The sequence below is a fragment of the Felis catus genome, chromosome X, assembly GCF_018350175.1.
Source record: "Felis catus isolate Fca126 chromosome X, F.catus_Fca126_mat1.0, whole genome shotgun sequence".
In the NCBI taxonomy this organism is placed as follows: domain Eukaryota; kingdom Metazoa; phylum Chordata; class Mammalia; order Carnivora; family Felidae; genus Felis; species Felis catus.
Window position 1 is genome coordinate 12,679,938 of NC_058386.1, and position 71,555 is coordinate 12,751,492.

The 71,555-nt window shown below is 43.2% G+C and overlaps 2 protein-coding genes and 1 long non-coding RNA gene across 5 annotated transcripts; 2 read left to right on the forward strand and 1 right to left on the reverse strand.

Moving 5' to 3' along the window:
- Positions 1-10,401: 10,401 nt before the first annotated feature.
- GRPR (gastrin releasing peptide receptor) lies at positions 10,402-48,822 on the forward strand. Of its 2 annotated transcripts, XM_019823588.3 has the most exons (4): positions 10,402-13,213; positions 39,823-40,174; positions 41,772-42,151; positions 44,493-48,822. In XM_019823588.3, exons 1-4 carry the CDS (start codon positions 12,801-12,803, stop codon positions 44,494-44,496), a joined length of 1,149 nt encoding a protein of 382 aa, XP_019679147.1. In that variant the 5' UTR covers positions 10,402-12,800; the 3' UTR covers positions 44,497-48,822. The 2 variants fall into 2 exon arrangements, with proteins under 2 accessions (XP_019679147.1, XP_004000355.1); XM_004000306.5 differs by having other exon boundaries at positions 12,081-13,213; positions 41,772-48,822.
- On the reverse strand, positions 14,241-35,389 carry LOC123383264. 2 transcript variants are annotated; one of them, XR_006592838.1, is made up of 3 exons: positions 30,169-35,389; positions 28,175-28,344; positions 14,241-18,613 (listed from the first exon to the last, which is right to left on the reverse strand). It is a non-coding gene; the product is annotated as an uncharacterized LOC123383264 (long non-coding RNA). The 2 variants fall into 2 exon arrangements; XR_006592837.1 differs by lacking the exon at positions 14,241-18,613 and having other exon boundaries at positions 27,785-28,344; positions 30,169-31,205; positions 31,298-35,389.
- An 8,269-nt stretch (positions 48,823-57,091) lies between the features above and the next one.
- On the forward strand, positions 57,092-61,080 carry MAGEB17 (MAGE family member B17). The gene is made up of 2 exons (XM_006943597.3): positions 57,092-57,475; positions 59,599-61,080. Exon 2 carries the CDS (start codon positions 59,655-59,657, stop codon positions 60,648-60,650), a length of 996 nt encoding a protein of 331 aa, XP_006943659.1. The 5' UTR covers positions 57,092-57,475; positions 59,599-59,654; the 3' UTR covers positions 60,651-61,080.
- The last annotated feature ends 10,475 nt before the right edge of the window (positions 61,081-71,555 follow it).

Sequence of the window (71,555 nt, forward strand, 5' to 3'; positions counted from 1 at the left end):
TGAAGCTGTATTTATTGATTTGCCCGTGAGATAATACTCCACCTTTGGGAAGAAAATCCAAGAGAGCGTATAATAGTGGAAAATAGTCACAGAAAAGTCCAATTATACTTCAAATTATTTTCCATTTTCACATGACCTGAAACTCTCTATATAATCAAAGGTCATCACTCAAGCACTGTCCAGATTATTTAAAATGAAAGCTGGTTTATGTTTATAAACTCACTTTATTTAAGAAATCAAAAATGTTGTCCTAGTTAGGCAATTAGCTCCTTAAGAGTAGGGACCATTACACTGCCTAGAACTGGGTCTGGCACCTAATGTAAGTGCTGTTGAATGACTACACAATGTCAACATCATTACATTATGAGCACTTCTGCTCATACTTCTGGTCATTAAAAGGAACCTATTCCCCCAAATAATAACTTTACGGTGGAGACTCCTGGTAGATACCACCTTAACCAAGCAATCAAGGTTAACATCACCACTGATAAATCATGTGGATACCATATAGCCTGTGGTAGGCCAAATAATGGCCCCCAGTGACATCCAGGTCTTGATCCCTGGATCCTGTGACTATGTTCTATGGCAAACCTTATGTGACAAAAGGGACTTTGCAGTTGCAATTGAGATGGGGAAATTATCCTGGATTACCTGGGTGAGGCCAGTGTAATCATAAAAGTCCTTATAAGAGGAAGGCAGAGAGAGGTTTGACTATGGAAGAAGACAAGGCAATGTGATGACAGAAGCAGAGATTGGAGTGCTGTAGCCGACTGCCAAGGAATGCCGGAAGCCTCCAAAAGCTGGAAGAAGCAAGGAACAATTTTCCCTGGAGCTTCCCAAAGGAACCAGACCTGTCAACTTTGATTTTAGCCCTGTAAGACTCATTTCAGACTCCTGGCCTTCAGAATCATAAGAGAATAAATTTCTGTCATTTTAAGCCTCTAAATTCATGGTAATTTATTACAGCAGCAACTAAGACATACTCTTAGATATGATGCGATGAGAAGAGCACCTCACCTCCGTAAGTTTCTCTCCCCTGCCTTATAATGAAAAGACATCAGACAAACCAGAATGGAGGGATGCTCTATAAAATGCCTGACTAGTACCCTTCAAAAGTGTCAAGGTCATGAAAAACAGGAAAGTCTGAGAAACTGTCACAGATAAGAGGAAACTAAGGGATCATAATGACTGAATGGAGTGTGGTATCTTGGACTGGAGCCTGGAACAGAGAATGACAGTAATGAAAGACTGGTGATATCTGAATAAAGTCTGTAGTTCAAATAGTAGAATTGTATCCATGCTAATTGTCTTCATTTTATAGATGCTGACAAGAGGAAGCTAGGGGAAGGGTATATGAGAACTGTTTTTTTTTAAATATTTTTTTTAAGTTTATTTATTTATTATTGAGAGAGAGACAACATGAGCTGGGGAGAGGCAGAGAGAGAGAGAGAGACAGAATTCGAATCAGGCTCCAAGTCCTGAGCTGTCAGCACAGAGCCTGATACAGGGCTCAAACCCACAGACCCACAGACCACGAGACCATGACCTGACCAAAGTCAGACACTCAACCGACCGAGCCACCCAGGTGCCCCATGAGAACTCTTTGTACTATTGTTGCAAATGTCTGTAAACCTAAAGTTATTTCAAAATAAAATGTTTAAAAAGGAATCCATCCCAGTAACATTTATCATGTCAGATCTGCTATTGGAGGGATAGTACAGGGATGTGTTTTAAGGAGTCTAGGGTTATGCTGATTGGATTCTCCTGGAAGAAAGGAAGAAATAACAGGAAAGAGAGATGACTGAGGGTAGCGCGAAGCTGCCACTCTCCATTGCATTAGGTGCCACTGGGTGGTACTAATACCTCAGGTTTTCCTGGAGCACAGGCAAGGGGAAAGTGCCCCTGTATTTTACGGAGGGAGAGTTAATGACACAGAACAGTTCAGTGGCATATAATGTTCATTGAATTAACTTGACTTGCCCAAGCTCACTGAGCAAATAGGAAATGGAATATAAACTGTCTGATTTCCAGGTATATGGTGGCTAGATAAGAAAGTACAGTTCATTTACAACATTTAAAAAATACATATATTTTATCCAGATAAGAAGCTTTGGTGTTACCAAATAACAAATGGATTTTAGTCTCCATAACTTTTTTAGATTTGACCATAATTTCTTTTTCCCTCATACCCTGTCTGACCACTCAAGGTTCAATTCAGGTTTATAGCACTTGCCTTTTCTGGTATTTCTTTTCTGTTTTATTTTGTCTTTTTGGTGGTTTTCTTTTCTCACCTTCTCTATCCATTCTGCTTACCAGGTGTTTCCTATTGCTACATAACAAATTACCATAAAACAGTGGATTAAAATGAAAAAAATTATTAATTCACTGTCTGCATAGGTCAGGAATTTGGGTGTGGCTTGACTGGGCAGTTCTGGCTCACAGTGTCTCATGAGGTTGCAATCAAGATGTCGGCCAGGGCTGCAGTCATCTGAAGGCTCGACTGAGGCTGGAGGATCCACTTCCAAGAGAGTACACTCACCTAGCCCTAGACAGGAGGCCTCAGTTCCTCACCATATGCACCTATCCATAGGGCCACTTGACACATCCTCACGATATGGTGGCTTCCTTCAGAGCAAGTGATTAAAAGAGAGTGAACAGAGGAACCTACAACATCCTTTGTCATCTAATTTTGGAAGTTACACACTATGACTGCTGTTTTGTTCTGTTTCCTAGAAGCTAGTCACTAAGTACAGCTCACACTCAAGGGGAGGGAAATTGATCTTCACCTCTTGAGGGAAAAAGTACCAAGAACCAAGGATATATTTTCAAACCACCACACCAGGTATTGCCTTGGCTCTGAGTTGGAGTTTGATATTCTCTGCTAGGCTTTCTCTGGGTTAACTGTGTTTCCTTCTGCAGCTTTGTGTGGCTCAAAATGAAATTTGACTCCTTTCAGTAGACTCCCCCCATCTCCTAGGTTTCCAAGCCCCATGAAAAGTCACAGAATGCTAAGAAAAGAGAAGGGAACTTGAAATGATCCCAACCTTTCAGGATCTGGATATAGTCATCTGTCTCTCTGGTCCTTGCTGCAGCACTAAAATGTGACATCTCTGATTCTTCTCAAGCAAGGGTTGCTGCAGCCTTCATCAGCTTCTCAATGGTGCTGCCACTGCATAACATTGAAGTTGTGTTCAGTACCCACTGACTTTCACCATGTGACCTTGTCCTTGAAGCCTAAGTTCACTTGATTCTTGGCAAGTCTTTTTCTATACACTTGTTCTATTTGGCATTCAGCGTGTTAGTTCTCAGGAAATCCTCTTAATTATTTAACTCTTTGACTTCAACCTTCAGCTCTCATTTCTGTTGACGTCCTTACTTTCCCTTGTTCAAATAGTGAATTCAGTATACCTAAAACCAGATTCAGCATTTCTCTCCACAGTGGCTTCTCCCTGACCCTTGCTCTTTATTCCCAGAGTCACAAGACTAACAAGAAAAATTCACCATCTTGGGCTTCTCCATTGCCTATATTCCCTGTATTTGTGATGAGATTCTTGCCCCTGTATTGTGGCAAAAAGAGCTTATCTGCCATGAAGTCTGGGACAGTTCCTAGCCATCCTCAGCGATATCAGAAAGCCTCAATTCAGTGGTTCTTCATTCAGCTTCAGATTGGTCTCATTGCTGGTTCCATTCTGAACTTGAGATTCCAGTTTCCTATCTGTTACCACCTCCTGCCCTGATTTCTTAACCTTTTCTGCCAGATCTCCCTAACACCTAGATTAGCACTTCTCAGACTATTATAATGTGCACATGAATCCCTGGGGTTCTTGTTAAAATTTAGATTATGATTCATGAGGTCTGGGGTGGTGCCTGAGATTCTGTATTTCTTTTTTTTTTTATTTTTTAATATTTATTTTTGAGAGAGAGAGAGGGAGAGAGCACAAGCAGGAGAATGGCAGAGAGAGAGGGAAACACAGAATCCAAAGCAGGCTTCAGGCTCTGGGCTGTCAGCAGAGAGCCTGATGTGGGGCTCAAACTCACAAGCCATGAGATCATGACCTGAGCTGAAGTCGGACACTTAACTGACTGAGCCACCCAGGTGCCCCCGAGATTCTGTATTTCTAACAAACTCTTGGGTGATACTCATGCTGCTGGCTCAAGGACCACACTTGGTAGCAAGGGCTCATGGCAAAAATATCCTGAATATGCTTCCTCACTCACCTTCTCCCTCCACAAAGTGGAAAACACAAGTGTTGTCATGTTGACAGCCTTTCTGGATCTCACACTACCAGCATCATTGGTCCCCAGCATAGGAGAGTGTTCAGATCCCCTGGAGACCTCATACTGATTCTTAATTTTTCCCCCTGGAGATTCTTACTCAGTAGGTCTAGGGTAGGGGCTCAGAATCTCTATTTTTTGAGAAGTGCCCCAGGTAGTCCTGATGAGGACCAGTGTCTTATAGGCTAAAGTCCAATCTGCAGCCTTAAATACAAAGTCTTCCCCAGCAGATCCAGCTCCTTTATTTCTCATTTATTACTCCCCTCCAAACCTTTGTTCCAGGCAGGCTGTCTCTTTTTTTTTTTTTTTTTAATTTTTTTTTTCAACGTTTATTTATTTTTGGGACAGAGAGAGACAGAGCATGAACGGGGGAGGGGCAGAGAGAGAGGGAGACACAGAATCGGAAACAGGCTCCAGGCTCCGAGCCATCAGCCCAGAGCCTGACGCGGGGCTCGAACTCACGGACCTCGAGATCGTGACCTGGCTGAAGTCGGACGCTTAACCGACTGCGCCACCCAGGCGCCCCTAGGCAGGCTGTCTCTTAAAAAGACTCAAAGCATTCCCTTCTCTTTACTCTGACTCCACCTACAAATTCTACCCACTCTATAATTACTTTATCTTGTCTGTGTATGTTCATTGTCACTCCACCAAGAATACCAGCTACTGGAAGACAAAGTGCCATGCACATAGCTGGTAGGAAGACTTTGTCTCCACTCTCTTTAGCCCTGTCAAGTCCATCCATCCTCCCGAATTCTACCAAGTCACTACTCCTACTCCCACTTGACATAGTCAAGTCCCATGGGAAACCCACTTTTCTGGAAGAATGGAAAATATGACTCTCTTGACTTAAATAGAAGTGACACCCTGCCCTGACACATACAAAGGATGCTGAGTCACACTCCAATTCTATCTGGAAACAAGTGTCTGAGGACAGGGACTTTGTATTATATTTGTTCTGTGTCCTTTTCCTAAGTCAAAAGCATCTCATGTTTGCCATTAAATGAAATGCTAAGTAAATGTCTGAGTATGTTTGGTAATCTGCCAGAAGGTGACACATAATGGTAGGGATGGAAAGAGTCATTATGGATAATTAGTTGAAATGACATAAAAATTCTCTAATTAGCTTTTTAAAAATCCTTGCTCCCAGAGAATATTAGGTGTTGAACCTCAATATATATTTACTCCTATAATATCATTAGAACAGCCTGTAGTGCCATGGAACACATAAGGCTACCATCAGCCATGCGAAATTGTATCTATCAACATCAGCTTAACTTATATGGGAAGAAACACTAACAGCTCAGTGGAATTAAGAAGTGAGGCTAACTCAGCACCCAGGGGTGTCTAAAGAAAGAAAGAAAACACCACCCAGGAGTCCTCCTTGTGAACCAAAAATATGTTCTCTGTACCAAACTTATCAAGAATATACAATTTATCATGTTGCCACCCAAACTGGCCTCTAGCTCATTCCCCAGCCCCTCTCTTCTGACCCAGGAGACCTTTCTGGACCTAAAGCTGTCTCCTGCTCATTGCCGTGCTCCTTCTTTATACCTTTATTCTAGGCACATTGTAATTTCTTTGTTCAAAAGACCCTGCCACACACTCACTCCACCTTTAAGATCAGATGTCACCTCCGGAGAAAAGGTAGTTGCTTCATTCTAGGGAGGGAATGGGGTCTAAACGGATGCAACTTTTTTTTTTAAGAAGCCAGAATTTATTTCTATTTAAACAATACTCAAGCAATTTTCAGAAGGTAAAAGGCCCCAAAGATAAGGTTTAGTATAATATTATAGTCAGGCACTGGCTGTTGCTGCCTGTTTAGAAATCTTCAGGACAACTCTGAGCACTAAGGTCTGACTAATTCTCCCAGTCAAAAAGTGGTGAATTCCTCTGAATTTTGCATAGTTCAAGGCTATCCCTCCAGTAATGATGACCAAAACCAATGCCAAAAGTAATCATTGGCACCGAGAGAAAGAAAGGTAAAGGATGAGAAAAGAAACCCACCATAGCAATTTCAAGAAGAAAAATTATTTTTTATAGTATAATTTATTGTCAAGTTGGCTTCCATAAAACACCCAGTGCTCATCCCAACAGGTGCCCTCCTCAATGCCCATCCCCCATTTCCTCATCTTCCCCACCCCCCATCAACCCTCAGTTTGTTCTCAGTACCCAAAAGTCTCTTATGGTTTGCCTCCCTCCCTCTCTGTAACTTATTTTCCCCCTTCCCCTCCCCCATGGTCTTCTGTTAAGTTTCTCAAGATCCACATATGAGTGAAAACATATGGTATCTTTCTCTGCCTGACTTATTTCATTTAGCATAATAGCTTCCAGTTCCATCCACATTGCTGCAAATGGCCAGGTTTCATTCTCTCTGATTGCCAAGTAGTATTCCATTGTATAGATAAACCACATTTTCTTTATCCATTTATCAGTTGATGGACATTTAGACTCTTCCCATAATTTGGCTATTGTTGAAAGTGCTGATCTAAACATTGGGGTACAAGTGCCCCTATGCATTAGCACTCCTGTATCCCTTGGGTAAATTCCTAGCAGTGCTATTGCTGGGTCATAGGGTAGTTCTATTTTCATTTTTTGAGGAACCTCCATACTATTTTCCAAGGTGGCTGCAGCAGTTTGCATTCCCACCAACAATGCAAAAGAGTTCCCCTTTCTCCGCATCTTTGCCAACATCTGTTGTTGCCTGAGTTGTTAATTTCAGCCATTCTGACAGGTGTGAGGCAGTATCTCATTGTGGTTTTGGTTTGTATTTCCCTGATGATGAGTGACATTGAGCATCTTTTCATGTGTCAGTTGGCCATCTGGATGTCTTCTTTGGAAAAGTGTCTATTCATGTCTTCTGCCCATTTCTTCACTGGATTATTTGTTTTTCGGGTGTGGAGTTTGGTGAGCTCTTTATAGATTTTGGATACTAGCCCTTTGTCCGATATGTCATTTGCAAATATCTTTTCCCATTCCGTCGGTTGCCTTTTAGTTTTGTTGATTGTTTCCTTTGCAGTGCAGAAGCTTTTTATCTTGATGAGGTCCCAATAGTTCATTCTTGCTTTTAATTCCCTTGCCTTTGGAGATGTGTTGAATAAGAAATTGCTGCGGCTGAGGTCAGAGAGGTTTTTTCCTGCTTTCTCCTCTAGGGTTTTGATGGTTTCCTGTCTCACATTCAAGTCCTTTATCCATTTTGAGTTTGTTTTTGTGAATGGTGTAAGAAAGTGGTCTAGTTTCAATCTTCTGCATGTTGCTGTCCAGTTCTCCCAGCACCATTTGTTAAAGAGACTTTCTTCCATTGGATATTCTTTCCTGCTTTGTCAAATATTAGTTGACCATACTTTTGTGGGTTTAATTCTGGGGTTTCTATTCTATTCCATTGGTCTATGTGTCTGTTTTTGTGCCAATACCATGCTGTCTTGATGATTACAGCTTTGTAGTAGAGGCTAAAGTCTGGGATTGTGATGCCTCCTGCTTTGGTCTTCTTCAAAATTACTTTGGCTATTCGGGGCCTTTTGTGGTTCCATACAAATTTTAGGGCTGCTTGTTCTAGCTTCAAGAAGAATGCTGGTGCAATTCTGATTGGGATCACATTGAATGTGTAGATTGCTTTGGGTAATATTGACATTTTAACAATATTTATTCTTCCAATCCATGAGCACAGAATGTTTTTCCATTTCTTTGTGTCTTCTTCAATTTCCTTCATAAGCTTTCTATAGTTTTCAGCATGCAGATCTTTGACATCTTTGGTTAGGTTTATTCCTAGGTATTTTATGATTCTTGGTGCAATTGTGAATAGGATCAGTTTTTTTTCTCTTTCTGTCACTTCATTATTGGTGTATAAAAATACAACCGATTTGTGTACATTGATTTTGTACTGCACCTTTGCTGAATTCATGTATCAGTTCTAGCAGACTTTTGGTGGAGTCTGTCGGGTCTTCCATGTAGAGTATAATGTTGTCTGTGAAAAGTGAAAGTTTGACTTCATCTTTACCAATTTTGATGACTTTTATTTCATTTTGCTGTCTTATTGCTGATGCTGGGACTTTCAACACTATGTTAAACAACAGTGGTGAGAGTGAACATCTCTGTCGTGTTCCTGATCTCAGGGAGAAAGCTCTCAGTTTTTCCCCATTGAGGATGATATTAGCTGTGGGCTTTTCATAAATGGCTTTTATGATGTTTAAGTATGTTCCTTCTATCCCGACTTTCTCGAGGGTTTTTATTAAGAAAGGATGCTGAATTTTGCGAAATGCTTTTTCTGCATTGATTGACAGGATCATATGGTTCTTATCTTTTCTTTTATTAATGTGATGTATCACATTGATTTGTGAATGTTGAACCTGCCCTGAAGCCCAGGAATGAATCCCACTTGATCGCGGTGAATAATTTTTATATGCTGTTCAATTCGATTTGCTAGTATCTTATTGAGGATTTTTGCATCCATATTCATCAGGGATATTGGCCTATAGTTCTCTTTTTTTTTTGCTGGGTGTCTGGTTTGGAAATCAAAGTAATGCTGGCTTCATAGAATGAGTCTGAAAGTTTTCCTTCCATTTCTATTTTTTGGAACAGCTTGAGAAGGATAGATATTAACTCTGCTTTAAATGTCTGGTAGAATTCCCCAGGGAAGCCATCTGGTCCTGGACTCTTATTTGTTGGGAGATTTTTGATAACTGATTCAATTTCTTCACTAGTTACGGGTCTGCTCAAATTTTCTATTTCTTCCCATTTGAGTTTTGGTAGTGTGTGGGTGTTTAGGAATCTGTCCATTTCTTCCAGGTTGTCCAGTTTGTTGGCATACAATTTTGTATAGTATTCCTTGATAATTGCTTGTATTTCTGAGAGATTGGTTGTAATAAATCCATTTTCATTCATTTTTTTATCTATTTGGGTCCTCTCTCTTTTCTTTTTAAGAAGCCTGGCTAGAGGTTTATCAATTTTGTTTATTTTTTCAAAAATCCAACTCTTGGTTTCATTGATCTGTTCTACTGGGGTTTTTTAATTCTATATTGTTTATTTCTGCTCTGATCTTTATTTTTTCTCTTCTTGTGCTGGGTTTGGTGTGTCTTTGCTGTTCTGCTTCTAGTTCCTTTAGGTATGCTGTTAGATTTTGTACTTGGGATGTTTCTTGTTTCTTAAGATAGGCCTGGATTACAATATATTTTCCTCTCAGGACTGCCTTTGCTGCATCCCAAAGGGTTTGGATTATTGTATTTTCATTTTCATTTGTTTCCATATATTTTTTTAATTTCTTCTCTAATTGCCTGGTTGACCCATTCATTCTTTAGTAGGATGTTCTTTAACCTCCATGCTTTTGGAGGTTTTCCAGACTTTTTCCTGTGGTTGATTTCAAGCTTCATAGCATTGTGGTCCAAAAGTGTGCGTGGTATGATCTCAGTTCTTTTATATTTATCAAGGGCTGTTTTGTGACCCAGTATGTGATCTGTCTTGGAGAATGTTCCATGTGCACTCAAGAAGAAAGTATATTCTGCTGCTTTGGGATGCAGAGTTGTAAACATATCTGTCAAATCCATCTGGTCCAATGTATCGTTCAGGGCCCTTGTTTCTATATTTATTCTCTGTCTAGATGATCTGTCCATTGTTGTAAGTGGAGTATTAAAGTCCCCTGCAGTTACCACAGTCTTGTCAATAAGATTGCTTATGTTTGTGATTAATTGTTTTATATATTTGGGGGCTCCTGAATTCAGTGCATAGACATTTATAATTGTTAGCTCTTCCTGATGGATAGACCCTGTAATTGTTATATAATGCTCTTCATCATCTCTTGTTACAGCCTTTAATTTAAAGTCTAGTTTGTCTAATATAAGTATGGCTACTCCAGCTTTCTTTTGACTTCCAGTAGCATGATAGATAGTTCTCCATCCCCTCACTTTCAATCTGAAGGTGTCCTCAGGTCTAAAATGAGTCTCTTGTTGACAGCAAATAGACGGGTCTTGTTTTTTTATCCATTTTGATACCCTATGTCTTTTGATTGGCACATTCAGTCCATTTACATCCAGTGTTATTATTGAGAGATATGGGTTTAGAGTCATTGTGATGTCTGTAGGTTTCATGCTTGTAGTGGTGTCTGTGGTACTTTGTGGTCCTTGTAACATTTCACTTACAGAGTCCCCCTTAGGATCTCTTGTAGGGCTGGTTTAGTGGTGATGAATTCCAAGAAGAAAAATGATTAATCAGGATAAAACAAACAGAAGCATTTGCAGAATCTATATGAAAACCCTTCTTGCATTATTCTTTGAAACCAGGTGCTCTGACTATGAGCTAGAGTACCTGGGATCGTGAAGGATCTTGTAATAACATGTATCTTCATATTCTTTTTCTCAAGCTCTTGCACAATGCCTGAAAACTGGCAGATGTGTGATCAATGTCTTTCAAGTAAATGGAAGGGTTGCTGATTCACCTGTATGAATAGGACCTTTTGCCAGTTGATCCGAGGTCGATCACTCTTCTGACTTTATTGGGCTTTTCCAAAGGAAAACCACAACAATCATCTCTCTCAATCACTACAGTAATAACAGTTATAGTACTAGCAGCTGGTATTAATTGAGCACTTACTGTGTGCCAAATACTATGGAATCTTAACATGGATAATTTCAGTTAACTTCACAAATTATCCCCACTTTACAGATTAGGAACTTGAAGTTTAAGACACCCAGTAACTTGCCTACATAACTTGCTAAAGCATTACCTGAAGGAGCCAAGACGGAAGCACAGAAACCATATACTACATAAGGTATACTGCTAGCAACTAATCAACACCACTAGGCTCATGGTCATTGACTCATTACTGGTGACACTGATGTCCACCGAGTAGCTCTTCCTACTCCAGGCACGCAGCAGCAGATTCCGACTGCTGGCTGAGAGGAACGCCAGCCCTTTGGATTGTGGAGGAGCATGGCAGGCATCTCAATGTTGTCACCTGCCCCTGGAAGTCGCCATGACAACGTGCTTGGAGTCTTTCTTGGTGCACTCTGGCCTGGTGTTAAGTACAAGCTTCCTTACTCCTTATGGATCCCAAAAAACCAAACCTTCAATGACAGTGCCTGTTGGTAACTGGCTTCCTGTAATGTACCTGGAGAGCAGGTTCCACCTAAGTCTTAAAGATAAACCCTTGTGATGGATTTGTAAGTTGTTGGCTAAAGGTCTAAACTCAAATCTAGTTGTACCTCCTCAGTAAAGCCTTTTCTGGCCCCCCACCAAGTCTAAGTTATTTCTTTCCACTCCCCAATTCCTTGGTACTCTATCTGTAAGTCCTTTTCAGTTAATTTCCTACTCAGGACTTAAGAGGAAAGTTGCTATTAAACATGGCAAGCATTCAAATAAAAAAACTTCAAATAACTGCATCAAAACGCCAGTTCATGTAATTTTTAGATCCAGTGAGAAAAATCCCGTTTTTCTGGAAAAGGCTACTGATATTTAAGAATGCAGCTGGCTCCTGATCTTATTTCCCCCTGGTAAAGGGAACAATAACGGCTTGCGAAAGCTATGGGAAAGGGCGCGTGTGTGTTCTGCTTCTGCTTTTTCCAGATGTCAGTTACTGAAGGTTTAAGGCACAAATCCTATGCCGACTGTTCCTCAGTGGCAGTCCCCATTCAAAGAGGCATTGGGAAGGCTGGTGGGACAGCTCACACGGGGACATCCTGTGCATCTGTGTGCATTTAATTCAGATACTGACCTCATTTTATAGCAACCCTAACATGTCATTCTAATGTATTGGTAAAGATGAGAAAATGGGATGTGAGTTTTATCTAGATTCACGGGCATGGATAGTACCAGCAAGATTTGCGGGGCCCTGCAGAGGGCTAGCAATGCTTATTAAATAACTGCCGTAGGTGCTGTATCATAAATGAGAAGCTGAGGGTGTCTGTTAAAGTCTGCAGGTGGATTCTCATCTGGGGAGCGCAGGCTACTGGGCAGTGATTGAAGTGTCCAGCAGGGGGCTGGCATTCTCTGTCTGTACTTAGCCCTGGTTCCTCTTCAGAGCCTCAGCTCAGCAGAGCTGCTGTTTGCTGGTTAAGTCAGTGACGTGCACAGCATCCTGCCTATAGGATTTGAGGCTTTCTCTGTGCAGTTTTTTTTCTACCCACTTTAAACCTTCAGGTTCTAAATATCAGGAAAGATAGGAAATGCCGTATGAAAATAGACGGCCAAAAGTTCTTTGTAAACTGCAGCCAGGGAGACTCAGACTAGAATGGAGGTAGAAAGGGTTGGTACAGAGTGGGTTTAATTCTGAGCCCTTTCTGGCCGAATTTTTGTTGTTGTTTTGTTGTTAACTTACTGAATAGAGACATGTAGTACATTGGTCAAGTGAAGACCACGGCAGCACCAGCGTCAAAATAGTGCCAGACAGTTCTGAATGCTATAGTGTATATGTACTCTATTTTTATTAAAGAAGATAAAGAGCCCAGCATAGATTTTTATCCTCATCTTCACCCAACTGCAAAATCAAAGTTAAGCAACAGCATCTAAGAGCACTTTTCAGGTGGGAAAGAATCTAGAGGATGGCTCTAAGTGATTGTTTGCTTTTGAACTTGGAAGTGGACCACTTCTTGCACTGCAACATCTCCAGTCACAGTGCAGATGTCCCCATGAACGACGACTGGTTCCACCCGGGGATCCTGTATGTCATCCCTGCAATCTATGGGGTCATCATTCTGATAGGCCTCATCGGCAACATCACGCTGATCAAGATCTTCTGTACTGTGAAGGCCATGCGAAATGTGCCGAACCTGTTCATCTCCAGTCTGGCGTTGGGAGATCTGCTCCTCTTGGTAACATGTGCTCCCGTGGATGCCAGCAGGTACCTGGCCGACAGATGGCTGTTTGGCAGGATTGGCTGCAAGCTGATCCCCTTTATACAGCTCACCTCGGTGGGGGTGTCTGTCTTCACCCTCACGGCTCTCTCGGCGGACAGGTAAGTTCTGGAGGAAAGTCACATTCTCTCTGAGGGCGATAGATGCCTTGGTAAATGAGCCACCACCTTGGGGCAGACAGAGCTGCTTGCACAAAGGGAAGTTCTACTCACACTCCGATTCCCTCCCAGGAATGTTTTTCTTCTGGAGATTACTTCTCGAGTTTGACATACTGGTTTAAGAAAGAAAAGTGAGTGAGTGGTGGGACAGAAGGGGACAAATGAGAAAAAAAATATTCTGAGCATAAGATTGACGTTCATTTTCAGGAGACAAATCGATTTAGTGTTGCCTTTTCCTAATTTCTCCCTCCCTGCAAAATTAATTGAGTGGTGAGAAGAAAAAAAAAAACTCACACCTAATAGAGTTTACACCCCAGGCAAATGTTTCTTAGAAGCAATTCAACGTCATCAGAGAACAGAAAAGTCTCACTGAATTTCTTCCTCAAAATAGGCTTTCAGAAATAAACAAGAGGAGAAAATAAGCAGCATTTCCTTGAAATTTCTTTTCCTCAGACTAACTTTTCTCACGGCTGATTTTGTATTTGGCTCTCTTTGTAACCAGAGAGCTGGTTTTTCTAAGTATCTCTTTAGTGAAATAAGCATGATGTGGATTTTTTTTCTCCTTGAGAAAGCTCCATTCAAGTCTGATTTTGAATTTTAATATCTTTAGTGATGTACTTCCATATACGGTGCCTTTGGGGTTTTTTTTTTTCAGTGGGGGGAGGGAGTCCAGTGTTTTATTCTGGGAAATACTCATATCTGTGAACTGCATTTCTTGTGTGCACATGTTGCTTTCAAATTCACATGTATTCATTCTTAAAGATTCATCATCAGTCTTTGAACATTTACCGAGCATCTATTCTGTAAACAACTCTTGCTTGAATGAACCAGTCAGGAAATATCTGCAGGTTGTTCACACGTGTGGCTGCATATATCTTACATACCTCTGAGCTCTAGAAATCGGACCCAGTGATGGATAGACTCCAGAAACATCATGGAGCATATGGTCAAATGAAGAAAAACCGGAACATTGAGCCAGAGCCTATACATTTTTATTTTAAAATCCACGGGATGATATGGTGTTAAAGATACACACGGATTTGAGAGTGTACCAGGAAAGACAGAGAAGCAGCTCTTGAAAGTTTATACTCTGAAGAGAATGTCCTACATTTTAATACATACGATAGTGGATTCTCATTTTGTAGAGGAACAAACAGTCCCCAGGTGATCTGGCTTTGTCAAGTAATGGACAAATAAAGATAGTGTTATCAGTATTTGTAGACATGTGTTTAGACTTAGCTGCCTGAAGTACACTGTTCATTTTCAAAGGTGGAAAAATAACAGCCCAGAGACAAGGTTTGCACATCGGACTGGCCAGACAGGGTTTCTCCGTTCCCGCAGCTCACGTCCAGCTTGCTCTAACCTGAGCGTTTGCCCACCAGGTGCTAATGGCCACAGGCAGTTTCACACGTTGATCCAGGGGCAGGCAAACTCCCCAGCCGGCAGAAGGTCTGTCTGTGGCTCATGACCAGTGGCGCAGGGCACCTCGGGATGAGGACCATTTTCTTGACGGAAAGAGGAGATTTTGCATTCTGGGTTGGTGGGTGCGGAGGTGTTGGGAGGGGGTGGGCAGGGAGAAAAGTGAGGGCGTGGAATGTACAAATGCAGCTGCAGGGAGCTTTCAAAGCAGACCATCGGCAGAAAGGCTCTTTCAAAAGCCAGTTTGCACCCTTTGGCAGCTCTAGTGTGCTCTCAGCAACTTTATAGTTACTGTGTGTCCAAGTTCGGAAATTTCCAATTTCCAAGTTCAGAAATTACTATAAGCTTCCGTGTAACTAACTTTTTGTGCTTTGCTAAAGGCTTGAGAAAGCTGATGGCTCACCTGAATCACAGGTACTGCATCTAACCAATTTCAACAAGAATAAGTATTGAGCTAGTTAAATAATATAAAACTATACTTGTCTATCTCGTTTTAAAAAGCTATTGGAGTCTTATAATAACGTCGTGAGGTTGGCAGGGCAAACACACACACACAATCTCTTTTTTCTCAACAAGGTATGATCTATATACAGTAAAGTGAACAAGTGTATAGATCAGTGTATTTGCACTGTCTTCATAGCAACGTAACCACCACCTGGCTGGAGATACAGAATATCTGGCACCCCAGGAGTTTCTTTTCTGTCTCTTTCCAGTTAATACCCACCCCCAGAGAGAGGCAATCACGATTCTGAGTTCAGTTAACATAGATTATTTTTGCCGGTTCGTTAATCTCATATAAATAGAATCATACTTCTTATGCTTCTCATGTCTGTGAGAGTCATCTATGTTGGTGCACATAGCAATGGTTTGTTCTTTTTAATTCTTGTGTGGTATTCCACCGTATGAATATATCTCGGTTTGTGTATCCATTCTAATACTGATGAACATTGGGTTGTTTCCAGTTGGGGGCTGCTAATAGCCTACTCTGGATATTCTTATTCATGCCTTTTGGGGTACATGTGTGTTTCTTTCTCTTGGGTCTCAGCCTGGGAATGGAGTCACTGGATCACTGGTGGCATATATTTAGTAAATATCATCAAAGAGTTTTCTAAAGTGCTAGTCTGTATTTGACAGGTTGGTAAAAGGATGAACCAGAGGACCCTCCACACTGGATGATCATCACCAATCATTGGGGAGCTCAAAAAACATACAGCTTCTTGGCTGCTACCCTAAATCTACTGAATCAGGGTTTCTGAGGTGTGAATGGGCATAGTGATAATCATCCGTCCCTGCCCCCTGTAAGCTCACCAGCAGTGCCAGCGCTCGTTCCAATCTCCCTTCTACAGTCCTCCCTTCCCCCAGGCAAACTGGAATCTTTGTTAATATGAAAGGAATAACAGTTTTCTGGAAAAGTTGATACTGCTGCCACTGTGTCAAAGGGAGACTTCAAGGCAGTCCCAGAAACCAGAATTCTGGGTTTCACACAGCTGACCATTTGCAGATTTGCATTCAGGCCCCTTTACTTTTGGTCCCTGCCCTACCTCTCCTTTCATGGTTTTTTCCCCTTACACATGCACCTGGTGGTTAAACTGATGAGTTCCTGGCTCTGCTTCCTTGCTTATGCTTTTGTGCACATTCTCCAGAATGCTTTCTCCTTTCCTACATAGAAGATTCTACTCCCCGTGTGATGTATGGGCTGGGGATGGGTGTCAACAGTCCTGCCTTTTAGGCTTTTTGCTGCCATTACTGCCCATTTCAGGGAGTCGGACCAAGTCACTAACACTCTGACCTTAGTTGAATCATCTGTGAAGTAATAGAGTTGAGCTTGATTATTTCTAAGGTCTCTCCAAAGTTTTTCAATTCTGTCATCTTGCCTATCATTTGGAATTTGGCAAGCTTCCCCCTTAAAGCCCTAAGTGGGACCATTCTAGCCCAAAGTTCCTGACCCTACTGTAAACACAAAGTTCATTATCTGAGACATGAACTATCTTGTGACTTCTTTCATCTTCCTCTTTTGAAGTATTTCACTCATTTGTCTTTTTTTAGCCTCTTATATATTCATTGCTTTAACTTTTCAAGTAGATTATTAAGGATGCTGAGGGCATAGATTTCTTACACATCCTTATATCTTCCACAGTACCTCACATGGTTCTTTGCACCAAATGTATGATCAGTAACTATTGGTTAATTAAAATTATGGTTAATTAATGCACACTTTTCTTCTCATTCTTATTATTCTTGTCTTTTGGAATTCATCTGAAAGCATACTCCTTAAAATGTTTAAAAACACGGTCACCGGCTTCTTACCTCTTCCTCTCTACTAAGCTGTCATTGTTTGAGTAAATGAGAGAAAAACCATTCTTTCTGATTCTATAAATAGATTTGGGGGATGAAGAGATGGGTGGATGGATGGACAGATGAACAGACAGGTGAATGGCTGAGTGGATGGGCAGATGGATGGACAGTGGTTGGATGGATGGATGTATTTTTCTGCATACTGCTCTTTCCTATCAGATGCCCATTTCTGTACTAGGCACGTCAGTATTATGTACATGGAATTTAAGACCTGAATTGGACCCTCAACAGGAGAAGGATGAGGAGAGTTCGTGTTTTCTTTTCCAGTAAATGGAAAGTTTAAAGCTATATTTAATGTTGACAGCATATAATGCCCACGTTATATTGTGCCTGCTTCAGTATTATTTTTCAGTGCTATTTCTGCTAGAATGGAGCTGGCAGAATGAATCCTAAGGGTAGATGTATACAGGAGTTCCAGTGTAATTGTGATCCTTCTTTGATCCCATGGAAAAGACAGTTCATAAGTTTTCCCCTCCCTTGTGATTTGGAATGTGGAAAGAAACAGGGAAGTGTTGCATTTATGCAAACGTCTTGAAGTACAGATTCTTCGCATTCATTGCAAGGAATTTATGAGATAATGTAGTTTTCAACCTTTCCTGATATCTCAAGTCACATGGTCGAACATGTTAGCCACTAATCACAGTGGTTATTTAAATTTAAATCTAATTTAAATAAAACTAAAAATTCAGCTCCCTAGTCACACCAGCCACGTGTGAAAGGCTCAGTAGCCACATGTGACTCTACTGGACAGTGCAGATACAGAACATTTCCATCACTGCAGAAAGTTCTCTTGGAAAGAAGAGAGTTTGCTCTATGTCTTGGGGTCCAAATCTCCTTTCCAAGATCCATGCTAGCTGATCTCTCTCATTGAGAGTATCAGGGATTCCTCAGATGGGCAATTATCAAATGCCTCCTAGCTAGCTTACTAGCTCCTCTAGTAAGAGGACACTAACCACAGCTTGGGTGATGTTTGAGCAGCAACAAGTAGAAGTCATCTTGAAGTTCAAACCCTTGTTTGACAGAGACCGAAAAATGGAATTTGACCTTGTCACAACAGGTTCAGAGTACAGTCAGACTATAATCCTGGCTTTCCTCGTTCTAAGTCCCAGTTCCTTCGGGGAAAATGGAACCTTTTCTTCAGAAACCATCAAAACACAGAGTCTGATTCCATTTCCCTTCCCTGGACAGCGGGAGCTACTGATCTCAAACCCTACTATTCTGAGGGAAGATAACCTGAGTGACTCCACAGTGGTGCCCTTCTAAGGGGATCCAAATGCTCCACTAATGTTCTAGAGGCCCAGCCTCACGGATTCCAGGGGCATTGGCCTTTTTTTGCACAAGAGAAGAAAATTTAATTTCTTGCAAAGCATCTTTTCCAGAAAGTCCCTCTGTTGGGGTTTACATGAGCCAGCAGTCCATAACTTCTCCACAGTATGACTTTTCTGAAGCATACACTGCCTCTCTGGAAAGGAGACTCAACTTGTGTGTTCCCACAGTGACAGATCTGTGGCGTCTCCTGGCAGACTCTGGAGTGCCCGGGGCAGATGCAAGGCTCTTTCAACTGGAGTGCTGCAGATAGAAGGGCAAAAAAGAATTTTGACCTTGTCTCTTACATGTTATCTTTTAAAGTGTTAGACTTTTATGTGATTAATTATTATTTCTGGCAACTCAATATGAATGGAGGCAAAAAAAAAAAAAAAAGAAGAAAAAAAAAGCACAAACTTGATCATGAAACATACTGCATAGCCTGAAAGGGCTTCCTGGTGAGGTTTTTTGAACTGTACTTGTCAATAACATCCTTTGAAAATAGACTAAATTAGCATTTTTGCACTTGTAAATCCTCCTGGTATGTAGGGTTTGCATAAATTCTCTCTTAATTAAAACACATGTTTTGCAGAATAAAAGAAAAAAATTTCTCCATTCCTCTCTTTCTACCTCCCCGTAATGGAACAAGGGATTTTGTTTACTACAGTCAACTTTGAAATTCTGCTGATTAGTATCTGATATTTGCTGCTACTTGAAAAGATCTGATTTGCCTAGGAACCTCTAAGAGGCTGTTGGTTCATTTTACACATTAAACATCAGTTTCTATAGGAGGTCTTCATTGGTCACTCAGTCTAAAGGAATGACCAATGCTATTCCATCATCCAGTTTCTTTTTTGGGGTTGACTGAGGTGTAACTCACAAACAGTAAACTTTTAGGTGTACATTTCTCTGAATTTTGACAAACCACCAGCACTACAATCTAGATGTAGAACATTTCCATCACACCCAGATACTCTCCTGTATCTGTGTGGTCTACCCCCTTCCTTCCTCCACCCTCAGCTCCTGGAAATGACTGATCTTTTCCAAAATATCATATAAATGACATTATACGGTGTATAGTTGTTTAAGTCTGGCTTCTTGCAACTCATGTTGTTGCATGTATCAGTAGCTCATCCCTTTTTTTTTTAAGTTTATTTATTTTGAGAGAGAGAGCAGGAGAGAAAGAGAGAGAGAGAGAGAGAGAGAGAGAGAGAGAGAGAGAGAGAATCCCAAGTAGGCTCTGTGATGTCAGCGTGGAGGCTGACATGGGCTTGAACCCATGAACTGTGAGATCATGACCTAAGCTGAAACCAAGAGTCAGATACTCAACAGACTGGGCCACCAAGGCACCCCCATTCCTTTTTATTGCTGAGGTAGTATTAAACTGCATGGATATACCACGGTTTGTTTATCCCTTCTTCAGTCAATGGGCATTAGGATTGTTTTCAGTTTTGGGTGATTATGAATTGAGGTATGTCTTCATTTCTCTTAGGTAAATATCATCCAGTATTATTTTCTTGAGAATTATTTTGTTCATTTATTTGCTTACTTGTTTATTGTCTATCTTCTACCACTAGAAATATAACCCCCACACAAAATGGGAGGCTATCTCATTCACTGGCATATTCTCTGATACTAAAACAGTCCCTAACCTGTAGTAGATGCTTGATAAGTGTTTGTTGAATACCTGAGTGGATGGAAAATGAAGGAAGGAATAAAGAAATGAATGAATTCTGGTAGGTCTTACTCAGAGAACCAGAAATGCTGGATTATGGTTTGTGAATCATGTTCATTCCCTTTGATGGTTAACAAATGACTGCAGTAGAACAGTTATTCTAACTCTAGATGACAAGACCTTATCCAGGTTTTATGGGAACTGTTTGGAGGATGGCTTTTAAGAAAAAACAAGTAAAATTATGAACAAAAAGTTAAGTAGAGCAGTGAATGTTTGAAAATATTTAGAAACATGTTAGATTTGGAAATCACAGTGTTACAAATTTAAATAAGTTGATAAACTCAACAAACATCACAAAATCCAGAAAACATAATATCTATTAATTAACTGCCTGATACATGTCCATCACACTTCTTTTCTCAGATATTTTGACTTCATCCTCATTTGTCTCCTTTTAAAATCACAATGGTTTGGTGATATTCTTTCCTTTTTTTTTTTTTTAAGTCTATTTATCTATTTTGAGAGAGAGCGAGCATGCACGCATGAGCAGGGGAATGGCAGAGAGAGAGGGAGAGAATCCTAAGCAGGCCCCATGTTGTCAGCACAGAGCTCTACCTGGGGCTCAATCCCACGAACCGTGAGATCATCACCTGAGCTGAAACCAACGAGTTGGACACTTAACTGACTGATCCACCCAGGCGCCCCAGTGATAATCTTTTCTATAGAGAAATTAGAAAGACAAGTCAGACTTGTCACATGGTTGATTAAAATTGACTTTTAAAAAAAATTTTTTTGTAATGTTTTTATTTTATTTTTGAGAGAGGGAGCACTAGCTATGTAAGGGCAGAGAGAGAGGGAGACACAGAATCCAAAGCAGGCTCCAGGCTCTGAGCTGTCAGCACAGAGCCCGATGTGGGGCTCAAGCTCACGAACTGCGAGATCATGACCTGAGCCGAAGTTGTCCATTCAACTGACTGAGCCACCCAGGCGCCCTGTAAAATTGACTTACTATTAATGAGAGGTTAGAAAAGTTTCTGGGTGCCTCGGTGACTCAGTCAGTTGAGCATCTGACTCTTGATTTTGGCTCAGGTCATGATTTCATGGTTTGTGAGTTTAAGCCCCACAGTGGGCTCTGCGCTGACCCTGCGGAGCCTGCTCGGGATTCTTGCTCTCCTTCTCTCTCTGCCCCTCTCCCCTTTTCTCAAAATAAATAAGCAAACATTAAAAAAAGATAAAAGTTTATTTCAGCTCCATAACTCATTACTGGTTATGTCATGTATGTTTAGATTATTATAAAATGTTTAAAACTATTTGAGAAAGCCAGTATCAAATTTCTTTCCTATATGGGCCATACAGTTTCACAGTATTTAAAGTTTTGTGCCTTGAGTAATCTTATATACTCATTTAATTGATGATCCCCATTAACCTATTTGCCATGGATGCCTTTGTATTATGTTTTAAATTTTCTTCATCCATGTTGGTATTGTGTGGGTATGCATAACATGTGTGACTTTAAACAAATGTCTTTGCTCTTTGTAATTTGGCTACAGGTTTCTGTTCTATTAACACAGACACTCTGATAAATTTGACTTTGCTGATGTATCAGGATTTAAATCTACCTTGTTATTTGTTTTTTATTGGTCTCACCTGTTTCATTATCCTTTTTCCCTTCTTGCCTTCTTTTAAATTAATGAAATATTTTAATTATTCTACCCCTCCCCATAAGTTGAATTATATAAACTCTTCTTAGCATTCTTTTAGGAGCTACCCTACAGTTTACAACATGTATCCTTGACTTATTCGAATTTGCTATAAATTAGTACTTTCCCACTTCCTGGAGAATTCAGGGACCGCAACCCAGGGACACTTTATTTTAATTCCCTCCTGCCTTTTGGGGGGGGAGGGACTATTTCTATTTTAATTCTCTTTGTATTTTAAAACCCACAACTCATTATGTTTACTGTTTTACATACTTTTTGTTAGTTTTTTTTACATTTACTCACATATTTATCTTTAAATTTAAATTTATTCCTATATTTACCTTTTCTGTTGCTATTTCTTCCTGCGTCTCTGTCACTTCATCTGAGATCATTTTACTTCGGTCCAAAGAATGCCTTTCAATGTTTCACTCAGTGTTAAGTCTAATGGGGATACATTTTCTATTTTTGTGTGTGAAAATGCCTTTATTTGATGTAATCTGGGGAGGATATTTTCACTGGGCATAGAATTCTAAGCCGGCAGTTCTCTTTCACACTTTGAAGTTGCCATTTATTGTATTCTGATTTCTACTGTGATGACAGATGTCAGTTTTGTTGTTGCTTTTCAAAATTATTGATTTTTCTTTGACTGATTTTAAGATTTTTTCCCGTATCTTTGGTTTTCAGCAGCATTGCTGTGATGCACTTAAGTGGTTTTCTTTGTATTTTTCCTGCTTGAGATTCATAGCTTTACTTAAATCTGTGGCTTGAAGTTTTAGCCAGTTTTGTAAAGTTCTCAACCATTACAACTTCAAATATTGCTTCTGTCTCATTCTCTTTTTCCTCTCCTTTTTTATGCTGTCTTCATATAAATAGGATACTGTAGGTTAACTTCAAGCTTTTCAAGTTTTCTTCCTCCTTTGGTTGTTTTTGCTTTTATTGAGGCAGAAAATTTCATACTAGGGTCAGGCCTCAGTTACTGGGAACTATTTTAATCACATTTTCGTTTCACCGTCTCACCATGTCCCATAAATTTCCTTCTCCTTTTTCCTTATTTTCCAGCCTTTTTTCTCACTGTACTTCAGTCTGGCCATTTTCAGCTCACAAATCCTCTCTTCAGCTGTGTCTAGTCTGCTTCTGAAGCTTCCATTTAATTATTAACTTCAGTTTGGGTATATTGCAATTCTAGAATTTCCATTTTAATTTCTTGAATTAGTCCCAGTATATTTTGAAATCCCTCTCTGGTAACTCTATAAGCCTGTTTCTATTATTGATTTTCTTCTCCTGTGTTTTGGCCATCTTGTTTTGCCTCCTGGTATATGAGGCAATTTTGTTTGACTACCTGATTTTGTATATAATGAATTGTAAATAATTTGAGGCTCTGGATGTTATTATCATCCAGAAAAGATTAGCTCTTGATTCTTGCAGGCAGTTAGGTGGCAGTATACCTGACCCAACTGGGGACCGTGCAGATTGGAGGCTGAGCTTTGGTCTTTGTGAGAATTGGTTCATCCCTCCTCCTGGGGTCTACCCCTTTGGGAATCTGAACTGAAAGCCTGGGGTGTTTACCTGGCCTCCTCTCCTTGGTGGCCCTTGTACTCCATTTATTGACCTCCTTCCTTCTAAAACTGCTGGAAGCTCCACTCAGCTTTATGTCTCTGCTGCTGATTGAAACTTAACAAATGCTTTAAGGGGAAAATGATGCTGAACAATAGCTTCATTCCTTTACCCTCCTCTCCAGGATTTTGGCCCCTTGAATCCTTACTGCCTTGGTATTTCTCTGATGTTTTCAAAGAGATTTTCTAACTTTTATGTTAGGAGAGTTGCTCAGCAACAAGCTAGTCTGCTGTTATCAGAGGTGGAAAATCCCATACCACCTCTCTTAAAGACCTGGTCTGCTGCCCTCAAAACTCTCCATATCACAGTTCCTCTAAAGAAGAGTACAGAACTCCCTAGCCAGACCTGTAGGATCAGCATTCATAGCCTCAAATTAACTCAGCAATTTAGATTCAGAGAAGTGAGCTCTGGCTAACTTCAAAGTGAGTAAGTGAGGAGTCTCAGCTGAGGCCTGCAGCAGTGGGCCCTGCCAAATATTGTAGGGACATCAAAGCCTCTGGGATCTTTCAACCAAGCCAGGACTCTTAGCCCCAATATGCGGGAGCTAGAGCCAACATTTAGTTATGCAGTGATTGAGAACAGCTAAAACTTCGTGGGAAGCCAAGAGCCAAAATGTTCCTAGGTACATTTCTTTAAACTTCACTTCTTTATTACTTTTTCTTTTTCTTTCTTTTTTTCTTTTCTTCTTTTTTTTTTTTTTTCTTTTTTGGTATTGTACGCAGACCAATTGGCCAGTGGTAATAGGAAAGAGGTAGGGAGAAAATGCGAAGTGCAGCACATAAAGACATTTATTTCCAGTGTGAGAAGAACTTATTGTGACAATAATAATATGTCCATGTGACTCACTTATTTCTTTATGTTGTGTACATATAAATAGAATAACTACAGGTTAACTTCAAGCTTTTCACGATTTCTTTTTTTCCCATTGGTGGTGTTCTTTGTTTGTTTTGTGTTGTTTTGTTTGATTATCAGGCAGTTTCATACCAGGGTCAGGCCTCTGTTATGAGAAATACGTTAAACACACAAAAAACAATACAAAATTGATGTAAAAACAAAATTACGGTTGTTTCTCCATGAGAGCATATGGGAAACGCTTGTTTCTTTCTAAAGAAAAGGCAATCAAAACAGATTTTTAAGAATTTCATTATTTTCTTTTCCCTTTCCACGTTAAATGATTGGCAACACCACAGGAGAACAGGAAAATCAGAATTTGGCATCTTTTCTTTCCTAGCTTGTCAGCAGAGGTGAAATTAAAGGTTAAAATGATGGTTTGAGGAAAACATGTCATATGGGATGAAGAGAAGTGTAGTAAATATTTAGTTTTAAGCATCCTTTACTGGTGCTTTAAAAAGACCTGAGACTCTGAAGTGCTATAGTCAAGTATAACTAACTTGGGGATCCAGAGACCCAGGTTCTAGTCTTGGTTCTCAGCTAACCAACCATGGGACCTCTGTGGGCACTAGTTTCCTCTTCCATATGTGAAGGAAATGGGACTTGATGACTCCTAAGTTTTCTATTCCATAATTATATAGAAAACAGCTTCGTCCTTAAACATGTACTCATATGTCTGACCATGATAAAAGCACTTCATAGACTGACCCAGCATTGTCTATTCTGAGAGTGCCTCACAAAGGGGAATGTAATAGGTAAATATCATTCTATTGTTCTTTGAGGGCTTTACCTGGGTATAGCCTGCTTCCCCAACCAGAATTTTAAATCCTTAATGGTCACGGACTTTTATATCCATAGTGTCAGGCAGAGCCTGAGATACTAAATTCGTACTTACCTTGCTGATAAGGTCACTAAGCATCCTAAACAATGAGTGTTTGATACTGGAAAACCAACAGCAAAGGTCAGTGGCCTATTGTCTTCATTATCACAAATTAATAAGCCTAACAGGCAGAGTGCCATGCGAAATGGAAGACAGGCTCTCTCCTCCATTTAAAGAAGGAACCAACAATTTTGGTATGAACAGGCAAGAGAACAACAGAATGCTAGCCATGTTCACACATTCAGTGCACATAGGCCAGGTGCCGGTAAACATTTTTTGTCAAGGGCCAGATAATATTTTCAGCTTTGTGGGCCATAAGGTCTCTGTTGGAACCACTCAACCGGCCATTATAGCATGAAAGCAGCCATAGGTATTATGTAAGTAAATGGGCATAGCTGTGTTCCAGTAAAAACCTATTTATTGACACTGAAATTTGAATTTCATGTACTTTTCACGTCACAAAATGTGATTCTTCTTTCTTTTTCAAGTTTATTTATTTATTTTGAGAGAGAGAGAGACAGAGAGAGAGAGCAGGTGGTGGAGGGGCAGAGAGAGAGGGGCAGAGACAATCTCAAGCAGGCTCCACACAGGTAGCACAGATGTGGGGCTCAAAATCACCAACTGTGAGATCCTGACCTGAGCCGAAACCAAGAGTGGGATGCTCAACCAACTGAGCTACTCAGGCACTCCTGATTTTTCTTTTGATTTTTTCCCCAACCATTTAAAATATAAAAACTAGGGCGCCTGGGTGGCTCAGTCAGTTAAGTGTCCAAATCTTGGTTTCGGCTTGGGTCAGGATCTCACAGTTCGTGAGATCAAGCCCTGCATTGGGCTCTGCACTGACAGGGCAGAACCCGCTTGGGGTTCTCTCTCTCTCTCTCTCTCTCTCTCTCTCTCTCTTCGCCCCCCCGCCTCTGCTCCTCCCCTGCTCACGTGCTCTCTTGCTCTATCAAAATAAATAAACTTTATAAATAAAATGTAAAAAGTATGCTTAGCTCATGGACCATATGAAAACAAGCAAGCAGAGGGACAGATGTGGGCAGTAGATCCTTAGTTTGCTGTCCCTGACGTAGAAGTGTGTGGGTGTTTGCTGTCCCTGACGTAGAAGTGTGTGGGTGTTTGCTGTCCCTGACGTAGAAGTGTGTGGGTGTTTGCTGAGGCAGTCACTCAGCAGTGGGTGTTTACTATTTTTTTTTTACTTGAGTAGAGTTGGCACACAATGTTACCTTAGTTTCAGGTGTACAGCTTACTGATTTGACAAGTTTAAACATTATGCTGTGTTCACCACAAGTACAGCTACCCTCTGTCCCATTACGTCACTATTACAATATCAAAGTAGGACCTAGGGGAATCCATGACCCCTGTCCAGTCAGCCAGGACAGATTTCCAAGGGGATTTAATCAAGACAATATAATAAGAATCAGACAGCTGTGTGGTGCTTTAAAGTATGAGGCATTGTCATATGCACATTTGCTTTCAGATCAAAAATTGATCAAGATATGTGGTCAAACCAACCACACATCTTTAAGATATGTGTCTTTTCCAGTGTGCCCTGGGTCCTCTGTGATACTAACAGTTGTATAAATGAAGAAAATGAGAGAGTTTAAAATCAAGGCTGAGCTGGATTCCAGCTCACATGGATAATGGGCATGGGGGCAGAGGCTTCCCGCTGCTCACGGGGGAGTAAAGATGTGACCAGGCTCTGCTCTTCTCCCTACCTCCTCCGAATGTTTCACCGTCGCGCCTGGTGCTGCCTCCTCTAAGGTCTTTTCATGTAAGCAAGTGACTTCATGTTAAGCAAGTCCCTTTAAAAGTATTCAAAAGGGGAATTGTGCTCAGGGAGAATCATCTCCTCAGTACCTCCAGCAACTCTTCTGGGCTTGAAATGGTTAGAGAAATAGGAAGTGTTTGGGCCATAAGAGATCTCTTGGGAAAACGCTGTTAGCACTTTTCTACTAAAATGTTTAACTGAAAAAAGTCATTCAAATGAACTGTCTAGACCACCTTCCTTGATGATATCTTTGCTGACTCAAAGCAAACTTTTTCAGTTGATTCTTAAGATGCCCCCAAAGTTGCATGGTGACAAACTTACAAATTTTTCTTCTCTCTTTCCGTCCCTCCCCCCTCCTTTTGCCTTCCTTCCTTCTGCTTGTTGTGGAAAAATATACATAAAATTTACTACTTTGATCATTTTGAAGTGTACAGTTCTGTGACATTAAGTACATTCACATGGTAGTGTGACCTTCACCACCATCCATCCCCAGAATTTGTTTCATCTTCCCAATCTGGAACTCCCTACCTATTAAACAGCAACTGTCCTCCCTCCCCCGCTTCCTTCTTTCTTTCATTGTATTTTTTTCTCTTTCTTTTATTAATTTTTGAAGGTCACATTTAGTGGAGCACTATTCATAGTGAAGACAAATTCAAAAGCATTGAATTTGAAAAGATGTCTGAGGGGCACCTGGGTGGCTCAGTCAGTAAGCTTCTGACTTCAGCTCCGGTCATGATCTCACGGTTTGTGAGTTCAAGCCCTGCATTGGACTCTGCACTGACAGCTCAGAGCCTGGAGTCTGCTTTGGATTCTGTGTCTCCCTCTCTCTCTGCCCTTCCCCCACTCACACTCTGTCTCTCTCTCAAAATAAAATAAACATTAAAAACAAAATTTGGAAAGATGTCTGAGTTTGAGCCCTGGCTCTTCTAATTGTCAACTGTGTGACTTTGGGCAAATCAGTCTATAGGTCTCAGTTTTCTGATCTGTAAAATGGGGATAAGGGTATTTACTTTTAAGATATCATATAGGACTATTGTAACTTTTGAAATGGTGAAATGAAATAATGTGTTGGCTTCTTTTTGAAATGTTAGAATTCCTAGTCAAAAGAGTGAATGTAATTAGCATGACTGTTATTTAAAGTTCATAAGGTTGCTGAGAGGATGTTGTTGAAATCTCAACCAGTTGATAATCAGTGGACAGTCCTTTCTTTTCATGAAATGCAGTAGCCTTTCATTTAGATAGTGCTTCTGGTTTTCAAAGTGCTTTTGAAACACCTCATTTAGCCCCTCCTTACAGTGAGCAAGGTTGATATCATTAGTTCCATTTCACAGATGAAGTAGAGATCTGAAAATCTCATAGTTTAAGATCTGGACTCAGGACCTCTGTTCAAACTCTGGCTCTGTCACTTGGTAGCTGTGTCGCCTCGGGTGACTTACTTCACTTTTGGTGCCTCAGTTTCTCCACCTGTAAGTAGAGGATGACAGCAGTAGTACCTACTTCCTTACACTGATATAAGAGATTCAGAAAGTTAATCCGCGGTAAGTGTTCAGAGCTATACCCCGAACATAGTGCTGTATAAGTTTTTCTTAAATAAAAATAAGTAACATTAAAGTAAAGAAAAGGAAACTGAGACAGCACGCTATGCAAAAATAGCTAATTATCGAAGTGGATGTAGAATGCAGGGCTCCCAGTCTCCATCCCGTCCCTCTCTCTCTCTCTGTGGTGGGCTCCTTCACCACACGGGTATAACTCTCTAACACTGCCAGGATCAACCTTCTGGGCCAGGGGACCCAATAAGCTACAAAGCTGAGTCAACATTTCACCATGTACAAAGCCTCTCACAAAAGGTTATTTAAATATAGTGCTGTTAAATTTTTATAATTAGACGCAATGACTCATGTGCCATGATGGTATTTTTGAGCTTTAATAATTCTTATTTAAAAAAAAAAGAGGAGTGCCTGGGTGGCTCGGTTGGTTGAGCGTCTGACTCTTCATTTCGGCTCAGATCATGTTCTCATAGTTCCTGAATCTGAGCCCCACATCAGGCTCTGTGCTGTCAGCACAGAGCCTGCTTGGGATCTTCTCTTCCTCTCTCTGTTCCTCCCCCACTTGTGCTCTCTCTCTCTCTTTCTCAAAATAAATAAACTTAATACAAAATTTTTTTTCATTAAAATTTTTTTTTAATTTTTTAAATTCTATTTTTATCTCCAATAATTTGAAGTATATTTAAAAACTAATATTGTCCCTGATATTTCTTTTTTTGTATATGTGCTTGAGAAACTGACAGGACCGGGAGAAGAATTTACATATCGGTCACTATTGGTGGCATACCCATATCCCTCGCACTCCCTGGAGGTCACTTACACAGCTGGGTTGGCTGTTTCTCTCTGAGTGAGAGTGATATCTGGCCATGGGAAGGTTTGGGGCAGGGGGAGCACTCCAGAGTTAACACTAGAAGACCATCCTCAACCAGAGAGAGATGGGAATCAATGGGAAACACCTCAGCTTCCTCACCCCTTGGTGGCACAGTTCTGGAATGTGCTCACCAGTCTCTCAAGGGGTCCCCAGCAGGCCTGTGCTCCAGTTGCCCGGAGTAGTACTCGTTATTGGCTTCCATTCCCTCCCTGTCCCACTTCCCTATTCCCTCCCTGTGCTTCCTGGGATCCCCTCCCAAACTACTTGCGCCTAAATCCCCGTCTCAGGGTCTGTTTGGGGGTGAATGACAATTTAGGAAGACAATTTATTACCCCGAGTCTACTTTACCTTCTACCCTAGAGCATGGGTGATTTTTCTCTGGCTTTGTGATTTTTCCCCACTCTCTGCTCTCTTTTGTGTTACTCAGTAGAGTAAATGCAGGTTATGTCTAACTACAGCTTGCAAGTGAGATTTATAAACATTCTTCAAACTTTTTGGCTCATAAATTGCTGAAAAAGTCTAACAAGTTATAAATATATGTTCTTCCATCCATAACATTTTTGAGGAATGGCCTCCGAGCAACTTGTGCCAGGATGTTTGCACACCTACTGAAATCTAACTGGGTTACTGCTCCTTGGTCAGTTTAAACATATCCACTGGCAACTGTAATATTTCATCCTGCTTCCACCCCTTCTGACGGATTCCCTTACAGGATTAGCCCTGAGCTTTGGAATTGGTCATCCTGCTGAAACCTGCTTTGGGCCCAAGGGTCAATAGTTGCCCAACTGCTTCTGCCAGAGAAGTCCAATAATTGTCTGCTTCTCTCTTTCATTTTATACTTCAGCTTCTCCATCCCCCATATGCCAACAGTACCTGCCCTTCCGAACGTTTCCCACGACAGCGCCTCTTCCCCAGCCTAGTGCCAGCCTCTGGACTGTAGAGCTTCCCTGACGCCGTTTTCAGCTTGCTTCCAAAGTCTCATTCGGATGGCCTCTTTAGGCCCTGAGGTCTCTGAGTTTATGAGAGAGCTTGGACCTCACTCTAGGCGCAGGCCACAGGGGGTCAGGGTGTGTATACGGCAGTGAAAGAGTCCCGAGATTCAGTGTAACAGACTCAAGGAAGAAAGGACTTTTGTGCCTGTCTGGAAACACGGTGCTTTCACCATGGACGCAGTAGGTAGGGAACAGACATTCTAATCATTTCTTTGCTTTTCTCCCTTAATTTCAATGCCAGCAAAAAGGAGAAGAATTTGCTACCCCAAAATGTGCCTCTTTGGCATGAGGATTATTTTAGGCAGATTATTTAAGAAACAGCAGGCACAGGACAAGCTCTGAAAACCCTAATCAAAGTTATCCTTTTGGTAAGAGACATTTCCATTTATAAGGGAAATCTCCATCTGTAAGGGTGTCTCTGTCTTTGTACCAGGGAGAGGATGACTCTAAATCTCTAGGAGCTCCTATCTCCTATGGAGAAGGCCAAGATTTAGATCTGCATGACAATCTTACTCTTGTTTACTATACTTTTCCTGGTTAACCTCCCATACCTGTCCCCCCATCTTCCTTTGCCTTTAACTGGAAATGGTACTTAAGATGGAGGCTTGGGTCATCTGGGGGAGTTCCTCCATTTTCCTGGGCCTCTCCTATGGGTATAGGAAGTATATAGGATATTAAACTTCTATTTGTTTTTCTCCTATTAAATTGTCTTTTGTTATGGGGGAGTGGGTGGGTCTCGGCCAAGAACCTAGAACAGCAGAGAGAAAATTATTTTTCCTCCTCTACACCAGAAAGCCCAGGCTGCCTGGTCAACCACAGGATCATCATGATAGGAAGAAGCCTGCGTGGGCTCAAATCTTGTCTCCAATGCTTGGCACTAATGGCCTTGGAAAAGTTATTTTGCCTCAGTTTCTTCATCTGTAAAAGAACAATAATATTAGTACCTACTATAGAGAATTGTTATGAAGATAAAACAGTGATAATTTAAACAAAGCTCATAACATAGTTACCTGATCCATAGTAAGTCTCCCACAAGTTTTAGCTACTGTTGTCGTTAACAGAATCAATCTAATTGAAACCCAGGTACACAATACTCTTCCTCTTCAATCTGTTGCAAGAAAGAACTTCCCACATGGTAGTTGCAAAGTAAGCCTTTGAAGAAGTAAATAGAAGTGTGGCTGCCTGCAGCCCTTGCCCCTCCAGTGGCTCCTCCATCTGCTGGAGGAATAAACAAAACTTGTTTATTGGAATAAACAAAAGAGATCCTTCTTTCTACAATCAGAGGTCGGACTTTCCATGCGGGGAAAGTGATCGCATTGACGTCAAGCCAAACTACAGAGGGAATGACTGCTATGCACGCCCCTCCCCAAAGCAGGGTTTGCTCTCAGGGAAACCATATGTGCCTACAGGGAAAGAACACAATAGAGGGGGAATTGCAGTTCACAAACTTCAGGACTTTACTGAGATGGACCTGTGTGGATCCACGATCTGTGTCTTGATCTTTCTCTGAAGAAAATGAGAAAAAGAAAAAGTATGACTACACTTTATAATATGGATCATGACCCTCTGCCTTCACCTGAGTTTAAAGCTTGCTTCCTCCCAGGGCAAGGAGAGAAGTCTCAGCTGCTGACTCTTAGAAAACTCCCTGAAACACTTGCTAAATTTTCCGGAAAGTATCTTATTGGATAACGGACCACAAAGTGGGGTTCATGCCCTCTAGGAGAGGTGCAACCTGATCTAACAGGTAAGGAGGAAAGCTTCAAAACTTATATTTATATTGATTTTTTATTTAAAAGAAAAGATGAACTAAATATTGGTAATATGTAGTGTCCAAACTGAGGCTCACTCTCTCCCCGAGTCCACATCAGAGGATCCCTTATCACGCGCAGCTCGGGTGGCAGGAGAACAGGTCCCACCATATAGAAGGCTCAACAATGGCACCCTATTCTTCCCTGCACTTTCAGGTTTCGGAGAGGTTTGGCAGATTGCTGTGTATCTTGTTTTGTTTTGTTTTTTTGTATGATCTAGTTTTAATTAAACTAACCTCCCCAAATGGACAAGTGACCTAAAAATATTCCTACAGAACAAAACAGAGCAAAACAAAACCCCACAGATTATAGATGATACTAAAATTGCAAGCCCAAGAGAACAATATGAATATAACAAAAAAGACAATTCCCTCATTCCTAGTATAGGCACTAATCAGACATGACATATTCAGTCACATTATAATTATAATAAAGTTTTTCTGATGACAAAAGGGCTTATAGTCAATAAAATATATAACACGTTGTTTTAAAATTGTTATTTTACTCTTTTATCTTTTTTAAAATTCTGTATTTTAGCATGTTTTCTCCCTTGTTTATGAACTTCTGTATAATACCCACCCACATTCAACAATTAGCATTCCCTAGACATTGTTCTTGCTCTCCAGTGTGAGACATACACATATTTGTTTGTTTTGTTTTATTTTGTTGAATTCTGGAAAGTAAGGTACAAATATCCTGACCTTTCACTCCTATTTCGGTGTGTTTCCTAAGAACACGGACACTCTTCTGCACAACCCCAATTCCATTATCACACCTACTGAAATTAACAATAATTCATTAATAGAATCTAATATGTAATCATATTTCCCACATTTTCCCAAAAAAATGTAATTTATTACCTTTTTTAAAAAAATCCAGGATCAAATTACGGTATGTACATTGCATTAGGTTGTTATATTTTGTTTTTCTGGTGTCGTTGAGATATAATTGACACATAACATTGTATAAGTTTAAGAGGCATAACATAATGATTTGCTGTATGTATATATTGTGAAAAGGATTACTTATTATACCTCTTTAATCTCCTTTGAGGTATAACAATAACTCCCCTATATTCTTCTAAAAAATGATGTGGACTGTTTTGATGACTCTAAGCCAGTTATCTTGTAGAATGTGCCAGAATTGGATTTGTCTGATTGTTTCTTCATATACAGATTCAGATTAAAAATTTGGAGCAAGACAACTGTATTGGCAATGTTGTGTTTATCCCATTGCATTATATCAGGAGGCACATGATCTCAGATGGTCCCATTATTGGTGATGCTAAATTAAATCAGGGCCAAATTATGAATTTCATGGGCCCTTGGTATTTTTACCTTTATAGGACCCTTTCTCCGCAAAAAAAAAATATTAAGAATTCTATTTTATAATTATTTCAGCATAAAGATAAATATAATCCAAGATGCATTGTATTCATTTTTTTCTTCTGGTTTTTAAAAGAAATTAAAACACTTTTCTAAACTCCTACAAGTATCATGGGCCCTAGACCTTGTGCCTACTTGGACTATCAGAGAAGCTCACTCTGGATTTGACCACTTGGTTAAAGGGGTGACTTTTGGAGCTCCCCAACATAAAGGTACATTTTCCTCTTTGCGGGTAGATAGTAGTCTATAGGGAGACTCTCTGAGACTATGTGAACATCCTATTCCCCTAAAACCTCTTCCTCAGCAGTTTAATCACTTTTGCCAGAATCATTGAAGGTTGTGGTTATGATCTTCTTTTAAGGGATGAGAATATTGAAGTGCAAAGAGCCCATGATTTGTCCAAGACCGTAAATCTAGTTGGTAGAATCACCATTAGGAAGCCCTGCTCCCAAGTCCACATTAGAGCCCAGAGAAGACTGGAGTATATTAAGAAGGAGTGAAAAGAGCATTGGAGTTATTTGGCCTGGAGAGAAGAACAGGAAGGAATAACATAATCTGTTACACACTTAAAGATAATGGCTGGATGGGCACCAAGGATCAGCAAGTTCTCCATTTGCAAAAATGCTCAAAGAGAGAGAAGACTCCATGACTCTGGATTATAGTCATTTTACAAGTCAGCTAATGCCTCACATTTCTTCAGAAAAGTCCCTGGTGTTATTCTCAGGAGAAAATAGAACCAATGTTTAATACTCTTGTCAAATCTGATTAGGTATTAGGATTCTAATTTAAATGCTGCCGATGTGCCAATTACCTAGAGACCGTTTAATTACTTTAGTTTTCTCTTCACCTCAGTCCGCCACAAGTAGTGTGCATCAGGAGAGTTGAAAATAGTGTTGTTCAACAACTCCTACAGACCTCAATAGGTAATTACAAATGAAGGCTGAAATGCTGGGTCCCTAAAAATAAACAAAGTGCCCATATTTGAATAAAAGGCATACTTTTCTGTGGGCAAAGGTTTCCAACCTGGATGTGGGAGCTGGCTACTTCTACTTGCCAAAAATCTCTTTGAGACATTACTCTCATTCCACAGAATGTTTTTGACCTTTCCAATGTTTGCATAGGAAAAATGGTGCACAGATGTTTTCAGGAGTGGGGAGCAATTGTCTTGAGGCCCATGGTATCAGGAGTGAATCTGTCAGTCTGTGGAAGAATGAATTTTACTAACTTTGTAAAAGTGAATCTACTCTCATTTTTGAGAAGTTGGAAATAAGAGACACACCTGCAAGACACATTATTATCAATTAATTAGCAAGTATGCACTGAGCCTCTGCTTTGAAGTAAGTGGCATGCAGAACAAGGGACCTGGAACATTTTTAGTGACACGGAAGGAAGAGAAGAGAAAAAGATGTTCTAACCTCAGGACATTTATTAGAAAGTCAGGTAGAAAAGACATACCCACGGAAAGCTAGCAAACAATTCAAGACGGTGCATAGCAAGCATTATGTGAAAGGAATCAATAATCCTGTCATGAAATTAGACAGGTTAGGAGAAAGAACAGGAATCATGGAAGCCTAGATTGGGCAGCAAAATCTTTATCAAGATGATACTTATCAACTGGAATTTGAAAGGACAGGATTCAGATGTATGGAGACTCTGGGATTGGGCAGAAAGAAAGGAGGAAGGCAGGAAAGCAGTGGAGACTTTAGGAACAGACCATGGACTAGTCTATCTCTTGGGTACAATTAAAGTTGACAGCTCATTCTCTCAGAGGGCAGCAAATAGGGGGTGATGTATGTGAAACGATACTGGAAATAAATCTGATGATAACTTTATTTTTTTTTTAATTTTTGTTTATGTTTATTCATCTTTGAAAGACAGAGACAGAGCGCAAGCAGGGGTGGGATGGAGAGAGAGGGGGACAAAGATTCTGAAACAGGCTCCAGGCTCTGAGCTGTCAGCACAGAGCCCGACGTGGGGCTCGAACTCACAAACTGCGAGATCATGACCTGAGCCTAAGTCGGACGCTCAACCGACTGAGCCACCCAGGCGCCCCTGATGATAACTTTAAATGTCCGTCATGTCTAACTGTTCTAGATAAGGCTCTTTTGTTGACAAAGAACAGAAGCCACTCAGACTAACTCAGGTGAAAAGGGAATGGGAGAATTGTAAGATTCTAACAGGAGACCTCTGGTACATTCCAAAGCAGTTCATGTGCCAGAAACCAAGGACCCTCTGTTTGACTTAGGGCCACATCATCTCAGCTTCTGCTTTTATGTCTGGCTCTTTCTTTCTCTTTCTCTCAGTCTACCTATGCTGCTCGTTCATCTTGCACACGGTTAAAATATGCCCAGTCCCTTCCTTGGCATCAAAATCTTTTATTTCCAGCATCTGTTATTGACTACATGACTACATCCTCTCATTTTTTTCAGTTTAAATGCTCAAGAGACAGAGAGGCTCTTTAGTAGCTGGACAGGCAGTTCACTGGCTGCTTTAGATTAAGTAGCCACCCCAGTCCAACCAGCCATCACTCCTAAACAAGACCCCCCCCCCCCGTGGTGTCTCCTGTCTAAACCAGAAGAAATAGACTGATATGTTCCATGTTCTAGAAAACCATTAGACTTCCAGGGAACATTTGGTGTGTTCCAGACGCATTAGGGAAACCTCTGCTGTTTCTCTGCTTCTAAGAAGGATTTACCCAAAGCTTTCTTCTAAAAGAGCTGTGACACCCTGAAAGGAGTTGGTCCTCAATTGAATGCTGATTCCACCACCTCTAACAGTGAACTTCGGTTTGTCCCCTGTAGAATGAGGATAATAGCACCTATCTGTTGTCTGGAATGTAAGTGAGATAATGTAGATGGTATTCTCTGCTTGGCACATAGCAAGAGCTTAGTAAATGGGATTTCTTTAATTACTGTGATAATTTATGAATATTCTAAAACTGAAAATTGTTTGCGGTGCATTTTTACTTATTTAAAAAAAATTGTTTTTAGGTTTATTTATTTTGAGAGAGACAGAGACAGTGTGAATCAGAGAGGGGCAGAGAGAGAGGGAGACCGAGAATCCCAAGCAGGCTCCAGGCTCCGTGCTGCCCGCACAGAGCCCTACACAGGGCTTGAACTCACAAAACCATGAGATCATGACCTGAGCTGAAACCAACTGAGCCACTCAGGCACCCCTTTACTTATTTTTTCCCCCTGATAATGATTTATTTTTTCTACCTGGATACAAGAACTCTTTTTATAACCTTGAAGTTTATACATTTGCCACAGTATATCTCAGTGTGGAGCTTTCTTTTTTTTTTTAATATAATTTATTGTCAAATTGGCTAACATACAGCATATACAGTGTGCTCCTGGTTTTGGGGGTAGATTCCTGTGATTCATCGCTTACATACAACACCCAGTGCTCATCCCAACAAGTGCCCTCCTCAGTGCCCATCACCCACTTTCCCCTCTCCCCCACCCCCCATCAGCCCTCAGTTTGTTCTATGCATTTAAGAGTCTCTTATGGTTTGCCTCCCTCCCTCTCTGTAACTATTTTTTCCCCTTCCCTTCCCCCATGGTCTTCCGTTAAGTCCCTTTACTTGTTTTTTAATTGTACAAGTGAAATATGAACGTATCTGAATATTTAAAAGCAATTCCTCGACATTATAGTATTTCACTGTAAATATACTCATGGTAAATATTTTAAGGCATGTTTTTAATAAATACAGTCTTTTTAAAACCACAGAACTGCAATGCCATTATTGCACCCAGTATATTAAAAATAACTCCTTAATATCACCAGTACTAAATCTGAATGATTTTCTGATTTGATTTTCCTCAATAGTCTCAAAAATATCTTTTTATGGTTGTTTGGTTTGAATCAAAATCTAAAAGGAGTCTACGCTTTGCACTGAATTGATATGTATGACACATCTCAGTAGGTCTATAACCATTTTCCCTCCTTTTTTTAAAACTTTTTTCTCCCTCCTTTTTTATGCCATATATTTGTTGAAAAAAAAAATGGAGTCATTCCTACAGAATTTTCCAATTCAGGATTGGACTGTATCTTCATGGCATCATTTAGCAGATTCTTTTATCTTCATAATTCCTGAAAACTGGTACATAGGTCTAGAAGCTTACTTAGATTTAGATTCAAACTATTTTTCTGGCAAAACTATAAAAGTAATGCTTTTATACTATCTTTTATGTTTAAAAGTTATGAATTTGAAATAGCAGCTCAACAGGTCCCATGGCATTTTGTACTTAGGAGTACAAGATTCTCAAGAGGGAAGGAGGTAAGTCATTCACTCTGTTTTCTGCCTCATGCAGGAGTGAATCAGCTTCACTTCACTTGGAGTAACTTAGATTACTACTTTATCTCTAATTGATTTATTAGAGATATCTTTGGCTAGAGATGTTCATGTACCTTTAAAGATACTAATTCCTTACCTACATACTAGGAATAAAAGTGTTTGAGATGAACAGTAACTAGAGAAAGTGCCAGAAGAAAATTGAACTTCCTTTGAAGTTTTTATGTTAGTGTGTTAATTGTTTACAATGAACTAATTTATGGATGGAAAAGCAAACCCAGGCACACTAAAGTGGGGCTATAGTATTGTTCTAGAATGCTGGGGATGTCCATTAAGTAAGAGCCCTCTCTTTTCTACCTGAGCTGGGAAGAGAGAGCTAGATAAAGAAATAGAGAATGATAAAAATAATTGCTTCTATGCCGGATAAAGCTGTTTGGAGATTGTGACTTAGGTCCACAGCAATAATGAACTTGCAAACACCTGATCTCCTATATTACATGTGCCATTTCCCTAGTCAGGGGCAATTAGACAACCATGGGCCTCTCTGAGCCCAGAGTACATGCCAGGTTCTTTTTCTCAAAGTCACCTCTTAATAACTCACTCCCCTTTCCCTGGAGGGAGGCAGAAAGTGAATGAGGAATCAGGGTGCAGCAAAGAGTGGTAACCCAACGGGAGCTTACTCAACATGGAAGCAAGTGGAAATAAGTGTTTCCCCCATCACCGAAGTCTATCATATAATAGAGTATCAGTGGTAGAACCAGTTTTAACACAGCATTTTCAGCAATGAACACCCTCACATTTAGTTGGTCCCAATTCACATCAACTTCCACACTGTAGCAGCTCATGTGCTAGGTGTTGTGTTGTATGGGGAGTTGTGGCAGATATTGAGTTGCTCTGCTCAGACCTCCCTTGAACAAAAGATTCACTACTCAGCTGCAGGGACAGTAGTTATCTGATGGCCTGTGGCTGTCAGTCCCTTCAGGGTCCACTTCAGCTTTCAAGCTATGGTCATGCTCTTCGTGGACAGTTCCCACCCAGTGACTATACCAGAGAGTAACTGAGGTCACACTCCTTTTGGGTGGCCCCAGCCCATGACTAGGCAAGGTGGTGATACAAGGGCCTGGCAATTTCTACCCAAGACAGGACTTCTCCACTGGACAATCTTTGGTACCATTAGGCTGGCATAGGGTGACCAGCTGTCACGGTTTGCTGGGACTGAGAGATTTCCTAGGATGTAGGATGTTCAATGCTAAAGCTGGGAAATTTCCAGACAAATTAGGATGGTTGGTCACTTTCACTGGTGTAGACCTTGTCAGGTCTGCATTGGGGTCTGACAGCTGCCCTCCGTCTAATCTTGCTTCCTTCCCTTTCGCCTTTCACAGGTAAGACTCCCCACTAAACCTCTTATCCTTCGGTTTCCTCTCAATGTCTGCTTCCCAGAGCATTCAGCCCAAGTCCGGGGCACATATAGCACAGAAACCAGGAGGAACCTAAATACTGCAAGAGGGCAGGGGAAAGATTAATTTGACACTTACAGGGATGCTTCTGGTATAACATTTTCAGTGGGCTATTTGTTCTGCACCCTTTGAAAAAGAGAAGAGGCATGTGTAAATACTCAATGACTTCAGGTTCCCTGAACTGCACTCGAATACTCAAAATGAAGGCTTTGCCAAAAAAGGACTCAAACTCCTTGTCCCTGTGTCCTTCTTTAAACATGCCTGCTATTAATTTCTGTGAGTTAAGAAAAATGAAAGGAGTTTCAGCTTTTCTGAGAAGTGTTCTTAAAATCAAGAGAGATTGTGGGTGAAGAAACAAGAACGCATCCTTCAGAGCCAGGACTAGGATAAGGAAAGCAATGTGCTCAGGGTATAACATTTAGGGAGGCGCTCACTGTCATGGTAGTATGAGTTCAGAGTCAGCACTTGCATGAACCTGAGTGTGAGCGCTTCCTTAAATATTGCACCCAGTTGCCTGGCTTGCCCCATCCTTGGGGCATCCATAATAATATTAGCCAACTTACACAGAACATTCCATCTTTCCTGCCCCAGGTACAAAGCCATCGTCCGGCCGATGGATATCCAGGCGTCTCATGCTCTGATGAAGATCTGCCTCAAAGCTGCATTGATCTGGGTTATCTCCATGCTTCTGGCAATCCCGGAGGCTGTGTTTTCTGATCTACATCCCTTTCATGAGGAAAGCACCAACCAGACCTTCATTAGCTGTGCTCCGTACCCACATTCTAATGAGCTGCACCCCAAAATTCACTCCATGGCTTCCTTCCTGGTCTTCTACATCATCCCACTGTCGATTATCTCTGTCTACTACTACTTCATTGCTAAAAATCTGATCCAGAGCGCTTACAATCTGCCTGTGGAAGGGAATATACATGTCAAGAAGCAGGTGGGTGCTGAGGATTGATTCGTTTCCTCCTTAGGGATCTGATCCCTTTTGGACTCCACTGACAAGCACACCTGATTCTGCAATTAGAGGAAGTGGGTGATCTGCGGCCAGATGGTAAATGGAAACTCCTAGCCACAGAAGCCCAGGTTTTCAGGTGTTTTTTATAATCTTGTTCTCTTATTAAAGACCTAAGCTAGGGAGGTATTGAGAATCTGGAAGATTTGAAGTATGGGTTTCCTTTTGAGGAATATCTGAAGAAGTGTTGTTGGTAACAAAATAAAGTGTTGAGGCCCATAGAGATGTGACTTCTTTAAATTCCAATCACATTGTTTGGATAGGAAGAGTGTCACCACATGGGGACAGAGCAGAGGGAGCAGGGGAAAAAGGAGCTGGTTGAAGAAAAAGAAGTCGTTGGACTAAGATAGGCTCACATTGATTTGGGTTCTTATCCAGACTTCATGACTTAACTCACTTACTTTCTCTGAGCCTCAGTTCCCTTACCCATGATACAGGGTGATAACCCCCATATTGTAAGGCTGGAAGATTAAAAGACAGAGCATATATATGACCTAGAGTGCCCAGAATGCAGAATGCCCTCCACATGTGTTAGATTCCCTTCCCTGTCCCCCATAATCCTACAGAATTTCAGATTTGAGGTATGAATAGTAGAAACCAGGGACTCTGGCTTTACCCTCTTTGTCAGTTCTTGCTTTCTAGTCCAAATGTAGATCTTGTGGCATTTATGATGCAAAAGCAGAAAGACTCCCCATCCATTTAAATGTACCGCTGACACGGTGGCTTCACCCTTTGAAGTGTTGTTGTTGTTGTTTTGCCTCAATTATGAGGAGAGAGTGGCAGTTCTCAGTGAAACTGTCTCCATATTTGAAAGGCCTCTCAATAGTGAACATCCATCGTACCTCTGGTTCTTTAATGAGAATGACGTTTCCCCCTGCAGTGGTACCAGAGGGTGTTGGGAGCAAATGATCCTCAGCCCACTTTGTCTAAGAACCTCCCTATATTAGTATAGCCCAGAAATAAGTTGAGACTAAAAATAATAATAATAGGAAGTTATTTTGATTTGGCCAATGAGGAAGAACAAAGCTGGCTGCTCTTTTGAGCATCAGGGGGAATAAGAAATTATTAACTGTGGAGCCCAGAAAGACATGAAGTCATATGGCCGATAAACGGCACCAGAGCTCTCTGGAGGAAAAAGAGGTCACTTACTAGAATTTCATTGAGCAATCCATTCAAGCATGTAATCAACTTTGTTTAAAGATCTGTTCTCAGTGGCACGTTCTAACTATATTCTACCTCATGGATTTCTGCTTCCTGGCTTTTTCATGTCTGTGTTTCTGACTCCCCCCTCCCCACACACACCCTTTTTCCATCTGTTTCTGTTGCTTTTCTCCCATTTTATTGGATTCTCTCTTGTCCCCTTTCTCCCACTGAACCCTTTTTCTGTGGCTTTGTGAGCTCATCTATTCCCACAATTCTTTTTCCCTGTTTTTTTCTTTTCTCTGTCTGAATCTTTGCCGCTCTGCATCCATCCAACACTGTCCCTTGGTCCCTCTGGCTCTGTGCGTGACTCTCTCCTTAGATCGAATCCCGGAAGCGCCTCGCCAAGACAGTGCTGGTGTTTGTGGGCCTCTTTGCCTTCTGCTGGCTCCCCAACCACATCATCTACCTGTACCGCTCCTACCACTACTCGGAGGTGGACACCTCCATGCTCCACTTCATCACCAGCATCTGTGCCCGCCTCCTGGCCTTCACCAACTCCTGTGTGAACCCTTTTGCCCTCTACCTGCTGAGCAAGAGTTTCAGGAAACAATTCAACACCCAGCTCCTCTGTTGCCGCCCTGGCCTGTTGACCCGCTCTCACAGCACCGGCAGAAGTACCACCTGCATGACCTCCTTCAAGAGTACCAACCCCTCTGTGGCCACCTTCAGCCTCATCAACGGAAACATTTGTCATGAAGGGTATGTGTAGGCTGATCCTTGACCCTGTCCCCCTAGGGGCCCCTAGTTGTGCTTTATGGCTAGGAAAGAACCCTCACGCCTGTTGTTGTCTCTGTACCCTCCAAAGACCCTTTGGAAGGCTCATGACTGGTATAGGCAGGTTGCAGAGAGGCCCAAATGGATTGCTCTTACGTTTGAAAGGCCCGTCAAGATTTGTATTTTCCATTTCAACTTGTGAATGCTTCTTCTGATGTAGAGCAAACTTTCTGTATTTTAGAAAAGGGAACAAATAAGAAAGTATTATTTTAAGCATCAAGCCCTGATATACAGTTATGGCCAATTAAGTCACAGAAACTACATGAACAAATAGATTTATATAGCAGAAAAAGTACACGTTAAATGTCCACTTTGTGAAAGACTTCACCTTGTCATTTCTTTAAGCAGAAACTAGTGCTTTAAAAATATGATTTGAGTGATTTTTCAGGAACGTTTATGATCACAAACCAAGGAACTGTTTTTTTACACTTGTAACCTGAAAGTCAGCCCTATGAAAAATTCCCATGTATGATGGACCATCCCCAAATTGATAACACTGGAAGCCAGTTTAGGACGAATCCCTGAGTGTTGACTATTTTTAAAAGATGTTACTGGGGACACAGGAGAAACACTCGACACATCATCTTAAGGCAAAAACACAGCCAGACACATAGACACGTATACAAAGATCCACATGAGGCTGTGGATTGGTATCTCGTGCTCTGAATTCTAACTCAATGGAGATTCTTTTTGCTGTTACCCCATTTCAATCATCCATGGTACACTCCTACCATAGAAGAGAAATCCTTTTGGGGGAAAACTGATCTTGCTCGCAATTCATCATTTGTAAGTGCATAAAGTATAGTATTTATTTTTGGTATACAGGTTTTCAGCCAAACATATTTACTTAGATTTGGCTCTTTGCTCCAGTGAAGCAGTTAGTTCATATGAAAGGAAAAAAAAAAAAGATCACACCTGAGTGGAAAGAGAAACATGTTTACGTTTAACATATGCTTACCTAAAGTCTGTGAGAGGAAATGAATAAAATTTCAGTAATATATATTTCTGTTTGAATATGCATAAATAATTTGCAGGGGGCTTAGCATTAAGAATGGATTATAAAACAGCCACAGGTTCATTAACTTTCTATGTGAGAGGAGTATTTATGAAACAGCCCATGTGCAGAAAAGAACTGGACTGAAATATTTTTATTTTCCTGAGTAAAGAGACTTGACTATCCTACTTTAGAAGCCCTGAATCAAGTTTTTCTTGACTCCATGATAGGCCAATTCTGCTGGACTGCAAACACGTTAACCCACTTTCAGATAAATCCAAATTCCGCAAATGTGCCGTAATATGTATCCCTTACATCTGAAGACGATTTTCATTCCGGTTTTCTCTGTCCAAGCGAGAAAGAACCGTTGGCTCTCTTTCCCACATGGCATGTACTGAAAGATTTTCATCTCTTGTTACAAGGAAGTGCTCACCATCTGCAGAGCTTGAGAAGTTAGGACCCAGACGGTTGTGAACATCTGTGTTTACAGTTGTATTAACTGGAGTGAGACCTCTTCACTTCCTTCCGTGAGCCGCATGCCCTTCTGTACTGTTCCTACCTGCTCTCCTGGGAGCCCATAATGACACTGGACAGTTTGAAGAGCAAGTGTAGCAGAAAGAATGAAGAGTTTTAGCCGGTCATCCCAGCTTAGTCTCTAGCTATGTAAGCTTGGCTATCAACCCTTCTCTAGACTCATTTTCTCATCTCTAGAATGAGAGGACAGTGCTAAGATCCCACTCTTGCTGAAATCCTCTGAGTCCTGTCATTGCTTCCAGTTTGGTTTATAAAGCATTTGTACAGCCAGCCTGCTCACAGGTGCCCCACTTCTGTTACCTTTGCAACAATTCGTCTGGGGAAGTCCTTCAACCAACATCCTACACTCATGTTCATGTTAGTGGAATGGAAGGAGACTAGTCTATTGCTTTCAGGGGCTCCCTGGAATAATTCGTATGAATGGTGTCCCATTAGCTTGTTATGCTGTGGGATTAAAGCTGAAAAACACATAAGGAAACATATTGCTCAATCTCCTCATTATACGAAGGGTACTTTCCCTACTCACCTCTGACCTCCATGCACCTGTTATCTCCAACTACTGCTCCACAACTTTACCCTTGGGTTTCTTCAAAACTCTTGAGTATAAGTGACTTCGTACCTCGTTAGGGGCTACATTGTGTAGCATTCTGGGTACTTGTGTGACTTGTTCAAGCATCTCTGAACTACCTGCCTTCAAAGACATTTTGGGAGTAGGACTCATCTTAATGTCTCCTTCAGGTAACATCATGGCATGGATTTCAGGAGACTGAAATCTAGGTCCAGCTGTGTGTCCTGAGGCAAATCCTGTCACCTCTTTGAGGCTTCTAAACAGAAGGGCTGTAGAAGGCGTGTGCCAGCCAACGGCCCAGGACTGGTAAAACTGGGAATCAACAGATGGACGGACGCGAACCTGCTTATTGGGACGGACTTACCCGGGCCCTTCTCCAGGGAAGTCAACTTCTTCTTCCACCTCAAGACCCTAAAATTCCGGTGAGAGAGACCCAAGCCCCCATGTGGTATCACCTCTCTGCTAGGGCAGAGTGTGGCAGGGGCTGGAGCTAAGACATTTCACGCCTGGCTTCCAAAGATAATCACGTTTAGCGCTTATGTCTTTGGTGAGGGGGGAAAAAATCAATTTTTTCTGTGGAAAACCATCTGTGTTTATTCAATTGACAGACACTACCTTTCAATCTATCTTAAATTGAGCCTCCCTGAGGCAGGCAGCTCAACAGTGATAGATTAAGCAATAAACAAGGCAGCCTGCCCACCATCGGCCGCCGCTGGCAGGGAGGGCACAGCTGCTGTTAGGAGTGATATTCCACAGCAAGATGGTCCTCCCTGTCGGTGATGATTCCCCATAAATGTGGATGGCTAAACCCCTTCTTCTGGCTGCCCTCACCCCCCCCCCCCCCCCCCCCCCGCTAACCCTGGCCTTCTGCCTCATTAACAAGCCCTCTTGTTTCCCTCTTTGCCACACAAACAATTTGGTTTCATCTTGAAGAATGGAGAAGTGGGGAAGGATGGTAAATACACAGTTTAGAGGCTGCTTCAGATGAACCCGAGCTCAGCTTGATATGAAAAGGCTCACTGAACAGAAATAAATGAACTTGTCCAAAGGACACGTGCACATTGAAGTTGTAAAGTCTTTGTTTATGCCAAAAGTAGCAGTTGGTTATTGGTTTCAGAGTCAATGCATGTACCAAATGTCTTCTGGTAAGAGAGATGAGCTTTGCTTGGGAACTACGAGTTGAACGACATCCTCAACCTGTGGACTAAAAGGTGGCTAAGTCACTTTCCTGAAAGCTAGATAGGAATGATCGCCCTGGAAACCTGACCACGTGAGAAGTGAGTGAATAGTACACACTTCTGTGGAGGTGAGATGCGAGAGAGGCCGACTTTCTGGACATTTCCGCCCTTCACATCCAGGCCCCGAAGCAGCTGTTGTTAGAGAGTGCCATTGCTAACCCTGGCTTGCTGGGAGGAATGGGGCACATTTTGCACATTTGTCTATGTTTGGCTGCGTTTTCATAAAACAGATGAACAGCTGAAAACAAGACATTATTCTATTCACTCTCCTGGGTCCAGGCTTTGTGTGAGCTATTCAAAGAAACCAAGCCCTAGTTTATCCTGTATGTGATGGTCATTCCTCTCAGAACCCACCTTGACAAACCCCCGGCAGCCCTCCACCCCCAACACAAACACAACAACTTTAATATCCAGCAACCTCTTACCACAATTTTGGCCTTCAAAGACACCCTTCCTTTAGGTAGGGGCCAAGCATGAACTCCAGCTCAATATATCCAGAGCAATCAACAAATCACAGAGAACAGACTTTTCTTTTGTGAGACCACGTTAGAAATGCACTCAGTGGAATTTATCTAATTTTTTAAAAAGTTTAACAGCCCCTGGGTTCAAATATTATGTGTCCACGATTAATTTAAAAAAATAATTTGCATTTACCTAGTGTTCGTGGTCTATAAAGCATTTTTATACTCACTGCCTCGTCTAATCTAAGCCGTCCCTGCTGGCCAAAGAGCTGCTTAGCCTCCTTTACTATGGAAATTAGTAAATGACATTTATTGGTGACCATGTGCGATTAAATTAAAAGACCCATGGAACTATGAAGCTGAAGCATGAAACTACAGCTATTGGACCATACTTGACCTACAAAAAGGTGATTTCATATGGTTCAGTGAACTCTGATTTCATTTATACTCATGGACGCTCCCAGTTTACGAGATAGTCTGTGCCTGCAAAGTGAGTCTGTTTAACTTGGCCCAAGGCAGGGAATGATGCCATTGTTGGTTGCACCAGGGAGGCATATTAGCCAGAACAGCATTCCATGTCACACGGAAGTGGAAGCCTAAGATAAGAAGGGACGGGATCATGGGGAGCAAAACCACAAGTCATAGATCACACATTTGTGTGAAACCTTAGTGGAGTTCTATGACTCTAGAAGTGCTGGAAGGGGGCACCTGGGTCGCTCAGTTAAGCGCCCGACTTTTGATTTCAGCTCAGGTCATGATCTCATGGTTTGTGAGTTTGAACCCCGTGTTGGGCCCTGCACTGACAGTGTGGCACCTACTTGGGGTTCTGTCTCTCCCAATCTCTCTGCCCTTCCCCCTCAAAATAAATAAACTTAAAAAAATGTTATTAGAAGTGCTGGAAAGGAAGGTGCTCGATTTCACCAAGCAGCAATGATGTGCCAAATGCAGTGCTGCGCACATTTCTATTCTTCCTCACAAGCACCTTGACAAGTATTCGGATGATGAAGCTGAAGCTCAGGGAGATCACTTCACCACCCCAAGGTCACACGCCGCAGTTGAATGGCAGAGTATTAATGTGGACCTGGATCCCTCTTAAGACAATCCTCCAGCAGCCCTCCACCCCCAACACAAACACAACTTTAATACCCAGCAATCTCTTACCATAACTTTGGCCTTCGAAGACACCCTTTCTTTAGGTAGGGGCCAAGTATGAATTCCAGCTCAATATATCCCATTCCACTGCTCAGCATTGCTTCCCAAATCCAGCCCCATGTGAAAAATTAAGTTCACAGTGACTGATAGATAATCCCATTCCCTACTCTAGCTTTTGTCCAATGGCCTGAACCACTGATGAAGTCGAGGACTGTACACCAAGGGCATGGAAGATGTTTCTAAGCACCTAAGGACTCACTGCAGGCAGAGGCTGAAATGTAGCACAGAGTAGGTGGACAAGGAAGTGCCTTAGTTCACTTGCCCCCAGAGACACAATTCGGTGGCAAATGGAAGCCCTGGGAAGAATTTCCCACCTAGTTCTGTGACCGAGTGGAGAAAACCCTTGGCGAAGGGCCATATACAGAGGATCCAAGTGAGAACAGTCAACCCAGGCACCTTTCTGTGAAGTGGGATTCGTTGGAGAACAGGTATCAGGAAGGGGTGGAACCCTTCCCCCATCACCCCGCCTTCCCCCCTCCCCCAAAAAACCCAGTAAGACATGATAGCAGATGATTTCCCTGAGCCTGGAGACCCAGGCTACGTGAATAGCCTTTAACAGAAAAATGTCTCCTGGACTAAAATCCGAGTTCACGTATGGACTTAGTGCCCTGTTACAAACCCAGAAACCACTGTCTGCCCATTCAGAGCTCACATTCTGGAAGATAAGATTATTTCTCTTTTGTTCCCTAAATTTAAAATTCATTCCCAGAGCCATAGAATGACATGGAAGGACTTACATAATTTTATGGTCTTTCAAAAGGATCATTTTAATGGGACAGTAAAACTTCACACATTCAACACCTCATTAATTCCCAGACGAGTTTGAAAATTTTGGTATAACTCGAGATTTCAGTGTGCAAGGTACACATATAATTTGGGACTGTTTTGAATCCAAATTTTTCATCAATTTGCTTCAGTTTTAGCTAGTGCTATTGACATATTGATATTGATAATGAATAACATTAAGAAAGTAAAATTGATTTAAAAACAATTTTTTCCCCTCTGTAATCTGGCCTTTACTGATTCAAACATAACCTTTCTTGCATCCAAGTTGGCAGTTTGGGGTAATAAAATTTGTTGAAAGGGTTGATTCGGTGAGTTGTAAAAATACATGGCACAAACTTCTTTATGTCATTTTCTGTTTTGTTTTAAATATTAGACTTATATTTTGTAAACTATAATTGTACTTGTTACTATTAACTGTAAATATTTATTGTATCAAAAATGTGCTCTGTGTTAAAGAAGTCAGAACAAATTCCAGGTGTGGTACTTAGTATAAATAATGTCATGGCTTGGCTTTGCCCAGACTCCTTAGACTAATGAATTATTTATAAGAAATTCACAATATTAATATGAATGATTCAGGTCCTTTTAAATGTGCAAACTGTGTGACCATGTAAAATTCTGTGAAGTGTGCTCATTGATTGTATTCTTATTTTTCAAGAAATGTTTCCAATGCTTCTATTACATTGTACATGGTCTGCGTGACATTAACTCAAAGCCAGTACAGTAAGCTGAATATTTAAGTCATAGAATGTAAGAAATGTGTTTTATTTCTTAATACAATAAAGCATAATTTATGAAATGGACACATGCATGTAGTCAATGTTCAGTAAAAAGAAAGCTGTTGCATGGATGTAGTGTATGGCCATATGCCCCACAGTTGTTCAATTCTGGAACCATCTATGTCAGAATCACCCAGGCTGCTGGCTGCAAAATGCAGGTTCTCCAATTTCCAATTGACTCAGAACATCTGGGGATTTGGCCTAAAAATCTGCATTTTAAAACAAGCTCCCCATGTGATTCCTCAGAACACAGGGGTTTCGTTTCATTAAACTTTTAAAAGATGTATTTAACTTTTGAATAAGGAAGTTTTCCCATGAGTCAAAATCGAAAGCATAAGAAAGGCATTCAGGAGCGCCTGGGTGGCTCAGTCGGTTAAGCTACCCATTCTTGATTTCGGCTCAGGTCATGATCCCACGGTTCGTGGGATCAAGCCCGGCATCCATCTCTGTGCTGACAGCGTGGAGCCTGCTTAGGATTCTCTCCCTCTCTCTCTGGCCCTGCCCTGATCATGTGCATGTGCTCGCTCTCGCTCTCTCTCTTAAAATAAATAAATAAACTTTTTTTTAAAAAAGGCATTCAGTGAAAAGTCACTATACTACCTCAGAGTTCTCAGCATTCATCACCACTTCCTCCAGTGAGTGACCATCGCTGTTAGATTCTTACATGTACATGCTTCTGGACATTTCTTATGCACTGGCAAATAAATACGAATGTGTGTTTTCCTACAGTCCACCAGCATTTTACAGATATGGTAGCATATTATATGCATTGCTTTGCCCCTTGCTTGCTTCACTACACACTATATCTTGGAGATCTGTCCATATCATTATAAAAAATTCTTCTTCACTCTTTCTTATACCTGCATAGTACTTTATTTATTCAGTCCCCCACTGATGAACATTTAGGTGGTTTCCAGTGTTTTGCTATTATGAATCATGTTGCAATGAATACCATATATAATCTCATACATGAGCAAGTGTTGCTGTTGGAAAACATCTTAAATGTGGAATTGCAGACCATATACTTTTATAATTTGACAGCTATTGCCAATTGTTCTCTTTAGGGCTTAAATACCAAAGTTTGAGAGTTTCTGCTTTCTGGGGTAACCCTAGCCATCAGAGACCAGGAAAACACCGAAGAAATAACACATTTGGTCACAAACAGGAGCCGTCTAAGCTCCCCGCACTCCAGATGAGAAGAGGCAACCAAGCATGCCTTTCAGATACAGTGAACAAATTCTTTGAGAGGCACACAGACAGCCATGCCAAGGAGGCCCCAGAGTGTGGGGTTGTATATGAGCACTACCATGGGGTTACCTTGGGAGAAGGTTCTCTGGTCTCAGTATATCTCACCACATCCCCTGCCATGCACCCCAGCCCTGTGATGTATGGCATGTAGAGCCCACCATTAGACTGCAAATGCTCTCTCAAAGTGTCAATGCTTTAAATAGCTAAAAGTGGTGATTCCTAATTGTGCATCTCTGGTTCTCCTGGATTAGATGGGAAGATGAGCAGACTAAAATCTCTGAGACACCCAGGGTATAAAAATCCAATTGACATGTAAGGTTGGTCTGTGTTAATTGCTGAGAGCTCTACCCAAAGCCCGGGTGAATTTGTCTATCAGAAACTCTAAACTCTGGGGTGCCTGGGTGGCTCAGTCGGTTGATCGTCCGACTTCGGCTCAGGTTATGATCTCACAGTTTGTGGGTTCAAGCTCCGCATCAGGCTCTATGCTGACTGCTTGCTCAGAGCCTGGAGCCTGCTTCAGATTCTGTCTCCTTCTCTCTCTGCCCCTCCCCCACTCACACTTTGTCTCACTCTGTTTCTCAAAAATAAATAAAATGTAAAAAAAAAAAAATGTAAAAAAAAAAAAAAGAAACTCTAAACTCTTTGCAAGCATGCTGCCTACCACATCAGAAAAAGAAGTTTCATTGATACGTAGATTGTAATATTGAGAATTTAATAATCTCCTTTGAGTCTTGGATTATTGAAGTTGAAAGATACCCCAGAGAATGCCCAGACACAACCCCACATCTCACAAATGAGGAAGTTAAAGGAAAGTGTTGTGATTTGGGTTTCCACATGGTCGTGAGACATTAGAAAAATGAAAACAATTGGCTTGGAGATGATGTGGATGAGGAGAGGTTCAGCAGACCCTTTTGCTAGAGGGCAGGTAAATCTGTGCAGGGACATCTTGTAACACATCAGGCAGAGAACCTTCCTGTTCACTGGGTGCAACATTGATAAACATTGGCTTCTGATACAAAAGATAATGGGTAACATCTTACCAAGAAGATGACACAAAAGCAGGCATCCCTTGAATATGGACTGGACTGTGTACAATATTATAAAAGTGAATTTTAAAGGCACATCTCCCCCTACTTCCCAGAACTGAGATCAGTGAAGTCAAGCATTTTGCTCCAGGTCACCTGTCAACTTTGACGCATACCCAGTGTGTTTCTCAGGGTCCCTTCCCACCTCCTATGACAGCCCAGTGCTCCTCAATGCCTCTCAGAGGGACCGGACTAGCTCTGACTCACCAAAGTGCTATTTGCTAGAACAGCCTATGTTCGTGGGTTCACTCTTGGGGAGCTTTCCAGGATATTACTACTTAAAGTATGGTCTGTGGACCAGCAATGTTGACATCACCTGGTCAAAAGTGCAGGGTCTTGGGCCCTGCCTTAGACCTTCTGCATTAGAATCTTAACAGATCCCCAAGGGAATCCTATGATATTAAATTTGTGACCACTGACAGAGGACGCCATTTACTGTGAAGAAATCCATAGTGGGCCTGATACTTTTTGCTATGCCATCTGGTGGCGTCTACACATTTCCCCCAACCTTCTTGCTTGAGAGTCTTGGAATCTCTTTTCTCATGGGGCCTATGTTTACCACCTTGGTCACTGGGACCTAAATTCTGTCTATACAGAGTAGCCAGATACCCCAGTGTCCCGTCTCTGCTCTCCAGGGACTGGGAGTAGATGAGTTCATGACATCAGTCTTGCGGGCCTAGAATCATCGTAGAACTCACCACACAGTTGATTATTTTTCTTTTCTTGTGGTACACTCATGAGCTCAACCAACAGTGGCTGTTATCTGTTGTACTTACATCATGCCTTGCCCAGAAAGACTAATTTTACCTGACAGTAATTAATGGGACATGCCATGCTCCCCAAATTCCTATGAATTTGTCCAAAAAAACCTTTTTTTTTTTTTTTTTTTTTGTCCAAACTGTTGGACAAAACTTTCTTAAACTTCTGCCAAAAAAAAAAAAAAAAAATGGTGTCTGCTTGTCGCTTAGTGATTTAAAAAAAAAAAAAAAAAAAAAAAAAACCCAAAAACTATATGCCCATTAACCCACCTCAAAGAAGGTACTGGGTTTCTGATTAGATGTTCTAATTTTTTGTAAGTCAGAAGAGTGTACCTACCCTCTCAGAAGCAGAATCCAGACTTCAGGCAAAAACTTCTTTGCTCGATTTAAAGCCGGAAGGTGTGCTTTGCTTAGATTAATGAAAAAGGCTGGGGCGCCTGGGAGGCTCAGTCGGTTAAGCATCCGACTTTGGCTCAGGTCATGATCTCATGGTTTGTGGGTTCAAGCCCTGCACTGGGCTCTGTGCTGACAGTGGGGAACCTGCTTGGGATTCTCTCTCTCTTCCTTTCTCTCTCTCTCTTTCTCAAAATAAATAAATAAACTTAAAACAAACAAACAAACAAAGGAAAACATCTCACAAGCCAAGGGTGAAAACTTCTTAGGTCCTACCTGAATTCTGTGAAGAGAGCAAAGGGGCATCAACTCCCCCCCTGGTCTCTAGCTCCCACGGGGTCTTGAAATTTCTGCTTTGTTGCGCATTTTAAGAGAACATAGAAAAGAGGTCATTCCAAATTGTGCAGGTGCCTAATAATAAAAGCCAGCCCCACTTAGATGCTAACTGGTTCTTTATCTTCAAAACCAAAATTGCTCTCTCCCAATATGCTTCACCTCTTTGTGTGTCCCCTTTGCCTTTGAAGGGTGGTCAAAGTTCTCTCATTTGTCTAAACTCAAAACCTTACCATCACCTCTGGCTCCATCCTTTCAGCATCACCCACATCCAGCTGGACCTCAGCGTCTGCAAGTGTCCCTCTAAAATGTTTCAGGTACGGGCGCCCTGCTGGGCTCAGTCGGTTAGGTTAAGCATCCGACTCTTGATTTCTGCGCAGGTCATGATCTCACGGGTCGTGGTGAAGTCAGGCTCAGGTCATGACCTCAGAGCCTTCTTGAGATTCTCTCTCGAAATAAGTAAGTAAATAAACTTTAAAATAAAAATGTTTCAGGTATGAGAATCCATCTCCCAAAGGCAATGTTTACCCAGTGAAACACGACTTTCTCCCCCACAGGAAATCAGCGGTGAGTCTGAGGACCCAAGTGTCGCCCTGCAGCCTCAGCTTCTCCTCCAGGACCCCGTAATTCTCCATGATCCAGAAACTAAAGCGTTAAGCCTCCAGAGCAGAGGCCTCCTGGGCCAGATAGCGGACCCCATTCTGACGGTTGCCGCCCACGTCCTGCCCAAGTTGTTACCATTTCCGTCGTCACCGCTGCATCTGCCGAGCCACGCGTCACTGCCCTAGATAAGACATGCTCCTTGTGTTGCTAAACTCCTACAAATAGTCCCTAACAGGCTCTTATTTTTAGTTATTCCTCACATTTCCTTTAGATTATGCTTCCCTGTGTACCCGTCTGAGCGTGTTGCTCTCATGCCCACATTCTCTTACTGGTTGTTTTTTTTTTTTTTCCTATGACAAAACCCAATTTTCCCAGCCTGGATGTCAACTCCCTACTTCCTAAGCTTATGTCCCACTGACTGCCCCTTCCCCCTGCACCTAGACAGATTGTCCACTCACACCTTGCTCCTAAGTTTCCCTGACACCTTTTGGGCTCAGTGCTTCTTACCCTGAGCTGTCCTTAGAAACACCTGGGGAGCTTTAAAAACTCCTGATGGCCAGACCCGGCCACAGAACAACTGAGTCAGAATCTCCGAGAGGGGAGAACCAGGCATCCCTATTCGAAGCTCTCCAAGTGACTGCAATGAGCCGACAAGGTTGAAGGCCACCTCACCTGAAATGTCCTCTTGTACGTCGGCTGGCCTGAACCCTACCCGACCCTCACAGTTCAGCTCCAGTGTCCTCTCTCCATGAAGCCGTCCTGCTCTCCTGTGCTCAAGCAGCACTTTCTGCACGGGTCCTAGCTTTTCTCATAAACTGCCTTGAAATATATTTACTTGTGTGAATACTAGACTCTCCCACTAGATCAGGGATTGACAAACACTTTCTGTAAAGGGCCAAGGAGTAAGTATTTTAGGCATCGTGGGACAGACGGTCTGTGTCAAGACTACCCAACTGTTGTTGCAGCATAAAAGCAGCCACAGATAACATGTAAGGGAATAAACGTGGCTGTGTTTTAACAAATCTGCATTTGCAAAACCTGACGGTGGGCTAGATTTGGCCTGAGAGCTGGAGTTGCTGATGTCCCAGCATGAGACTAATAGAGCACTTTAGGGGCAAGGATTTTTTTTTTTTAAGAGAGAGAGAGAAAGAGAGAGAGAGAGAGAGAGAGAGAGAGAGAGAGAGAGAGAGAGAGAGAATCTTAAGCAGGCTCCACACTCGGTGCAGAGCCCAACACAGGGCTCCATCCCACGACCCTGGGATCATGATCTGAGCTAAAATCAAAGGTTGGACACTCAACCGACTGAGCCACCAGGTGCCCCAAGGGCAAGGATCTTTCAGTCTCTCTCTCTCTTTCTCTATTTCTCTCCCTCTCTCTGTCCCCCTCTCTCTCCAGCCCTAGTGTCTATCCCAGTGCTTGAATGAGTGACAGAAACCCACAAAACTCCCTTTGTGAGGGTCAATGCAGTCAGACTCTCACAACCAAGCATAGGGCATGGGTAAGGCAAAGTAAAGCAGGAAGAGTCAGAACTTGTCAATCCTAACTTGTAGGCAAAGACATTAACATTTTACCTTACTTATCATTCCCAGCAGAACTGTCGAACAATCTCCGTTTGCGGCACAGAGTCACTCATGAACGGTGACCACGCATTCCTATGCAGGGACTAACTCTCCAGCTGCACAGATCCCCTTCTACCCTGCCGTAGGCTGGGGAGCACCTTGAGAACATGAATGAGGTGCAAGCATCGGAGCAGAGGCCAGTGTCTGTAAGAGGTAGCTCTCTAAATTTGCAAACCCACGCTGTACGACGCTGATTAGCATCACCAACCAATGTTGACATAATTCACCATTACTGCAAAATTATGCCCGCCCCAGACATGAGTGAAAGGTACCAGGGCTCCTTGGCCTGTAACCACAGAAAGGTGAGCCTTCAAGTGGCCCTTCATGTACGTCACGGTGGGCGGTCAAACTTGTTTCAAGGTGTCTTAGTCCATTCAGGCTACTATAACAAAAATACTGTTGACTGGGTAGCTTACAAACAATAAAAATCTATTCCTCCAATAAATAAATAAATAAATAAATAAATAAATAAATAAATAAGCAAATAAATAATATAAATGTTAAAAAAAAAAATCTATTCCTCCCAGTTCTAAAAGCTCAGAAGTCCAAGACCCAGGTGCCAGCAGATTCGGTGTTTGTTGAGGGCCCACTTCCTGCTTCAGAGATGGTGCCTTCTTGCTGTGTCTCACACAGTGGAATAGGCAAGAGAGCTTTCCTGGGGTGCTCTCCGGAGAGGACTAATCCTACTCATGAGGACTCCACCCTCATGACCTAATCACCTCCCCAAGGCCCCTCCTCCTTAATACCATCACCCTGGAGGGCTAAGATTACAGCATATGAATTGGGGGCGGGCGAGACGCAAACATTCAGTCCACGGCATAGGGGCTCATTTTCATTACGAAATATGTGGGTTAAAGGCACGTAGAGACAAAACAACTTTGTCATGCACAGTCCCCAAGTCTGGCTCGTTAAAAAGAAAACCATCCCCACGGTCTCCCACTCATCCCAGCCTGTTACCTCCTAATTCACGCGTCTTCTCCCTACTCCAAACTGTATCTCCGGCAGTAAGAAGAAAGGCTGTGTACAAACTCCTGGATTGGAATACACTGCCAGAGCAATAAGAATAATAAAATAAATGAAGAGTATGAATAAAGAAAGCAAAGAGATAATATTTGGCAATACCATGCTCATTTACAAATGCAGTGTCACATCACCTCCGAAGAACAGGGGCTCAAAATCCTGAGGCTCTGCCCCTTCCCTGTAGAAAGTTAACAGAACTGAAGTCACCTAAGAGACTAAGTCTGGTGACTGCACACCACCTGTCCTACGCCTCTCACCTCGAGTTACAGCTTCCTTGTCTCCATAACTATGGGGCAAAGAACCGTTTTCTGCAAAATTTATAGTCGGGAAACTGCTCGAGAGGTTGAAGGGATGTGGCATTTCCCAGGAAGCCTGTAATCAAGGAGACAGGAGCTGAAACGAGGATCCCTATGTAGGAGGACTGGGGAGGTCAACATTCCAGAATATAGACAACCCCCAGAGACTGGCTTATGGCTGCTCAAAGACCTATAGGATTGGAGGCAGGCCTGTGAGGTGAAGTATCCCAGTTACCCTTCAGGGCTGTCAGGAACGTGAGAGCCTTGGTCTAAGAAGGGCGACCTCAGGTAGTAGAGGGAGGAATGTGAGCCTCCAACAGGCTTCAAGGGGAGGACCCAGCCAGAACAGTGGGGTCCCATCGACAGGTCAGGACCTGTCAGTCGTTGGAGGTGGGGAGCTGGCTCCCCTTGACTTCTAATTCTGTAGTCCCAGGAGAAAATGGCCTCGATCTGAGGGGGGCAGTCCCAGGATTAGCCAGGGGTCAAAGTGATGACATTTAGGGAGGAATCAGGGAATTACCCACACTCTAATGGAGGAGACACCACAGACCCCCCCCTTCCCCACCCCACCCCACCCCCCAACTCCCGCAACCTGGGAGGCCCAGACTGAGGCAGAGTTGTCAGGCTGAGGAGCCCCCTCATTCCTGCCTGCAGGTATCCTGGAAAGAGGAAGACCTTGATCTAGCGGGATTGGGTCCCAATCCTACAGAACGAGGAGACCCCGGAACTAGCAGGAGCCAAGGTGAGGACCTAGGATAAGAGAGAATCCCGGCCAGCAGAGAGGGTCACACATTCCCAGCGCCCTGTTCTTAATCGTGGGAAGCCAACCGCTCAGCTCAGGAGCTCCTCACTTCTGTCCGGGGCTCTCGTTCAGAAGGCCCTGGGAGAAAGGGAGCAGTGCCAATTACAGAGGAAGGGGTTCGGGTCCTAACTGGAGCCCAGGTGAGGACCCGGAATCCTAGCGAGGACCTCTCCCCAAAAGAGGAGGTGCCCAGAGCCCCGCCCCTGCTGCCGGGCCTGGCAGCCCGTGGCAGCGGTAGTTCGACGTGGAGCACTCCGACTCCCCCCTTCTAGGGACTCAGGGAGCATCTGAGATTGGCGGACTCAAGTGGGTAGAGGGAGGAGTCGCCGGCTCGGATTGAGATCTTTGGGTTGCCGTAGATCCTCCCCTGCTGACAGCCCTCAGAACCCCCTAACAGCGTTGGCCGTTTGTGGCTCACTCTGGCTTCCGCCTTGGAAGTTTGGGAAGCGAGGGAGTTCGTCGGAGGGACAGGGCCTCGGATTAGTGGAGGGCGAAATTCCAGGCCTGCTCACGTTTCAAGGTAAGGACTCTGAATGTGGACTGAGGCCACCACCACACCCAGCACCAAGGAAGCCCCACAGAGTGCTGCCCTAGCGTCCGCACCGGGAGCCCCGGCACACTTGGGTGTGGACGGCACCATGGAGCGGAGGGCCTAGGCCTAAGTGGGGAGGCCACGGTTTTGCCACGGGAAGAAGCCTGGGCCCTAACTGGAGTCCCGGTGAGACCTTGAGTGCTTATGAGGGGACCTTCCCCTGAAAGGGGGTGAGGGTCCGACCAGATCTAGGAGAAGCAGGCAGGGATGGCCAGATGCCGTGGGCCTGAGTTTCCTGTCTAGTGACCGAGGGAGGTGAGGACTTGGCCGTGAGGCTGATGGACCCCGATCAGTAGAGGGAGGAGTCCCAGGTTTTGTTGCATGTCAGTGGGGTCCCAAACAGCCCTTCCCCCACTCTTAGCTCCCGAAGGCCCCCATACAGCCTCAGATGTACCGAGGGTCCCCTGACTTCAGCCTTGTGGAACTTGGAAAGTGAGGACCTTGGCCCAAAGGGCGTGAATTTAAGTGGAGGATGGAGATCCTGAATATGGACTGACACAACTATCCAGTGGCCTTGCCCCCCCCCCCCGCCCTGCCCCCATTCTGGGAGGTTCCAGCAGAGCTGTGGGGCTGACCTGCTTGAAATGTTCCAGGGAGAGGAGGGTGTTGTCTAGGGGAGTGGCCCCAATTCTGCAGCAAGAGGAGACCAAAGCCCTAACGGGAGTCCAGAGTGAGAACCCTGAGTGCTAACTAAGGAGACGACTTCAGCCCAAAAGAGGGGGCAGACCAAAACTCTACCCATGCTCTCAGTTCCAGGAGGCTCTAGGTAGGTTTCCCCCATGTGGTTTGTCCCGGCTTCCCCTCCAGCGACTCAGAGTGTAGCAGGATTCTCGCACAGAGTCGTGACACCGAGGCTTTTCTTTCCAGGAAGCAACTTTATTCGTGCAGGCACCGCTCAGTTGGGTTCGTACCAAAGAAATGAGTGAGCCCCGAACGCCACATGGCATAGTTTTTTTATATATTTTCTACTTCTTTGTCTCCCATATATGGGAGCACACAAACATGCAGTGATTAAGTGGTCTCATGTTACAAGGTCGTGAGGGATGTTGTCACGTACCCCTATAGCCAAGTTGCCTTGAAGTTTTTGTTTTGTTTTGTTTTGTTTTGTTTTGTTTTGTTTTGTTTTTCTCTCCTTAGGGAGGGGACCCTACTACAAGAGAAGTGAGGACCTTGATCTGGCTCTGGTTGACTCAGTTCATTAGAATGAGGAGTCAGAAGTCCTACTCTGAGCCAAAATCAGAACCCTGGGTGAGGACTGAGCTAATGACCCAGTGGAGAACTGTGGGATCCCATAGGGTCCCCTCCTTGTTCTCAGGCTTTGTAGGCCCCCAGCAGCCTCAGTAGGATGTGGCTCACCCTGGCTTCTAACGCTGGGGTCCCATTGGTGTAAAAGGTGTGGACTCAGGTCCACTGAAGGTGGAGGCCCAGGACCGGTCAGGTGGCAAGGTGAGGATACTGAGTGAGGAAATGGGGACCAATTAACCCCCAGTGGTGACGGTTGCACAGAGCCTAACCCCTAGGAGGCCCAGGGCAGAGCTGACAGATTCAGATGGCCCCTGACTTCAGCTTGCAGGATTTCAGTAAATGAGGGCCTTGGTTTAAGGACTGGCTGCCCCAGTCCGGCAGAGAGAGGAGTCCCAGGCCCTACAGGGAGTGAAGGTAAAAATCCCTTGTGAGCACTGGGGGAAAACCACTTCAGAACAGAGGAGGTTGCGCGAAGTCTTCCCTGTGGTGTCAGCCTGGACGGCTGTGTGCAGCGCTGTCGGGGGGGGGGGGGGGGGATGACTCATTTCTTAGGTGGCAGGGAGCTGTATCAGACAGGAGCAGAGAAGCGAGGGTCTTGGATGCAGGCAGGACTAGCAGGCTGTGGCCTACGGCAGCTCTGAGTTCCTCCAGCAGGTCCTCAGGGGACAGATTGAGAGAACAGAAGGCCTGCGGAGTCCTACAGCAGCACCCTCAAGGACACCAATGTTGGGGGTGGGGGCATTCTTAAAGCCACAATGACATCTCCCTGCTGAAGGGACTCACACCCTTTTATCTTCGTCCTCCAGGTGCCCACAGCACGGGCCTTCCAGTGACACTCGGCCCGCCATTCCTAGGCACGGTCATGCCTCGAGGTCAGAAGAGTAAGCTCCGTGCCCGTGAGAAACGCCAAAAGGCCCGAAGTGAGAGCCAGGGTCTCGCGGGAGCTCAGGCCACTGCAGCAGTGGTAGAGTCTCCCTCCTCCCCCTTGACTGTTTCTGAGGGTGCTCCCCCACGCCCCCCTGCAGCAGGTTCTCCCCAGAAGTCTCCCAGGGCCCGGTCTGCCAGCGGCCCTGCTGCAGCCATTTCGGGCTCCAGTTCTGATGAACGTGCCAAGAGCCAAGGGGAGGAAAGCCCAGGTTTGTCCCACGCCCCGCCTTCCTCTGAAAGCGCTCTCAGAGATCATCTGAGCAAAGAGGTGGGCCTGTTGGTGCAATTTCTGCTGCACAAGTATAAAGTGAGAGAACCCATTACAAAGGCAGAAATGCTGCAGATTATCAGCGAAGAGCACCAGGAGCAATTCCCCGAGATCCTCCGGAAGACCACTGAGCGCATGGAGCTGGTCTTTGGCCTTGACCTGAAGGAGGTTGACCCCAGCGGTCAGTCTTATGCCTTTGTTAGGAAAGGGGATCTTCCCGTCGAAGGGCGTCTGAGCGATGGCGTGGGCTTTCCCAAGAATGGGCTCCTGATGCCCCTCCTGAGTGTGATCTTCATGAATGACAACCGTGCCACCGAGGAGGAGATATGGGAATTCCTGAATGTGTTGGGGGTCTATGCTGGGAGGAGGCACCCGCTCTTTGGGGAGCCCAGGAAGCTCATCACCAGAGATCTGGTGCAGGAAAAGTACCTGGAGTACCGCCAGGTGCCCGACAGTGATCCTCCTCGCTATGAGTTCCTGTGGGGTCCGAGGGCCCATGCTGAAACCAGCAAGATGAAGGTCCTAGAGTTTTTGGCCAAAGCCAGCGATACTGTCCCCAGTGCCTTCCAGGCCCAATATGAGGAGGCTCTGCGAGATGAGGAAGAGAGAGCCCAGGCCAGAGCTGCTGCAGGGGCCTCGTCCAGCAGCACTTCTCAGCCCTAGTGAAGTCCAAGACAGGGCCTTCACTTTGTAGTGGGGAAGTGCTGTCAACCTTAAAGCAGCGGGGAGTCAGGTGGAGCTGGAGACAGCAGAGTATAGTTCTTCTTTGTGTTCCTGTTGTTTAGAAATAGCATATAGATTTACCTCTTTGTTTCTTAGCTTTCCAGTGTGTTGTTTTTTAAAAAGTTGATGTAAGTTCAGAATGTACGTTTATGAATGACGTGGCTCGCATATGTATTGCTGGTTACCACGTTTGAGAGTAATGGTTTTGTATCTTGTAAGACAAATTGAAAACCCTTGCATCTTCTACTGTGATCCAGTACAAGAAACACATAGCACTGGAATAGGGAGTTTCGGTAAAATGTAACAGAACCCCACAGTGAAAGAGTTGAGGCAACAAGATAGTGAAATAAATAAAAAGTGGTTAATTCTTGGTTTTTCTTATTTCTTTCACTCTTTCTTTTGGTAAAATTAAAAGGTATATACCTGGATTTGCTTAGCTTTTCAAGAATGTGGGAGAAATCAAACTGTCGTAAATTAGAATTCTTGCTCACTATCCCTTTTGTTCACCAAGCATGAATGGAGCACCTGCTCTTTGGAAGGCTTCCTGTGAGTTCTAAGATGTGTGCGCCAGGCCCAAACCCTGCCAATGACATTTCAGAGTCCAAGAGAAGCTATCACATAAGAAACATGGTGAGATACATCCCTAATCCTGAAGGGCAGTGAACAGAAGGGAGAACAAGGGAGGAGATTCTACGTGGAAGCAGTCCGGGATACATACCCTGAGCCAAGGCAGGCTGGGAGCCTGGGAAGCTGCCGGTCCCTTTGTGGGAGGGAATGTTAAGTTTGGCTGCATGTAGGGTTAGCTGAAGCTGTTGAAATGGTGAGCGGGGACCAGAACCCCAGATGGCGGGTCTCTCAACGGACAGACTAGGTCGGCCATGGAAAATGGCTCCTAACAGTTCCTGAGGGATGTGGTGAACTAGAGACAAGTGCCCGCCCACCTGGGACGGGTGGAAGGACTGCTGTGCTGTTCCTGAGCAGGTGCACTAGCCAGGTGTTTTGTGCACTCAGTGTCCAGAGAGTTTCTTAGAATAAGGGTGATTGTGGGGGGCATCTGGGTGGCTCAGTCAGTTAAGCATCCAAGTTCGGCTCAGGTCGTGATCTCACAGTTCGTGGGTTCAAGGCCCACATTGGGATCTGTGCTGATGGCTCAGAGCCTGGAGCCTGCTTCAGTTTCTGTGTCTCCCTCTCTCTCTGCCCCTCCCCAGCTCTCTCTCTCAAAAATGAATAAACACTTCTTAAAAATTAAAAAAAAAAAAGAATAAGGGTGATTGTCAGCCACTTTGCCCTGGCTGGGGTGGGGGTGGGGGTGGGGGGTAGGCGTCAATCACTCCATTAAAAAGAAACCTAAATTAGGCATTCTTCTGTGTAATATGGAATATTCCAAATGAGGTCTAGATTTTTGGTGGTGGTGAAATGAGTAAAAACAGAGATGGATCAGGGCACTTGGGTGGCTCAGTCGCTCAAGGGCCCGACCCTTGATTTCGACTCAGGTCATGATTCCAGGGTTGTGGGATTGAACCCCTCCATGGCACCTACTTAGGATTCTCTTTCTCTCCCTCTGTTCTTCCCCTGCTCACGCTCCCTCTCTGTCTCTCTAAATAAAAAAAAATAGATATGGATTAAATGCAAGCACAGTTGAGAGGGTAGCAAGTCACTGCCGTTTGCACACCTATAGTAGCTTCATGGCGTATCCAACTGGGAAGTCCACTACGTGCCCACATCAAATGACTCAGCATTTTATGGAGAAATATTAGTTTTACTTAGTAAGTAGAATTTGGCTGATTTGGGTTTTTTGAGTTTTTTCTAGAATATTGCATATTCTTTGACTTCCTCCTCAATTAAAAAAAAAAAAAGTCCCAGCGTGGTATGTGACATTGTCTGGGTCAAAATAATCATGGGAATAATTGCTCTTCAAAAAAATCTCAGTACTTGTCAGGCTCTGAGCTGGATTTGCCACATATATTCTGTACATCCATCAGTCTTGGGAGGCAGGGCTTCTCACACTTGCTCCGCAGATAAAGAACCCGGGGTTCAGAGAGTACGCTAACGTGAGTAAGATCACGCTGCTGCTAGGTTGCAGGGCCAGTGTGGATCCATGGCCTGAATTCATCTAGAGCCCACACTATGCTGCGCCTCTCAGCCAGACTCAGATATCGTGTGTCATGATTCACGTTTCCTTTCACTACCCTGAGATATGTCTCAGGCGAGAAAAAGAGGGCTCTGTGCACAAGCTACTGGTGTGGAATACACAGCTAGAACAATAAACTATCAAGTGGTGCGAATAAAGAAAAAGACATTTGGTGACAATATGATCATCTACATATGCAACGCCAGATGACCTCAAAAGATAGGGGCTCACAAAATCATCTCCATCCCTGCCTCATAAAAAGTCAGTGTGTTAGAACCAAAGTCACAGAAGAGGCTAAGTCCAGTCGGTGAAGAGAAGGAATAAATCAGCCGGCTTTTGCTCTGACAGCCCTACAAGCCGCCCTGGGCACGACGCTTTGAGCTACAGCTGCCCCGTGTCCCCCCCGCCCCTGCCACACCGATTTCATCTGCAAGCTTCACCTCGAGTTTGCAGGGGAGTAGCATTTCCTAGGAAGGCTTTAAATTTTTTTTTTCAACGTTTATTTATTTTTGGGACAGAGAGAGACAGAGCATGAACGGGGGAGGGGCAGAGAGAGAGGGAGACACAGAATCGGAAACAGGCTCCAGGCTCCGAGCCATCAGCCCAGAGCCTGACGTGGGGCTCAAACTCACGGACCGCGAGATCGTGACCTGGCTGAAGTCGGACGCTTAACCGACTGCGCCACCCAGGCGCCCCTAAATTTTTTTTTTTTTAAGTTTATTCGTTTTTGAGAGAGAGAGACAGAGCATAAGCGGGGGAGGAGCAGAGAGTGAGGGAGACACGGAATCCGAAGCGGGCTCTAGGCTCTGAGCTGTGAGCTCACGAACCAAGAGATCATGCCCTGAGCTGAAGTCAGATGCCTAACCTACTGAGCCACCCAGGTGTCCCTAGGAAGCCTTTAATCCAGGGACAGGAGCCAAGATGTGGAACGCTCTGTAGGAGAATGGGAGATCAACACCCCAGGATATAGGTGGTCTCACACAGACTAACCTGTGGCTGCCCTCAGACCTATAGGCTTGTCAGGAACATTAGAGACTTGGTCTACGGAGGGTGACCTCAGGTCAGTAGAGGGAGTAGTGTGAACCGCTGATAAACATCAAGGGGGCGGGGGGGGGACCTAGAAGGAAGAATGAGGAAAGGACTCAACCAGAACAGTGGGATAGCGTGAAGTTGTGCCCCAGCTGTCAGCTCTTGGGGGTCCAAAACAGTTGTGGCTGGATTTGGCTCACCCTGACTTCCAACTCAGTAGTGCCAGGAAGATGAGATCTGAGGGCAGCAGCCCAGGTCAGCTGAGGGTGGCATCCCAAGAACGGGCCAGACACCACAGTGCTTGGTGTCAAGGTGAGGGCAGTGGAGGGGTGAGGGCAACACCCACCTGAGAACATAAGAGACCCCCCAAATCTCCCCTGCTCCTGCCCGAGCTGGTAACCCTGGGAGGCCTAGAGGAGACTTGTTAGATTGGGGAACCCCCCCCCCCCCGCCTTTTCTGCCTGCATGGTAGCAGGAAGAGAAGAGTCTAGTGGGGGTGGCCCCAGTTCTGCAGAGATGGGAGACTCAAGAACTAATGAATCAAGGTTAGGACTCAGTGATATGAGGGGACTCCCCTCAGCACAGAGGTTCCCACATGTTCTTATCTTGGGTGCACAGTGCAGAGCCCTTCAGTTTTGCCTGGGGAGTCACAGGGACGGGAGGACCTCGGTGTAACGGGTGGCTCCAGTGTCACAGAGGTAGGAGTTTTGGCTCTAATTGGTGTCCAGGTGAGAACCCTGAGTAGTAATGAAAGTAAAGAAAAATAAGTACAGAATTTAAATAGACATCTCAGAAGATGCCCGAACATATGGAGAGGCCATCAACCTCATTAGTAAGGTGAGTTTGTAAGGGTTAAATTGTAGTGTAGGGCTAACGCTTAGCTTGAAAAATAACAACTTTGTTTTGACACTGAAGGTCAAAAGATAACAGCCTTGCTTTTACTCTTGTAAATCATACTTCATACTCTTGTGAATCAGGCTTTACCAACGAAGGAAACATTGAGCTGTTCGGGGCCATGCTCTTATCAAGAGTGTTGGTCCCGATCTGTCGGCCTTGCCTCTCATTGTAATAAACTTTGTGCAACTGTCACTGGTGCCCGTAGCATTCTGTTTCAGGAGTCGTGTGGATGCAACAAGTTCTAACTTCCCCAGGGAACCTCGAGGGACAGGCTGAGCAGGAGAACCAGGAAGACTGTCGGGTCCGACAGCAGTGCCCTGGTGAAGGGGCTCACAGCCTCTCGCCCTTCTCCTCCAGGAGCCACGCAATGTGCCCTCCCGACACACTCCTTTCTGCTGTTCTTAGCGACAGTCACCAAGTCTCGAGGTCACATGCTACGCCCATGGGAAAAGCCACCAGGCCTGAGATGAGTCTCAGAGTCTCGGGTGCTCACGCTACTACGACAGTGGAAGGACAGTCCGTGTCCTCTCCCTCTTGTGGGCACATTCCCCGGGGAGAAGGGCGACATCAGGTCAGATAACATTCTCCATGAGCCTCAGAGAGCTCCAACCCACCACTGATTTCTGTGGCTGTTTTACTCACAGAATCTTATGAAGGTGCTAAGAGCAAAACCGAGGAAAGCACGAGTTCCTGCCAGGAAAATGTAAATATTTTTTTAATGTTTAAATGGGGGAGGGGCAGAGGGAGAGGAAGAGAGAGAATCCCAAGCAGGCTCCCGCTGTCAGTGCAGAGCCCAACACAGGGCTCCATCTCACGACTGTGAGATCATGACCTGAGCCGAAATCAAGAGTTGGACACTTAACCAACTGAGCCACCCAGGTGCCCCTAATGTGAATTAAAAAATATATATATATAAATATAAATAAATAAACAATATATATATATATATTGTTTATTTATTTTTGAGAGACAGACAGAGCTTGAGCAGGGGAGGGGCAGAGAAAGAGGGGAACACAGAACTCAAAGCAGGCTCCAGGCTCTGTGCTGTCAGCACAGAGCCCAACGGGGGCTTGAACTCACAAGCTGTGAGATCATGACCTGAGCCAAAGTCGGACGCTTAACCGACCGGGCCACCCAGGCACCCCAATATATTTGTATCATTGTTCACTAGAGAGGAGTCCCCTAAGTCAGCTATATGGGACCAGGAAAACCAGACACAGTATGAAATGGCTTTTCTTTTCCAATGAGATACCCATCGTACCACTCCTTAAATCAATCAAATATGCACACAAAAAAGTGGCAAAGATAAGTGGGCTTGGTCAACATCCCCGCAAATAGTCAAGAATGGGCAAAATGAAAACTGAGAAACAAGAATGTGAGGAGAACAGGGGAGGAAGTGTTGGCCTCAAACTAAGCTCTGAGAACTCATAGAACGGTGAGGCTATGAGCAAGCACTTGAAGGATGGGCAGATGTGCAGTCTGGAGGTGGGGAGGACTGAGAAGGACCTCTAGGGTACAAGGAGTCTCTCGCCACACATCCCCACTGAACCCTTTATTCAATTCTCTGTGCAATTATTGGGGAGCCAGGGGGTTCCAGGCTGCCCAAGAGGAGAGCTAGCCTTGGCTTTGTGCACGACAATGGACAGGTGAACAAGAGAGTCCCCCTTTCTCGTGGGCCAACAGACTAGGGATAAAAGATCTTAGTATGCTTTGACATTTAGATTCTCCGAAGTGTGAGAACCCTCGGTCACAAGCTAGCAGGAAAAAACAAGAGCTTGACAAAATCAGGAGTGCCTTTCTTTTCTGGGTTAAAGTTAATATTCATTCTTTTACAATGAGTCAGAAATTTCAGGACATCAATGCATTCAGCCTTGGCTTTTTATCTAGTCTAGTCATCCAGAGGGATTGTGATACAACTCCTCCCTTTTATTTTGTAACTCTGAAATCTATATTGCATACAGAAAAGCCTGTAAAATATGTGTGTAGAGTTTAAAGAATAATTACGTGAACACTTATGTGCTCACACGAAAATTAAGAAATAGAACATTGTCGGTAACTCAGTAATCCCCAGTGTCCTTCCTTAATGATATACAACTTCCTACCTCCTATGGACTGAATGATTGGGTCCTCCCCTTCCATATGCTGAAACCCCAAGGGCATGCTATTTGGATGTGGGGCCTTTGGAAAGGGAATTAGGTCATGAGGATAGAAACCCCATGATGGCATTAGTGTCCTTAGAAGAGGAGAGCTAGCCTTTCACCCACCCCTTGAGAGGACATAACAAGAAAACATCCCTCAACAAGCCAGGAAGAGGGCCCTCACCAAGACCTGAAGCTGTGGCACCTTGATCTTGGACCTCTCAGCCTCCAGAACTGTGAGAAACAAATGTCTGCTGTTTAAGTGACCCAGTCTATGGTAATTTGTTGTAGCAGCTGGAGCTAAGACACTACCCCAGAGGTAATCGCTATTCTGAATTTTGTTGTTTTCTTTTCCCCCGACTTTGAATACATCTTTAAACAATCTAATCCTTTGTCCAGTTTTACCTGCCTTTGAACTTTATATAAATGGACCTACACTGTAGGCAATCACCTGAGACTTGCTTTCTTTGCTATTATGTGCGGTATTCACCCACGTTGAAGCACACAGTCCTCGTTCGCTCGTATTCATTGCTGCTGTAAGATTTGTTTTGTGCCAGTCCCAGCCTATCGATAAGTAGTGTTACGGCTGGACAGGCCTTGTGGTTCTTACTATGATTGTAAGGTGCTCTTCAGCAATAACCAATAACCACCAGGGAACTTGGGAAAAAATGAAGGTTTATTACTTACGGGACCTGGAAATTACACAGCACACCTGGGGCTACACAATGAGGTTGCAGGTAGAGAGAGAGAGAGAATACCAGCTTAAGGCCCTGGTGTTCTGCTTTTATTGGGGTCAAGGATGGGGCCTAGGATTTCTGCAAGTTCACTCTTTATTTGTAAACTGAAAACATAAGGGCAGGAATTCAAAACACAGGAAGAGAAAAAAAACAGCTGCCCAAATGGTCATTTATGGAAATCAACCAAAATTTTTAAAACAAAGAAGCCTGGGGTTAGGGAGTGGCTTGGCTTTTTATCTAGTCTAGTGTGGCAGGCAATGTGTTTATTCAAGATAGCCCTCTTTGAAGTAGATCCTGGGCAATCAAAACTTCAATCAGGCACTTGCATTACAAAAAGAAAAGCCAACTGTCAGGACTTACACTACACATTCCAAGGCATAAATATACCACAATATCTTTATCCACTTTTCTTTGGCTAATATTTGAGTTGTTTAATGCTACCATGAAAACTTTTATAGCTTCTCCTGGTTCACTTGTGCAAAAGGCTTTCTAAGTTTCATATCTAGTACTGGAATTACTGGGTCATAGGGCATGCACATGTTCAAGTTTACTAGGTGACTGCCTAACTCTTTCCAAAGTGGTGATACTAATTTTCACCACCGCAGAAGAGAATATGTTGATCTATATCTTTCACCAGTATCTGTATTTTTCCACTTTTAAATTTTTGTCCATTTGATGTATAGCAACGTCTCACTCGGTGTTTACTTTACATTTCCCTGTTACTAATGAGGTTGATGGCCTCTCCATATGTTCGGACATCTTCTGAGATGTCTATTTAAATTCTGTACTTATTTTTCTTTTTTTTTAAATTTTTTTAATGTTTATTTTTGAGAGAGAGAGAGAGAGAGCCAGAACATGAGCAGGGGAGGGGCAGAGAGAGAGGGAGACAGAATCTGAAGCAGGCTCCAGGCTCTGAGCTGTCAGCACAGAACCCGATGTGGGGCTTGAACCCACAAACCGTGAGATCATGACCTGAGCCGAAGTCAGATGCTTAACTGACCGAGCCACCCAGGCGCCCCTGTACTTATTTTTCATAATTTTTATGCTGAATTTTTTTTTTTTAATGTTTATTTCTGAGACAGAGAGAGACAGAGCATGAGTGGGGGAGGGGCAGAGAGAGAGGGAGACAGAATCTGAAGCAGACTCCAGGCTCTGGGCTGTCAGCACAGAGCCTGACGTGGGGCTCGAACTCACAAGCTGTGAGATCATGACCTGAGCCAAAGTTGGGCACTCAACCGACTGAGCCACTCAGGTGCCCCGTTATCTATTTTTTTTTTAATGTTTATTTATTTTTGAGAGAGAGAGAGAGAGAGAGAGACAGAGTGTGAGCGGGCAAGGGGCAGAGAAAGAGGGAGACACAGAATCCGAAGCAGGCTCTAGGCTCTGAGCTGTCAGCACAGAGCCCGACGCGGGGCTCGAATTCACGAATCAGATCAGGACCTGAGCCGAAGTCGGACACCCAACCGACTGAGCCACCCAGGCACCCCTAGTTAGTTAATTTTTAAGTTCTAAAGGCTCTATTTCAAATCTATGTGGCCGTTTCCCACAATTTCTTGTCCCCTGCATGTATTGTAAAAATTATCCATTTTTTTTCCTTAAGTATAATTAGTAATCATTAGCTATTTTACATTCTGTGACTAATATGTGAAATCTTTGTAAGTCTGTTTCTCCTTGCTCTTGCTTTTGTCTGCTAATCCTCCCTCATGGTGCCATATTTTCTTGCATTGTTTAAAATTTCTTTTGTTTCCTGGTTGTATTCCTTAAAAATTTTATTTGCTGGAATCCTTGGAGATTGGAATGAAGTTCCTAGTATAGAGAGAACTGGCTTTTGTTTTTGTCTGCCAGCTGTGGGCACTTAGCAAATCTGTCTAAAACCATTAGATTATTGGTTGCAGCTTTGTTGAACACTCAAGAAATATGAATTTGGGCTGCCTGGGCTCTTAAGAGGCAGTTTATGATTACATCTTCCCGAGGGCATCTCTTCCCTGTCTTCTCACTACAGAGATTCAGAGAGCGATGTTCATTGCAGCCCCCTGACACTATAGCCCTTTGGACTCAAAGTGTTCTGGCTGGAGCCTTCTGCTAGACTCTTCCTCTTAGGCAAGCCCTTGGTTGTTTTCTCTGAATCCATGCCACACAACAATGTGACACTAAAGTGCAAGTTCACATCAGTTTGGCCGGTACTTTCAGTGTCAAAGACTCCTTCAGTTCACTATTTACCTCTCTGGGTTTCTATCTTGATTCCATCTATTAACTACATGTTCCTTTCTTTCTTCCCAAATATCAGCTTTTTAACTAATTTTTAACATCTAGTATTTTAGATGTTTTCAGCAGGAGGGTCAATCTGGAAACTGCCTGTCCTATTACTGGAAACTGAAGTCCAAAGGCAATATTTTTTATATAATTACTTTGTTACTGGTTACTTTTCTATTATAACACCTATCATGTAGTCAATGAATATAATTAGCAACCCTCAGGTGCAAACGTATTTATGTCCCTGGGCAAGCTGATGCAGAGAAATGGAGAGAATCAGATGCATTCTAGTAGTTAAGAAAAGACGGCATCCTGTTCCATACTGTCTCATCTCATATAGCAGTAATGAAGATCACAGCATTGACTTGGCATATTCCTACTGCATCTTTATTCTCATCCCCAAACAATATTAAGCCGTATTCAGACTGTGCTCACCATGACTTAAGCCCTCCCTTTGTGAGATTTCTTTGCCCTCCAACCCGTGTCCAAGTGTGTCTGAATCAAAATGCTCCGTGATTCTCAACCTAGGGTGATTTTGTCCCCCAGGACATACTTGGCAGTGTCAGGAAACCGTTTCGGTTGTCACAACTCCTTGTGGGGGTGCTACTGGGATGTAGCGGGTAGAGGCTTAGGATGCCACTACACAGTCCTCCAAAACAAAGAATTATCTGGTCCCAAATGCTATAGTGCTATGGCTGAGATATGCTGGGAAATGATGAACCCAGAAGGGCTTGCCCATGAGAGGATCAATTCCTCAGAAAGTGCCAATGGCAAAAAATGTAAACTACATTATCAGCCAAATGCAATTCTATGGCCTCACAAAAGGAAGGTCTAATGATTAGGCTCCTCTCTAATGTAAAAATGGCATCATTATAGTAAGCTGGCGCCATCTCTGCGCTGAGTGAAAACTTTCACAGAAATATTTAAGCAGTCCATGTTTCATTCATTGCAGTACATATAAACTGTCTTTGGGGACACGCACACAGAGTGACTTAGTTAAGTACAAGGGGAAAAAGTTCCAATTTCTAGTCCCATTTGTTTCCAACAAGAGTGGACTCACTAATTGTATATTGAGTGTTATGATGAATCGGGGCAATTCAGAACAATTTCAACTTCCACAAGAGGGAATCTGACCAATGGTCTCCCAGGATAGCCACGTAATATTTTAACTGAAATATGACTATTAGAGTTGGAGAATCAACATACATTACCAACAATTTCAGTGGCTTCCATTCAGGAGACCACCTCCCCTTAGAAAAAAATAATTCACTAGCACTTGAGAAATCAGGACATTTTCCTCAAGATGATTCAGTGACATTTTAATATTGATGTTTAACTGATGACGCAAAATACATAAAATTTCAATGATTCTGTATGAAACAATCTTGTACCCAAAGACTTCCTAAAGTCACTAATGAGAAGGGGGGTGAAATAATTTCTAGGAGAAAATCTGAATCAATCAGGGTTCAACGGAGAAGCAGAAACACAATGTGTGTAGAGTAATGCATGCAGAGTAAGGGATTTATCATAGGGTTTATTGTAGGGAATATTTTGTGTAAGAGTGTTTTCTCTGCACCTAGTGTTGAGCCAGAAGGCACTATAGTGCAGCCAGGCCAGCAATTGGAGTTGAGCTGGGTCTAGATGAAAGCAAAGACAACCG

Coding starts and splice junctions, on each gene's coding strand:
- MAGEB17 (XM_006943597.3), top strand. CDS start 59,655: ATGCCTCGAGGTCAGAAGAGTAAGCTCCGTGCCCGTGAGAAACGCCAA.
- GRPR (XM_004000306.5), top strand. CDS start 12,801: ATGGCTCTAAGTGATTGTTTGCTTTTGAACTTGGAAGTGGACCACTTC. Junction 13,214..39,822: donor ACGGCTCTCTCGGCGGACAG/GTAAGTTCTGGA, acceptor TTCCTGCCCCAG/GTACAAAGCCATCGTCCGGC. Junction 40,175..41,771: donor ATATACATGTCAAGAAGCAG/GTGGGTGCTGAG, acceptor CTCTCTCCTTAG/ATCGAATCCCGGAAGCGCCT.